We start from the raw sequence: 72,089 nt of genomic DNA, 5'->3' as shown, positions 1-72,089 counted from the left end.
TGCACAAGTAATATACATAAAAAAAACTAAAACTAATACTGAAACTAACTAAACTAAAACTCAGTATTTATTAAAGAACTAAAACTAATAAAAAAAACTAACAGAACCACCCTGAAAACTAATTAAAACTAACTAAATTGAAATAAATCTAAACTCAAAACAAAATAAAAACTAAAATGAAAAATTCCAAAACTATAATAACCCTACTGCCATATTACAAATAAATTGGTTTATATACTGTAGCATTTTTCTAAATTTGCATAAGCACAAATAAATTATTTGTACAATTTTTAGGACTAAACACAATTTCTCTTCATAACATTATGTGGCCCTTGCGTCCTTCTGATTTTCTGAATGTGGCCCTCAAATGAAAAAGTTTGGACACCCCTGATCTAGGCAATGAGCAAGCAAGTTGACCCGGAAGTACTTGGAGAATCGTTCTCATCATCCTTATGAACGGATAATATCCAATAATTTGTGATTTCTCTAATGAATAATAGAAACATGTTTATAATTCCGTTCGTTTGCATCCTGCCACACTTTTGTTTATGCTTTGAACGTATATTTCCTTACCTTGCTGACTGTCCACTTGTGACAAAAAGTTGCATTACTATTTTTATTAAATGATTGGTTTAAAAAAAATACGGAAAAGGGTCTACTACTGATAAATACACATGTAAAGTTGCATACCATAGCACAATGACAACTGAAGATCTTGTTTTAAATGACAACCTGAATAATTTGATCAAAATTCTACTGTTTGATTGAATTTATTCATGACTGAGGTTGGTATCAATTGTAGTTTATTGGTTCTTTAATATTTCAAACATTGGTGTAAACAGTCTACTAGGTGAAAACTAGACCATTTAGGTTTTAATACATTTTGGCATCCCCCCTCCACCCCCAAGATACCAATACTGAAACCAATACGTTTTGTGGATTTTTTATTTATTTATTTTTTTACCCTAATAAAATACATGACAATAAATAACTGTTTACTGTAACAATATAATGTGTTTTATTCAAAATGGCATTTTACTTTATTCATGCATATTTTACTTTATTTTTCAAATGAACCTTACCTTTGATGACCATCATTATTCATCAAAACAAATGTCCTGACAGAAATACAAATACATAATATTTGCATTGCATGTAAATAATTGAAATAATTCTGGATAAAATGGTTAAAAACAAGAAAGTTAAAAAAATACGTTTTTACTTTTACAATGCAAGGTGGTGTTCAGGAACAGCAGCATATTCACATTTTTCAGGTAGGTTATGTAGTAAGTTCTAACAATTGTAGAAGTGACACATTCACTTTTTTGATGATCTCAATTAGGGTACATTCCAAAATGCAATCTGACTTCACTTCCCAACTCAACTGTGAGAGTGAGTTTTTTAAGAGACAGAGCGGGCTCCCTTTCTTTGAATTTACAAACGTTTTGTTGTCAAATCCGTTCAAATTGCTGGTAAGATGGAGCCTGTCCCAGCTGACTTCAGGCAAAAGGCAGACTACAACCTGGAGCAGTCGAGACTCCACTAGTACCAAGGAGCCAATTTTCTCTTGAATTTATATGTGCTCTGAATTGCTACTTAAAGAGGTTGATTCTGATTTAGCCAAGATGCACAATATTGCATGACAACAGCATGATGTTGTCGAAAGAGTATCAAAGAGCACCTTTCCATCTGCAGTGGATTGTTGTGATTTTATTTATAGACTCTCTCTGTTTCTGTCTATCACTCAGCCTTTCGATTTATTCCTGACGACCCATATGGCGCCCATCATTGTGTTGTCCCATTCGAGAAATCGGGTTCGCTGTCAAACCGCATTTTGTTTATTGTCACTGTGCGACTAAAACATTCTCCAGATAACAGTGCTGGATGAATTTACATGATCCTGCAATTGAGAGAAGGCTCGCAGAGTAAATCTGAACGTGTTTGTTGTCGCTATAAATGTAAAAGAGGCACAAGTGACCTTCAGGAAAAAAAAAAAAAAAAAACTCACTGAGATGTGATTGGAAGGATGTGGGAGTCTCAGATCAGACGTTGAGAAGGTGCTACTGTCCTGATTCACCACTATCACTGAGGTGCCCTTTAGCAAGGCGATTTTATTATCTCATTACTATATTGGTATATATTGTCCTCAGGTTTCGCATGCTAATGCTATCTTGAACTCCAACTGACTTCAACTGAATAGGTAATGAAATGCAAATGTATGTGTGCCTCGATAACTGTATTACCCTGAATGCAGCACAATCCTTATACACCTCCATGTGGTCTCAAACCTGCGGGCTGGGGGCCAATTGTGGCCCACTGCATGATATTTTGTGGCCCCCTACTTGACATCAAAGTTTAATGTTTGTCCAGCCCACAACTTTTTTTTTGTTTTTTTTTGGTCATGTTTGGGTTTTTTGTATTTATTGTTTTAATCACTTATGGGATACCCTAGCTCAGGCTCATGACACATTTCGATAAAACATGATTCTGAAATGACACCAAGTAGTAGGAAAAGCTATCCTGTTACTTAGTCATTGTTGTGTCTTTTTCAAAACCTGAGAAAGGTTGGGGACGAGAACAGCCAAATTCAAGAAAAACAGGAGACGGGATGAGCATGTTCCAGTTTTTTTTTTGTTATGCCACAGTGTGGTTGGTCTATCTTTGTTTTCAGTATTCTAATCATTTCTCGTTTTATTTTGAAGTCTGATTCATCCTGTTTCAGGTTGGTTTCCTTTCCTTGTGTGTGGTCGGTCCCACCCCTGATCCCCAATTGTTCCCACCTGTGCCTCGTTACCCTCACCTGTTAAATAGTCTGCGTCTCGCTTGTCTTGTGCCGATGTGTTACCTTTGTGTCCACAGAAGCGGTCGCACAGCCCTTGCGGGCTAGACCTTGGGGCCTTGTCGCTTGTGTGCGTTTTTTTTTTTTTTTTTTTCACTTTTTACCGCCATTATTGGAATGCTTTTTGTTATCTCTGCCAGTGCCTTGTTTTTTTTCCCCCTTGTTTTTCAAGAGGTGATTTTTTTATTTCTTTTGGGAAATGAAACTCTAGCCCTAGTTTGGCATTTTCCTACTCTCTTTCCTCGGCCTCGTGTCAGTTTGTCATTCCGTTGTTTTGATATGGAGACCTAACCGATCCCCAGCAACTTCCTTTGTTAAAACTGACGAGCGTTGTGTGTCGACTCTGCTGTCACTCTGTGGTTTATTTTCCCAAACTAAGAGCAGCAACAGAAAAGGCTTAAAAATGAAACGGAAGGTAGAATTTACAGATAAACACATTTATGATGTAGGGCAGGAAAAAAAAATCAGCTCCCCCTCCTTGAATGACCAGCAGCCGCCACTGCAGATGTCATTACTCAACTTGACATGCTGAGGAGTATGCAAAGTATCAGGAAGATGAGAGGAACGGGTAACCAACTCATTTTATGAAGAAAGGTTAATGTTCTGAACAGTTATAAGGAACCCCAATGGAACGGAGGCTTACCTTGCTTTCTTGATAGGCGTCTCACATTGCTCGGCAGAGAACCACCGCCATTTTACATCACTACGCGCTGAATGTGTTCGACGTAAATAACAACGGCGGCATACGTCTAAATAAAGTTTCTAGAAAATGTATTAAAATGGAAATTATTTTTGAAAAATGAATCTCATAGTTATGTTAGTAACAACCAAATAAATAATATAGAGCAAACATGTCATGACAGACGGGATTCCTTTTAAGAAAGATTGAGAAGACTGAATTACTTGTGCTTAAAAAAAATAATAATACTCGAATCGCTTTTACCCCGGGTTTACACCGGTTGCGGTTGCGGTGCGGTTGCGGTGCGTTCCGGCGACGCAAGGAATTAGATTCCATTCATTCGAATGGTGCAGTTTACACCGCTTGCGGGTGCGTTGCATGTCGACTGCTTCTCAGCTGCGGCGTGCCGCAGCCCTTCCGCAAGGATAGACCTATTTTCTATTTTTGCCGGACGCCGCAGCGGTAGGCCTCCGGCAAATGGCAAGGTAGCACAAAACACATCGAGCGGGACAGGAAGACCGACGCAGTTTCGAAATAAATTTCCGGTTACCTTTCAAGATAAAACACTCGCCAGCTCCTATTTCGCAAGCATGCTAGCAAAACGTGATGTGGGCGTAGACGGGCCTGGAGTTAACGTGCGAGGTGCTCATTCACGGTTTAGACACCAGCGAACATGGACGAGGAGAGGTTTATATTGGAGGTAGAAAGCCACAAAATAAAAAAAGTCCACCTCTCTTTCTGCTTCTCTGTTGAGCACAGACTTTCAGTGTGTTTGTCGTTGTTTTTAATGCCACATGACCGCGCGGTCACGCGAGACACGTTGGGAAGTGGGCGGCGACGGAGCTGCCGGACCGCAGCTCTGCGGAGCCGGTGTGGATTGGCCAAAAAATTGACCCGCCCGGAGCACACAGTCAAGACGCACCGCACCGCAGCCGCACCGCAACCGCAACCGGTGTAAACCCGGGGTTAGAGGGAATACTCGATGCAGCCCAGACATACCAAGACTCTATTTCCAGGTCTACACTTAAGTTGAGTATGAGACCCTGCTCTCAAGCATTACAAGTATGGAAACATACAAGGGGACCAACATGCACTGTCAAATTAAAGATATTTGAATATGGCCGAGCACGGCAATATAAATTGAACATGGATTGTTGGATTTTAACCATTTTAAATAAAAGAGCCTCTAATACAGAAGGTGACATTCGACCTGTGTCCTTAATCAGGACACTGAATAATTTGTGTGATAATTGGTCCCTGTATCTGCGATTGTGTGGTTTGATCCTGTCCTGATCTGGAGTCTGTTCCAGTGATTTAGTGATTATGTATTGCGACAGGGGAACATTCCAGTTTCTGTGTTGACTGCTAATTGGGCTCCAGTGTAACGACTGTCATATTAATGACCCACATCCAGCTCTTGGTAATATTCATGAGGTGCACTGCATTGCCTTTTCTCTGTGGACCTCCACAATACAGAGGTTTATAAGTGTGTGTACTGGATGTGTCGAACAGTCATTTCTACGTTGAAGTGTAAAATGTGTGGGTGGAACAAAGGATAATCACTGGATGCAGGTCTCTTCTTTAGTTCATTAGTGTGTTTCTGATAAGTGGGTAGTACTGTGTCCAGTGTTTGCTGTCATTACTCCCATGATGTCAGTGTCCTATTTTGTGACTTATATAAAACAATGTAAACATGTGGTATTTACATCAGCACACAACAGTGTTATGGTAATTGTCTCTTTTTTTGTCACATTACATTGAGAAAGAGACGAAATGAAATCTTCAAGTCAAGCACCCTGTGTCATGATTAACAGCTGGTGTGTGCATGCGCGTGCGCGCACGTGTGTATCAGGGCAACTTAAGAGGATCTCCTGTATCTAATAAAACAGGTGGTATTCATTAGCAACCTCTCAAGGGATTCCAGCATTCTCCCAAGTTCTTATCATGCCCCAGACATCCTACTTCTACTCTCTGATGCTATATTCTGTTGTGCTATTTTTTATGGTTGGATCACAGTGTGGCGTTTTGTCATTGAAGGAGGTTAAATAAATGCAAAGTGTCCTTTGTGCTGGGAAAAAAAGGCGTAAACCACAGTCTCATATGGAGGCAATACGTAGCGGAATTTATACCCTTCCTTTATTTACGATGGGACTTTACACATTAATTAGGATAAGTACATTCCAGCAGGTAAATGTGCCAGATTTTACTCAGGAGCCTAATTTTCATCAAAAGGTTTATGGCGTCGAATACTCAGCCACAGCATTGATCAAGATTTGAGATATTCAACTTCATCTTAAATGGGAAATCGTACTTTCCGTTTTTTAGTTTCTCATAACCATGCTGACTGATTTGAAAGGTCAAACCGGCTGATGACTCCAAGACGTCAATTGACATCCGTTCTGATTTTAGGAAATACATTATCAGCTGACTTCTTGTCACCTCTATAACACATCTTTAGAACAATTAAACAAAAGATGATTATTTTTAGAAGACGTTTTAATACCTCTTTTCCCTAATTGATATTGTGCTTCCTGTTATAAGTTTGAACCTTGCTGGTTAATGGAGTTTTCTCGTACGAAGCAAAATCATGCATACGAAATTAGAAGTGTTTCCCAAAGACAAATTAGATTTTAATGAAGAATGAAAGTAGTTCTGGGGACTCTGGCGTAATGTCAAGATTCAGCACGGTACATTTTGTGCAGATAAGGGTATATTCATTATAGTCATCTAATCTTTATAATGAACAGTAAAAGTCATGCATTGCATTACAAGTGCATGAAATATGCCCATCAATGCCAAATATATCCATAGAATTGGATGGATCATGGGCAAAAAAAAAAAAAAAAAAGAGATAAACCAGTTTTCGTTTCCTTCCTCCCAAAAGATTATGTGATCCCCCGTTCTCAGATTTTACAAGACAATGAGGAATTTTGCCACATTGAGGAGAATAGACTCAGTAAGTTATTGGAGATTTTATATGCTTTGTGGGGGAAGGAGGGAGCAATTTGTCTAAGGAATACTGTGCCATTTTTGTTCCCATTTATTGGAACATCAAGCGGATCAGATACTTTGCAATTGCAGCTCCTGCAAAGTTCACTATTATTCAAACTAATTGGAGCACGGCTGAAACATGTTCATGTAGTGTTCTTTATATCCCTATGTCATTTGTATAAATATTTTACATAACATTATTAATACATTCTAACAATTAAATTCCACTGAATATTTCTACCTGAATATTTACGTTAACTTGATGCCTTAATGACATTTTATTTTCTCTCTGTTCTGTGCTGAGAAAAAAAAATGCATTTTATTGCTCTTCATATGTTGGTGACTGGAAGTTCTGGTGCTTCTGAATTACCTCAACATGCTGTTAATTGTATAGCACATAGAGACAGTTGGATTACTGTGTTGGGCATTTTGACTGCATTTATTGTGATGAATTGTGGACAATAGTACAGCGTAGTTCTAGTGGTGAACTGTGTTGTACTGCAATTTGTAAGAAAAATGATTTTCCTTGTATTACATCAGTACACTTATAGTGGAGATAAAGTCAACATATCTCTGTTTAAATGGTCGATTTTTGTGATATACAAAAACATTTTAATGAAAATATAGTAATAGTAATCCCCCCTCCATCGCAGCGGCTATGTTCCAGACCACCCCCGCAATAAGTGAAAGCCGCAATATAGAAATACCCTTGTGAGTTTTTATGACACTTCATTTTTAAAGTCTTTCACCCACAAATAATAATACCACATTGAAACATAAATTATGGAGCGAAAACAAGATTAATTGATAACAAACATTGTACAGTAGCGTGTAACCATCCCTCTGTGTCAACATTCCTGTTTGTGACTTAACTTCATCAAAATCATCCAATCTCACAATATACATAGTTTTATAAATGTATACATATTATGTATACATTTATAAAACTAACTCAGTAGCCTTGTGGTAGTGTCCACCCTGAGACTGGGAGGTCGTAGGTTCAATCCCCAGCCGGGTCATACCAAAGACTATAAAAAAATGAGACCCATTTGCTTCCCTGCTTAACACAGGAATTGGAATTACAGGTTGGAATTGGGGGTTAGATCAACAAATGATCCCCGAGCGCAAGCCCCTACTGCTGCTCACCGCCCCCTCAGTGGATGGGTCAAATGCGGAGAACGAATTTCACTCCACTTAGATGGGCGTGACAATCAGTGGTACTTTAACCTTAAAAAAGGAGAACCTACTGATGTCGCTTTCTGGAGCATTTAAAAGCAAAACTATAGTGGATGACATCCAGCAAAATCTAGCCTTTGCTGACAACTTCTGTGTTTTCTGTCCTAACGAATTCCGTGTTTTTTGTTCTTTGTTCTTACTCTTCTTTAAATTTATACCGTCGCAGAGTAAGGTGCGTGTCACCTTCTTGTGGTCAGGAATAGAATTCCACCCAGAATATGAGATTTAAAATGACATATTGCAAACCCAGAACCCGCGACAGGGGGATCAACTATATATGATTTCACCCATACTAGTATATCAATCTAAAATAGCTTACTTTGTTCCAATTATATTCATTTCGTCTTTGTCAAAAATCTAAATGACATGGTCAGCAAAGTTGCGCACTTACTGTACGTCTCCCACCTTTCGCCAAATACTTGCGCATTTTCGGCGAATGCTTTATGACGCGAAGCCTCACAAAAATACAGGTGGGCATCGTCAAGGATGGGAAGCAATGAGAGACGGAAGTGCCCAGCTATGACGATCAGTGTAATTTACATATGGCATAATAGATGCAAAAGAACAGAAAGCTAAGTGAAACAATATAAAAAAAAAATGTGAAAAAATACACAGATTGAGCACCGACTGAAGCAGGTTTACATCCGTTGATTGGGATGGGTAAAGACGGTCCTTCTCTGTCCGTGTATTTTTATAAGGCTTTGCGTTATAAAGGAGCGACCGAAAATGTGGAAGTGCTCGCCAAATCCATCAATGAAAGGCCAATGTAACGACGTTTTTTTCTCAGCTCTGGTTATTAATATATTTGTACAAGAAGGTGATATTAAGATTCCAGCATTGTGGGCGCACTATATTTGCTGATTTAAAAATGAGGAAACTAATGTGCGGGCTTGGAGTAGCAGCATATATAGCAGCCCAACCCATTGTGAAATCAACAGAATGTCCGGATTAGTCACTCGGGGCCTGCCCTGTTATGAATTCAAACTCATGTTAAGTGAGGGTCAACACACGTGCCGCCATTTTAAGTGCTTCTGATTAACTCCAAATGAATTTAGCTGGGAACATATGTACAATTCTCCCAAGGACTCAAATGCACCTCAAATATTAAAGCACTTTGGGTGGAATTGATGGCACAGAGAGTTAATTTGATTTATTTATTTTTTAAATACTTGAACGGAGGGGGAAAAAAATCACTGCAGCAAAAAGGGCATGTTCTCCTTTTTCTTTCTCCTTTTCCACTTGGGTCAATGTGTGCACACGCCTGGCATTTGTTGATTTAGACGTTAATCATAAAGGGCCCATTTTTACAGGATTTTCATCATGAAAAAGACCGCTTATTACAGAGCATTGTTCTTTCAGCAATGCAGAAAATGACAGCATCTAGCTATATATTTCTATTTAAATAGACCACACCAATATTTGTGTTGAGAAAATAATCTGCACACACAATATTTATGAACTTAAATGAGTCTCCCGCATAGCGTGCCACTCAAACTCAGATCCCCACTGCACCTGCACACACTCTTGCTAAGTGCTGACTTACTGAGTTGCGAGGTCTGATTGAGCTGGCGCTTGCTGTGTTAGCTTCGCGACATACCTGTGTGTTCTTTTGATTGATGACTTGGATGTTTAATGGGAGTTACACTTTTTGGGGTCACGCAGAAACCACACGGGAACATATAAAATGACCGTGGGGACTCGAAAGCCATGGAAATGACCAAGATTTTCAAACTTCTGCCATTGTCTTCAGTTGCATCCATCCATCCATCCACTTATCCAGGGTTGGTTCACAGGGGTAGCAGCTTAAACAAAGATGCCCAGACTTCCATCCCCCGAGCCAGCTCTTCTAGGGGGATCCCGAGGTGTTCCCAGCCAACTGTGAAACACTGAATCTCCATCATGTCCTGGGTAATCTTTAAGACCTCCTCCTGGAGGGGCATGTCTGGAAAACCTGACCAAGGAGATATCTAGGAGGCGTTCTGATCAGATGCCCACATCATTTGAGCTTCTTGGCCTATCTTTAAGAGAGAGCCTGGACATCCTTTGGAAGAAACTCATTTTGGGCGCTTGTGTGCAGGATCTTGTTCTCTCGCTCATGACCCACAGCTTGTGACCATAGGTGCAGGTCGGCACGTAAACCGGTAGAGGGTTCGCATCACTGCAAATACTGCCCAAATCCTCAATCTCCCACTCATTTATTCCCTCACTTGTGAACAAGAGCCAAAGATACTTGAATTCCTCAAAGAACTAAGATACTTGAATTCCTTGACATCCTCCAAGCTGCACTATTACATTCATTAGTCGATATAAATTTGTAAATATGGTAAGGTATTGTGGCGGCATGGTTGTTGACTGGTTAGCATGTCCGCCTCCCAGTACTGAGGACGCAAGATCGAGTCCAGGCTGCGGCCGTCCTGGGTGGAGTTTGCATGTTCTCCAGGTGCCTGCGTGGGTCTTCTCCGGATACTCCGGTCTCCTCCCACATTCCAAAGACATGTATGGCAGGTTGATTGGGTGGTCTGGATGGTCCCTAGGTGAGTGCTTGTTCGTCTCTGTGTGGCCTGCGATTGGCTGGCAACCAGTTCAGGGTGTACCCCGCCTACTGCCCAGAGCCAGCTGGGATAGGCTCCAGCAACTCCGCGAGCCTTGTGAGGAGTAAGCGGTTATGAAAATGGATGGATGGATGGATGGATGGATGGATGGATGGATGGATGGATGGATGGATGGTAAGGCATTGTTGTAAAACACAATTACGTGTACGGTGTAATTTATATATGTATGAATTGGCGGCACCAGTGGGCGCTGTGTCTCTCACTGGCTATAAAACGAGGAAATGCGATCTGTAGATCTGTCAGCCTATCAAATGACAGTGACATCATGACCCCAGTCTGCCTGCGTTTTAGAACCACCTCTGAGGAGCTTCTGAAAAGTGGATCAATTGTAACTGAAAAACTTTAATGGTTAAGTGACCACTGAGCTGAGCTTTTGGTGCGGAACCGGTACGATGCAAAAGCGGCTTACAATTGATCTATGTAAGGTTTCCTGGCAGATTTCATATTGGTTGATGAGTATGCAATGACTACAGTCTTATCTTTCACCTTTATGAATGGATATCCGGTTATGTCAGTTTATCATTCCCAACTCCAGTGTTCTCCCGCTTAAATTAACGTACTGTATGTTTGCTCAATATGAGATGATGAATAACTCTTAATATTGCATTGTGTGAAATGAACGTTATTCTTCGTAATAACATTACAGGCACTGTGAAATTAATTACACTATACCAATGCAAAGCAGTAAAGCAGTTCGAGGCTGAGAAGAGCAAGCGCTGTTGAAAAAGGAAGGTGCATTAATTTTAATTTAAAGCACTGATGCAGTGCACACTAATTCGCTTTTGTAGAATCAGGACAGCATGCTATAAACTGGCAATGACTACAACTTGCTATTGGCGCATTATTTTCAAATTCATTCCACTGTGAAATTTTACTATCACCTTAAAAATGTTTTTCAAGGCCAACAACGTGTGTTGTCTGCTTTCAATGTCCAACGTGTTATTTGTGGTCACTGCAGTTCATGCTGGCGAGCACAGACAGCGAGTTAAAAGGTCTACTTACCAGTTGCCAACTAACCTGCTGCAGTGTGTGACATGACACTTTCTCCAACTGTGTCTTTGGCATTCATTCGACTTAGAAAGATTAAGAACCGCTTTCTTTCCTTCTCTCTCTCTCTCTCTCTCTCTCTCTCTCTCTCTCTCTCTCTCTCTCTCTCTCTCTCTCTCTCTCTCTCTCTCTCTCTCTCTCTCTCTCTCTCTCTGTGCCTAAACATGGAAGTGTCTACCAGAATGAAGCTCACACGCCTCTGGCCATTGCAGCAAACACATACTGTATTTGGGAACGAGTTTGGCAGCAATAACGAGATGTAATATACAAAAGCCACCTCTTCACAAACAGCACTCGCAGTTTATGTCTTTAAATAACCTCTAGATGCAGTCAGTGAAAACACAGATGGACAAACACAGAAAGCTTGGGGGAGAGTGTTTAAATACAGGATTACACTTTGACATACCGCGGGGGGGAAGCCCCCCCTTCGATATGCAATGCAATTTGCTATGTTATAAGCTCAATGCCCTGGAGGCGTTACAGGTTTTAAAAACCTAGGAAATATGATAGACCACATATGCTTCTCAATGTGACAAATATTATACAAGGTGTACAAGGTGTGTGATATCTTGGCTTGTTTGTGTATGTATATATGTATATATATATATATATATATATATATATATATATATATATTGGGGCTGGGAATCTTCGACTGTCTCACAATTCGATTCGATTACGATTTTTGGGTCTACGATTCGATTCAGAATCGATTTTCGATTCTCAATTTGAACGATTTTCGATTCGAAATTATTTTTCTTGACAAATGATTTCTGCTTCAATTTACAGATATGCACAACATTGTCATGATCTACTTCAGTCTGCTTTGCAAGACAAAATGACAAATAGAGACGTTCAAGTGTCTTTTCTTTTTTTGTTGTTTAAACATTTATTAATTTTGTCTTGTAAGTGCCTTTTGCCACAAAAACAGCATGTGGGCTACAACTGCCTTTTCCCCTTCTTCTTCATTTCTAATTTAAATAAAATTGATTTTTGGGTATTAATATCGATTTGATTCGATTCATAAATGAGAATCTTGATTCTTTTATGAATCGATTTTTTGGCACACCCCTTATATATATATACTGTATGTATGTATGTATGTATATATATATATATATATATATATATATATATACATTTATATACATATGGCACGCACATGTTTTGTTTCTTTTTGTTTCTGCATAAAAGTGTGGGACACAAACTCTGGTCCATTTAAAGCCGTTTTCCTGATGACGTGTCCTTGCAATCCTTCAACTTCTTAATAGACTTTCGTATTATTCTAGTTAATATTTTAGGATGACAAACTATGTAAATTGCCACCAATTCGGCATCCATTGCAACCTGGTCATCCTGGAAGGGGGATTACCCCTGTGGCGGCCCTGGCTGAGGGTGTCGATACGGTTGTCCAGTAACCGGAAGGTTAGCTGTTCGACCCAGGGTTCTCACTCAACCTGCTTTGTGAACTAGACCCCAGGTCTGAATACTAGACCCCAGGTCTGAATACACCTTTGTGTTCTTCTCATAGAAATAATTATAAAAACAATTATCTAAGTTTGGTTCCATACATGAGCAGAGGCTATAGGCCGCCACAGAAAATAAATTAAACTGAGTTAAAGCTTTGCGTGTCTTTCAAATGATGATTCGATAAATATCGATTCGATTCGTGACACCCTACAATTCAGAAATGGTTGGTATGGTATATTTTAAAATGGAACATTTCTATTCGATTCGATTCAATGCACCCACATTTTTTTTTTTTTTTGCATCAAAACCAAACGGTAACTCAGGCTACAATCTATGCTGCAGCTCTATTTTCAACAAGATAATCACCACACGTTATGTCACTGCAGTGTGTTGCTTCAAGGAAAGCAAATAACCCCACCACCATTTAAAGGGTCTTACATTAAAACATCTTATGGTACCTGTTGTTCAATGTGCATGCCAAAGAGGCTAATTAAGTAAACCATGAACTGACATTAACAGGCCAATTTCCCTGTTGAATGTTTGGTGCCTTAACAACAAGATAATTTGCTGGGTGAGAGTGTCAGTTAATGCTGAAATCCCACAAATTTTATTTAGCTTTAATTTGAAAGGCAACATACTTGTATGTTGTATGCATAGAAAAAAGGGTAAGTAATAATTTCCTTAGAGCTGTATGTATGTATGTATAATTATTTGGTGAATTTTAAGGGAGTCCCCTACAGTAGCCTATAGCCCTTTATATCTATACGTTTGGTGAGATGATGCCCAAGTTTTGGTATTTTCTTACACAACTTTTAATTATTTTAAAATCAAACTTTCACATGGATGAGAATGTGGTATCGCTTATGGCGTTAATATAACCCAAAATATTGTGACTTGCGTTCTATAAATCAAATTAATTCCATGCAACGTAATTTTAAGAATCGAATCATTGAAAATTTGCTAAATTGGGAAATCAACACACGAGACACTGACATCCAGCCATTACTATTCACGATTAATCACTGTGGGAAGGGAGTGCTCACAGCGCACATGCATCTGGTCATCTCGTCGCAACTATCGAGGTAATCAAATATCCTACGGAAAATTCTATTGAATAATTGGGCATTCGGATAAAAATTAAATATTTTACTTGGTGAAAGCAATTATGAAAACAGAAGATATTTAAAACATATTTCCGGTGAATGATGACCAACTTTCAGGATAATTAACTTTTTTTTTTCTTTTTTAAATCAAATTTAAATCGTGCTTAGCAGCACATTATTTTAATCTCTAGAAACATTAGTGATATTTTAGACAAATCTCTCCCCATAGATTTTGGAATGACCTTCCTTTAAATGTTAGGCAACCTCTCTATCCACTTTTAAAACCTTTCTTCAAACACATCTTTGTTCCTTGTTCCAGCATGAGACTCATCATTGTTTGTGTTGTGTGCTGTATTTTGTGTTATTAATTTATTTATAGATTTTTTATTTATTTACCTATTTGTGTTTTATGTTATTTTATTTACTTATTCACTTAACCATTCATGGTATGTATTAATTTATTTTGTGTTATTTTGTTTTACCTGTCTTTATTCCATGACTGATTTTTACTCTTATGTATGCAGCAATAGCTGTTTTAAAATGCTTAAAAACGAGGTTGAGTTGATAAATTTTTGGTCTGTGAAGAAAAAAAAAAAAAAAGGACATCAGAACCACAGTTGTGATTTTTCCGACTACAACTGCACAATTGAGTTAGCCCAATTTGCTAAAGTGATAACTAGGAATGGCAACTGCCTTTGAAAAGTAATCCGATGGCTGTTGCCGCAGCTGCTAGCATGGTTAGTGTGCTAACGCTGGTAGCCGCTGTATACGTTTTTTTTTAACGCCCTTAATTGGCGATCATACATGATTTTAGGACGAAGTTGTTTTGTTGATGTCGGTCTCAACAGTTTATGATGGCAGAAAGAATGGCCGAAACACATTCTACAAGACCTGTCAAGTCATCCGTTGTGCACCAATAGGCGACACACTACAGGGAACAACTTCAATTCCAAGGCATTGCGCTCCACACGTTATTTGGTAATGTAATGTTTACTTTGAAGTTGGCCTTGTCTCCGCATTAGCGGCGTGTTGCCAGACAATGCGTCAAATGTTCCCCACAATGTCAACTTCATTGTAAAATCAGGAGAAATGACTTATAGGAAGACATGCAGGAGATGTGATTGAAATTCAGGAGTCTCCCGCCTGAATCGGAGGAGTTGGCAAGTATGACCTATTGTACAGTACAGGACTGGGACTCATTTTCAACCCTGAAGTTTCAGGGCTCAGACCGGCCCACTTTAGTTCACAGCATTTTAATGAAGATCTATAATTTTTTGCATATTAGTGCATCAATATAAAATAACTTCCCATTCCACTCAACATCGATATGTAGTGTATTTGATTAAAACTTAAAATAACTAAATGCCTTACTAGATCACATATTAAAGTTTATTTGAACAATAAAAATAGTTAACGTGAACAGTGCAAAACAAATTAATATGCTGACATATGATCTGAAAAGTCAGAAATTAACACAAGCATAATATTCCAACACAATGACATTTTTCAGTTAAGGAATGGAAGTAATTAACTATAATTTAACATTTACATCAATATGAATGTATTGTGCTGAAGTTACATTACATCTCAATGTAACTTGCCAACAAGTACACTCGTGGAAAGAAGATCAGGCAAATATATTGTACAATGGTTTGAACATTATAAAGTGTCTGTTCTGTGTTGTGCTAATGTGCTACATAGTGTCTTGACATTACACTAGCTTACCCGTGTCGTCTCTGTCAGGTGCACATGCTTCAAGACTCTGTGACACTTAAAAAAAAAAAAAAGTTCAGGTTTGCCACATTTGGCCGCATCAGCTTCTAAAGCTCTTTTCTTTTCTTTATTTGAGAAAAAGCACGCTATTGGGTGATTTTTAAAGGGATACTTTACTTATTTAGCCATTTTTGGCAGTCAAACATGAATATTTTGCCCATGATACATTTTATATTTTCATTATTTTTCATGTACAATTAATACCTTTAAAAAGACATTTTGCAACTTGCTGTCAACTGAAAATGACATCACAAGGGTTCAGGTAATCAATCACAGCTCAGCTTGTGAATGTCACATGACCAAACCGAGAAAACAGGTGAGCTGTGATTGGTTCACTGAGCCCTTTTGATGTCATTTTCAGTCGACAACTTTTTATTGCTATAACGGGCTAAATGAGTGAAGTATCCCTTTAAATTAGCGACAACTTCCCGACTGGTGGAAATCTGAAGTATCAGGTTTTAGGTGAATTAAAGAGCACTAATTTGCATGCAGACACACACACACACGGACGCATGCACACCCCCACAAATAATACTAAAAAATAAATAAATAAATAAAAAAGAGCGATGATGATGACATGTTGACTCAGGAAAGCTGCCGAATGAATAATACTGAGCTCTTAAAAAAAAAAAAAAAAAAAAAAAAAAAAAAAAAAAAAAAAAAGCGTAGCTGCGAGCTCTGGTGGCCCACCGGGAAAAAGCCCGCTGCTCCCGCCTTCTCAAGCTGGGCCTAGAACAATATGTATTTATCTGTCTCCCTCAAAATGAACAACATTCAGAAATGTCAACACCTCAGTGCCCCATGTAAGAGGAAAGCTAAAACATTACGCTGCTGGGACAGCACATAAACAAGCCAGGATTGGAAGCAGAGCTTCTGGAAAAAGCAAAGCACAGCAGTGCTATTGTTATCACACAGGGGGAGATTAGCGTTGATGGCTGCATGTGAGCTACCAGGCTTGGCTGGTGTTCTGTGTCGGATGCTAACCCAGCCCACCCCTGCTGTCACTGGTGCCATGTCACAATTAGCCAGAATAGCTGCGGGCACGAGCGCTCGCCCTGGTGGCAAATGCACTCGATCCTTCTCGAATCACACAGATATCACCACTCTGGAGATCATTGCCAGCATAATGAATACTGCCCCCGTTTTCACCTTTCAGATTATATTCTGTGCCAGAATCTGGAGTAATAGCCTGCATTGTTCTTTGCTCTAATTTCTGAGGATAACAAGATCACAGAAGACACAGTCATTCCAGAGTGAATCATTTACGAGGTAATTTATGACTGTTAACTCATTTACTCCCAATAACGTATAAATACGTTTTTTTTGTTAATTTTCAAAGTGTCCCAAAGACGTATTTATACGTTTTTTTTGTTTTTCTTATGCTAGCTAGAGCATACAGAAGGCTTTGATGCAGCCTCTCAACTGCAAAGAACGGTTCAGAAATGGTAGTTATTACACAAAGGGCCAGCAGGTGGCAGCAGAGCAAAGGAGATCAACCAGGTTCATGTAGAAAAAAAGCTCAATTACTTACAATTTTAAATAGATTTGTGAAAAATGATGAAACTTAGCTATCTTCTAATTCTTCTAATTTCTGCAAAACGGAAACAGATAGAAACATACTTTTTTTTCCTGATGAAAGAAGAGACTTGAATCTTTCTTTTGATGGGTTTCATGCTTTATAGCAATAGAACACAATATTCTGTGGGCCTTGCAAAATCAGTCAAAATCCAGTAAAACAGCCGGGAGCGAACGGGACTGCTTCTGTGAAAATGGCTGAGAGTGAATGAGTTAATGTCGAAACATATGCAATAAAGTAGGGTGTGTTCTCTTTATCATTCAATTCTTAACACAATTTTTTGTGATTAAAAATACTGACCAAAATTGCACTAGAAGTCTGCAAGTGACCATAAAAAGGTGCAAAATACTAGCTAAGACGCGTTATGAAGCATCCCTGACTGCAGATTACAGATGCATGAATAATTAGCAGAGAGATAGCTAAATGGCACTGAACATGATTTGATGTGCAGAGATAGACGAGATCTCCATGGAACACAACCGTGTCCGCTTTGCCCTTCTCTCTCTTGTCCGCTGTCATCCTCTGCAATCTTCCTCTCTTTCTATATTAGGCTCTTCTGGGTTAATCATTCCTAGAGGACACAAGTGCTAAAATGTGACACACATCCTTTCTTGTGTAGACACTTTTATACATCACAGCCAACTTCAACAATAGCTCCAAAGCCAATTGTGACACACTGATATCAACATGTTCTGTTTCAGACTCCTCCGAAAACTTTTCACTTGACCTTATTTCCCATTTATTCGTTATTTGCCCCTCCTTTCACTTTGGAATGAATGTGCACAGCGCTCCAATTTTCACATTATTATTTAACATTTCTTCACCTTTGCCAACATCCTTGCTCCCCATTTTGCTCTATTGAGTCATGAGCCCTCTGGGAGGCGGGTGCTCTAATTCATTTGTTTGCATACGGGGAAAATGTCCAGCTCTGATGGATGGCTTTGGCTCGTGCGCTAGCTCTGTAGCCCAAGGTTTACAATGGAATTTGCTTAGAGTCTCTCAAAGGACTGCATCCTCAAATAGAGAGGGATAAATAAAACACCTCCCCACACACAGACTGTACACACTGTAGACTGACATGTAATTTCCCTTTTATAATCACATATACACACACATACACACACTCCTACATGCAAAGAATCATAAAGATGCACAGTGGGCCTAAACATGTACACGTAGAACATCACTGCAACAATTTAAACATTAAATATGTCTACAATACAGGTATGTAGTGTGATGTTAGCGTAATGACCGTTAAAGTTTTCGGATGTCCTCACAAAATCCTGTAATCACGTAGTCCACTTATTGTCCAAATTTGTCTGAATCGTGAGGCCTTTAATCAGTGGGGATGCAAACAGTGATGTGATGTGACTGCTAACATTAAGCCACTCTATCTATTGCACTTTTCTCACCAACATTCACATGCACGCACACGCTTGGCAAAAAAAAAAAAAAAAAAAGGCTGCCAGCTGAGCATGTTTTTTCATTCAGGTTCACCTCCAGCTGAAGCTCAATTATTTGTCTACCAGTTTTTGGTCACAAATGTTTTAGGGTTTCCAAGTCTACTGGTCTGTTTGGAAATCCTTATGTGTGTGCGTGCGTGATTTGGATAAAACACATGCCTTTTCTGAATGTATTTCATCTGTAAAGGTGGTGTATGATTGATTTGATTTACAAAAGACAACCAGAACCAGACGTACACGATCAAGATGTTCTTTCCTCTGCTCAGCTTTTAGCATGAAAGCCTGGGATTACATAGAAAGGCTCCCTCGTCATGGATAATTGGCCAGGGGTCTCTCATAACGCAAGCTGAAGGTGCAGGTAGAATGATGCATTAAAGGAGAGTTAACATAGATGCAAGAAGTGAGGAGGAGTAAGGATAAAAAAAAGATCATCACAATTTTATTTATTTATTTATTTTTCACATGTGTGCGTTAAGATAACTATAGATAGCCTACTGTCACTGATTCAAAATGCCTCTAAAATGAATTTGGGACTGAAATGCAGCGATGCAGCTTAGTGGTGGGTGGCACCCAGTCCACAATCATAGTTGTTAGTTTAAGTCATGCGCCAGCTTAACCATATTGGCTGCAGAAAATAAATGGAAAGAAAAAAAATCAATAATTGCACTTTTCTTTTGCCACTTTTGAAAAAAATTGATTCATGTTAGCGCTGAGAAAAGGACACCTGCATGGTAGAATTGTGGTAGAATATTAGCGATAATTGTACCTCCTTGTCTCTGAGAAGTCAAGTTCTGTATGGCTGTAAGTAGTAAACAGATAAACTACATAGGGCAAAATCGAGTGTGATTGCTCTCAGAGTGCAGTTCACTTGATCAAGTAGAAAAGTTATCATTCAAAAAAGCAGCACTCAAAGCAAGGACTCAGTCCAAAAAAATATCGACATTGACACTATTTCAATAAATTGTTGGGATCCTTTTGTGAGATCCTAGGTCGGGTTGAAACCAATTTTTAAAACGTGACCGACCGACACATGATGAGAAAGAAGGTATATGTGTCCTTAGTGCCCTTTTAGTGATGGACAAAAAAAAAAAAAGCTTTGTGATATATTTTGACTCCTCTAGATGGCACTCTTGGTCTAAAGCTGCCGTAGAAATGAAATCAGTTTCCATTGCACTAGCTTGTATCTTCAAACCAAGAGAATTATATATAGGGCTGGGAATCTTTGACTGTCTCACGATTCGATTCGATTCGATTCGATTACGATTTTTGGGTCTCCGATTCGATTCAGAATCAATTTTCGATTTTTGATTCAAATGATTGTCGATTCAAAATTATTTGATTGACAAATGATTTCTGCTTCAATTTACAGATATGCAAAAAATTGTCATGATCTACTCCAGTCTGCTTTGCAAGACGAAATGACAAATAGAGACATTAAAGTGTCTTTTTTTTTGTTTTGTTTTTGTTTAAACATTTATTAATTTTGTATTGTAAGTGCCTTTTCCCACAAAAACAGCATGTGGGCTACAACTGCCATTTCCCCTTCTTTTTCATTTCTAATTTAAATAAAATCGATTTTTGGTTATTAATATCGATTCGATTCATAAATGAGAATCTCGATTCTTTTATGAATCAATTTTTTGGCACACCCCTAATATAGAGGTGTAAAAATACATTGTAATTGCTTCATGAAGCTTCATTTTCCCATCACACAACACAGCACATACAAAATTATATTTCCACCGACATTGGGAGGCTCCTCCCCCAAACAAGGAATCTGGCATTGTCCCAAGAAGACTGACCTGCGAGAGGGATCATGTGCCCAAATAATAGAAGAAAATGCTATTCTGTTAGCTTTTTTTAGTAGATTGTAAGTCCTGACACTTTCTGAGCAGATCAGGGAGGAACATCCCTCTTGACACAGTACACACATTACCCAGCAGGATAAATGGCCAGGATAATATTTCACAAATAATCAAATATGATAATCAAATGATTTGCTGAATTATCTTTATTTTATGTAGTGAAAAAAATATATATATTCATCCATCTATCTATTTTCTCTGATCGCAGGTCAGTGTATTGATTGTACAGCTGGTGAGACAAAAGCTTAATGTCGATAAAATCCAAAATACTGTGGCAAATGTTTTGATATTTTCAGAGGCTGACGTTGACAAGAGTGTGAATATCAGTCATGATTAATAGCATTTTTGTGTCACTATGCAACATTTAGCTTTTGTACTTTTAAAGTTGTGTTCATAAGTTTACATTCCCCAAAATATGTAAACTTTCAAGCACAACTGTATGTGAGCCAGCAGATATTTTTCAGATGAGTTTCATTGTGCAAGATGTAACAAGCCTGATGCATTCAAGTTATTAGGGTGGCACACATTTGTTTTTGTTTTTTCATATTGTCCACTCTTGGTTCACAATAACTTCTGTTACATCTCGTGCTTGGCTCAATGATATCTCAAAGGACAAGCTGGTATGTGAATACTGTTGGCATTTTTTTTTTTTTACTTTAGTCTGGACCAAACCACTACAAGTGTGAATACAGCCTGAGCTCAAATATGGGTGCAACACTGAAATGTATATCCACAGAATTTATGAATATGGCATGTGTCAGAGGGTGTGAAAAAGGCACAGTTGAGAGGAACGGCAGAGCGATAACTACATGGAAAGTGAACCCTGCCCCTGGGAAAAGCTGACTTCTCAAAGGAGGCTGACTGAAGAGGTTATTTATTTTTTAACATTTGATGGAAAGTGAGCACTGATAGAGGGAGTCCCAGTGGAATTCATGACTGGAGATCTGTTCTCCCGGGGCTACTGTCTCCCCCCACTTTCCATGTCACACCTTTCTGATCTTCACCACAGAACTGCCACTGTCTCTGTGGGAGAAGAGGAGAAGAAAGTCAGAGCAGCTCATTCCCGATGCCATCTTTGCCTTCGTTTCAGTCAATCTCCTTCCGCTTCGCACATTTGCGGTGGGCAGAGCCCTCCTTGGTTCTCTCCACACACAGTCAAGGCGAGTGGTTCTTTGGGCTCCTCCAAGGATTGCCTTTCTCCATGTGGGAAGTACAGCTTCCTATCCCTGTTCTCCTCATTAATATAATTCCCACTATACTCCAGAGTTATTAAAAGTCACTTATCCTTCCCCCTCCCTCTCTGGTGTTTTCCTTTCATTATTCCATGTCCTGTGTTGGGGATGAACCAGCAGTGTAATGTCTTGTCTGACACCTTTACTCCACCAGGACCGGGGGTGAATTATTGGGCGGATGAGAATGATGCTACATACGCTTTGGAAAGCTATATCTATGTACCTTGTCGAGGCATACTTGTGTCGTCGTGGGAGCTCATGAAAACGTGCCTTTGTGCTCCCAATTTCTCTTAATGAACATGGGTGTCAAATGCATCCTTACAATCAGGTCATTTGGGAGGTTCCCCAGAGCTGTAAAAAGTCAAGATACTAAAAATATTGCTGCACAAAGTATGGAACGTGGCTTCTTACACTTCCAGGGCAGAAAACCTTCCCCATATTCAGCCGATTGGGAGCAATCTGAGCCTCGTGTCGATTCAGGTTCTCAGCAAGAACACAATTAAGATGACAATGTTGCTGCCGTGAAGAACTCTTGAGCAACAACGTTCTTCTGTAGGACTTCTTACCTTACTCCAGAGCAATATCCAAGAGTTTACCATTGCACGTTGTTTTCTCCGGTATATATTTCCATGGCATAACCAGTTTTGGTTATTTCCTTTCTCTTTCAGTATTTCATTACAGCCAAATATATGTCCTCTCCTCTCGTATGCGTTTTCAACGTTGCAATACCCAAAATGTCCTCTATAAATGTTTTATTCTCCTCGTGCTAGAATCGGGCATACACCAAAAGCTGAGGATTGTCACTTACATCAGTTGATTGATTCATCCGCAGCTATAACGCAATACACCAGGCACTTTGGATTGGATCTGGGGGTGCACATTCTCCAAGAGCAGGTCTGCTCGTTGTTGTGGATGACACGGGAATTTAACATGAAATTTGACTTCAAGTTGCTCTCCTTCATCTTCAAATAGTGTATCTGTCACTGCTTGCAAACATTTCTCGACCAGTCCGGAGTCAGTAAAAGGATTTTTGTGTTTCGCCCAAAATCCAACCCACGCGTCGTTAGCGCTCGTAAGCAGGTACGGAGCTCGTAGCGCTCGATGCCAGTAAAATTAAAGTATATGCCTCAGTCCATTCACTTTTCAGTATCTACTCGTCTGACTTTCGATAAGCCATACTTCATCACGTTTGTCGTGAGAATGCGTGTACCCCGAAAAACAAAACAAAACAAAACAAAACGTTTGCAAGCTTACCGGACCCCGGCTCTGTCAAAGGACCTCAGCTCAAGCATAGCTGCCCTCGCCCACGCCTATTCAAAAATCATTTATTGGTAAAAATGAATATATCGAATATATATATATATATATATATATATATATATATATATATATATATATATATATATATATATATATATATATATATTAGGGGTGTTAAAAAAATCGATTCGGCAATATATCACGATACTACAGCTCGAATCGATTCAATAGGCAGCCGAATCGATTTTTTAACATCCATTTTTGATGGAAAAATGTTCAACAAAACGTCTAACTTTCACACCTTAAGCACGGAAGAATGTTATATTAATGGAACATTAAGCCTTAATATTTTATTTCAATGCTGTTCAAACATGAAAAATGTTACAACCTGTTTGTTAAATAGAGTGGCGCACAGTTATAAGACTGAAGTTTCAGATCAATAAATAATACATTTTCATCCAAATCTTACAGTGTACATGTACAAGTTTACTGAATGGTATTTTATAAATTTGAGTAAAAAAATCGCAACAATCGACTTGTAAATTCATATTGGGATTAATCGGTATCGAATCGAATCGTGACCTATTAATCGTGATACGGATCGAATTGTCAGGTAATAGGCAATTCACACCCCTAATATATATATATATATATATATATATTTTTTTTTTTTTATATATAATTTTCCAACAGACCAAAAATGATCTTTGGTCTTTTGGAGAAAAGTAGGCGTGGCATAGTTCAGGTGGTAGTGTGGCAGTCTCCCAAGCTGAAGGTCGTGAGTTCGGACCTTAACCCTTGAATGAGTTTTTTTTTTTCTTTTTTTTTTTTTTTTTAATTTTACTCTCTTCCTGGGTGTAAATCTTAAGGCCTAGATACACCAATCCGACGTCTGCCAAATGTGACCAACGATTACCCCCTGTTGCGTCGGCCCAGACATCGACACGTTGGGTAGAAAAATGACGTAAATACAGACCCCAACTATTATGTACCTTCAGCACATGCACAAGAATTTATTCGCCTCCATACCATCGGCGGCAGTAGTCATTATTCCTAAAGGCAAGTGGAAACCTCTTTATATGGGGATATGAAAACGTAAACAATGCATACCAGTTACTTTTTCTCTCACGATGTCCTCGCACGTGATTTTCAGTGCTATTTCAGCAGACCTCTTCCGCGTTCACGCGCTTCTTCCACGGCGAAAGTGGCGGCCCCAGGGTAAACGCTGCGACCAGCTGGTGAAAACGGGTGCTGTAAAACTCCGTTGTAGCGTATCCTGGACCCTGTAGACTCCTGGCTGTTATCGATCGTCAGTTCAGCTGAAAAGCTTCGGCCGTGCTGCCCTTCACGTTTTGCACGCGTTGACAACCTCCAGCTTCTAGGAGCTTCCTTGAGACCGCCGGACGGAAGAGCCATGCACTCCTGCTGCTCCCACAAGGATCGCACTGTTAAATGCACAGTCATTGACAAACAAAATGTTTATTTTGAGGGAGTTTTTCCCGTCCATCAACTTTGATTTTCTGTTCTGAGTCCACCGCTATGATTGAATTACTATACCACCTGACTGTGCTTATTTGGACGCTCCGAGGACGTCGGGCTGAGGTGGAGGAACGGTGACTATTTTTAAAAACAAATTTAAATGTAAACTATGTCTATTTACCACATAGATCAACAGCTTTGAAGCCACCTTCTTTGAAGTCGGCCAAACTTTCACTGTGCTGTCATTTATCGACCTCCAAAATACAATACGGCCTTTTTAAACGACTTTGCAAATCTTCTTGCCAAAATCATGCTGAAATATGATCATATACTCTTTATGGGGGACTTTAATATTCAAAACCATAAAGTTGAGTACTGTTCATTCGTGTTCGTCACTTCCTCTTCTTGCCCCATGCGCTGATTCACTAGCTAACAGCCAATCACAGTGATCAAATGCCGATTCAACATGTTGAATTTGCTGGAAACATCCCCTCGACGTATTCCAACTCGATCAGACGTTCCGACAGTAATTTATACACTGATTAGACGGTACCGTCAGCCCAAGGATGTCCGACTCCCGACGTCAGATGGTGTATCTAAGACTTTAGTTTACTCTAAAATCTGAGTCTATTTGTTCTCTATCTAAATAGTGTCAAAATTTACTCTAATAGTCCAATTTACACTACAGAATTCACCGTGTATGATGCTATATGGACTAATGATGAAGCAGCAAATAGTTGAAATTTTTTTGGAGTGTGTGTGTGAGTGAAGCAAAGAAATTAAGCATTAGTTGAGTAGGGTTTATAGAGGTACTTTTGCTTTTCTGTATATTACTCTCTATTATTTAAATAGAAACAAGCACACTGCTAATCTCCCACACAACAGTCACAAGAAAAATCGACATTTGCAGTCACCAACGAACAGGACTGGACTGGCACAAATAATCGGCCCTGGTATTTTGACTTGGTCCAGCCCGATTCCTGACCACCCTGGGCTACCATGTAGCTCTACCACTGATGTTTATTGGTTCAGTTTGCACTCTATATTTTAAATGGATGTATGGTATGCTCCTTCTAAATTTTGGGCCGGTCTCTCGGGGTAAAATGGAGGAAAATAATAATTGAATAACACCACATCAGCCCCAAAAGACATCGGCCCATCGGGCATCTGCCCTGTATGCCAGATGGCCAGTCCAGCCCTGCCAACAAACAACGCAAGGCAAAGAAATCACATTTTAGCCCGCTCTCAGTCAAAAACCGACTTCTTGATTTGGGGGCTTTTGCCTTCCTTCCTCTTCCTCTCTCACCTTGACATATATCTCCCTCTGCATGGCATTTCCCACCATCGGCTAAGGAGTAGAGCTGCTGAGGATGCAGAACTGCAGTGAGACCGGCATCAATTAGACTGCAAAAGTGCACTTTATTTTTGTCCCTCTATGCCAAATTAAATTACACGATTGAAAAAAAGAAGTGTAATAGAAAAGCAATGAACTTTAATTAATTACAAATTCATCAAAATAGAACCAATAGACTCCAGCTCATAGTACTTACAAATTTCACATGCTGGCTTGATGCCAACACATCCTACAAAACTTCCATTGGAATGGTAAAAAAGTGGTGTAGAATGTAGGCTATATATGCGCCTTGCTACTATTGAGCAATAATCAGAATTAAAGCAATGTTCAGTCCCACAAAGACTTTTCTTTAAAACGAGGGGCATCACACTCCTGCTTCAGTCTCAACAACAAGTTCTGTCACAAATATTTGTGTTTAATTAGGGTTGATAGTTGCATGCAATATGGACCATTTGTACGGACTGTGAGTTGCGGAACTGAGCAATCAAGTTCCCAGAGGTGCAAATTGTATTCTTATTACACAATGCCCTTCTTCAAACCTATGACATCCACCTATTAAACGATCCAATAGGTTTGCATATCCATAATGTATAAGTAGCTGAACACCGGAGAGATGCCATGGGTAACAAATAGGAAACAAATTAAACAGGACATCTAAGAGTGCACTGTAGCCAATGTGGATTTTATAGTCGTGTGTCTTTGAGCGATACACCAAGCGGAATGTGAAATGTGAGACAGCAGCTGTGATTGCCCTCTATTTCTTTTTCAGGGAGCACTGCCAGGCCTGTTGGCATGGCAAAATTTTACATGAATAAAATGCTACAGTTTTATTCATTCTTTTCAAAACCAACAGATTACATTTTGACTGCTACTGCAAAATGTGCAGATACTGTGGATAGAATGCCAAGAAGCAATTTTGACTTAAATTCACTTATTTTTCCACACTCAAATTTCCTGCCGCAGTATGTTTTAATTCAGAGCACAGACAAAAAAAAAATAAATGCCAATGCCTGCAGGCATCTTTTGAGAAAGTAAATGTACTAGAACTAAAAATTAATACATTAATTTCTAATTACGTGTATAAAAGCTTTTAGTTTCTCTGTGGTTTGGCTTACATCACACTGGTGAATATACCGCTTGTCCTCATTAGGGTCATGGATAACTGGAGCCTACATAGCTGACTTCAGATGAGAAATGAGAGGGGGTACAACCTGGGCCATTGCTGGGCAAAATTCACAATTTAATTAAGAATGTCCCCTTTGGGGACTGGACTGAAAATGTATCAGCCAGCTTCAATTCCCGATGGCCACCCCGCCCTTAACTACAAAAACAATGCTTCATTTCATCACTTTGAGATCAAGATATGCATTGTAAGCTTTCCTACATTAAGGAAATACTTAATGTTAGTTTCTGCATGTGTGCTTCCAATCGGAAGAAAAATGTGTCTGGGTTAGGCGTGGTTGAGGACCCAAATGCAGGAAAGCTCAAGGCAGAGTGGGGAAGGAGAGACAAAAAAAATTGCATTTTTCTTTAATTAAGCAAAAACAGGAAGGTTAACAAGGATCTGGTAGTGATGGTACGTAATGTACCGAGACTTCGGCGTGTGTGTTAAGTAATCCAGGAAGTAATTTCTGAAACGATGTCACCAACGATGTTTGACATTTCATGGTTTCAGGAAGTGGTTCGACTTTTGCAGAGTTTCACACAGCATATAAAGTGCAATGCTTCTCTGCAAAAGTTGCATGTCAGTGGGTGTTTTGAGCATCACCAATTTGACTGTAACAAGCTTTTCTTTTTTTTTTGTCATGGAGGCTTCGAAAAAAAAAAGAGAAAAAAAGATATCCCCAAATTGGCAACACTAATGGAATGACGTTATTTTGAAAATTCACGTCATTTGCATTGCAAGGTGAATTAAGTGCTTGTTGTGTGTCGGGATTAGGGATGGAACGATATCTAAACATCATGATACCATATCACAATAATTATCACAATATTGTGGGGCTAATTGATGACAAATAAAAAAAGGTCACAGGGTGGCACGGTGGATGACTGGTTAGCACGTCCGCCTCTCAGTTCTGAGGACTCGGGTTCGACTCTGGGCTTCCTGGGTGGAGTTTGCATGTTCTCCCCGTGCCTGCGTGGGTCTTCTCCGGGTACTCCTGTCTCCTCCCACATTCCAAAGTCATGCATGGCAGGTAAATTGGGCGATCCAAATTGTCCCTAGGTGTGCTTGTGAGTGCGCATGCGTGTTCGTCTCTGTGTGCCCTGCGATTGGCTGGCAACCAGTCCGGGGTGTACCCCGCCTACTCCCCAAAGTCAGCTGAGATAGGCTCCAGCACCCCCCACGATCCTTGTGAGGAATAAGCGGTCAAGAAAATGGATGGATGGATGGATGGATGGATGGATGGATGGATGGATGGATGGATGGATGGATGGATGGATGGATGGATGGATGGAAAAAGGTCACAATATTGTAAAAGGAAAAATGAGCTCATACTAAAAAAAACAAAAAAAACAACACAATATTGTGCTTTTTTTACAAAACAGCAATGCATGTAAACAACATACAATCTCCAATAACACTTAATACAGTTGACTTGACATAATATTGAGGCACTTCCTTGCTCATGCATGCACACATTGAGTTCCTCCACATTTTGACTCAGTTCACAAGCACATCATGTGCCCCTTCATCTGACCATAAGCGCGGATTTTAAACGTAGATGGGCCAAAACATGCCTAGTTAAAATTAAACTGCACAAAAAAAAACTAGCCACCAGAGGGTGCTAGAACTGCACAAATGGGAACCAACCTGACTTTAGTAACCGATGTGCTGCTTTTAATATCGTGACATGACGACGATAATATTGACGCAGTTTTAATATCGCAATATCATGATATTGTCATTATCGTTACAGCCCTATTACCTACATGTGTTTGGGAGAAAATTGGAGAACCCACACAAGCACTGGAAGAACAAGCTAGCTCGCCCTATAGCTGTTCTAATAGGTATTCGAACACAGATCTCATGCCTGTGAGACAGACATAATCATTAAGTTGTGTAAGTGTGTAGCTGTATGTCAACAAATAAACTTGCTGAACTCTCCTTGTAGTTATGCTACACCCGCAAGAGGATACTGAAGATTGAAATTATTTGACTTTTAAATATATGAATTATTTAAAAAAAAAATGAAATTGGTAATACATTAAAATTCATTTCATTTCAAAATGTCAACAAAAGTTGGTTGCAGGTCAACAAACACTAAAGAAGAAATACAAGAAGGGAAGAGGTATTCAGACACCTGGTGATTGCATAACAGGAACAGTTCCACAATTTTCCACCGCAAACTCATTGAATCATGCATTTATGGATGGCGTTTTGTGCTTTGGGGCAAAAATAAGGGGGGCACTAAACTCTCTTATGAATTATTTGATTTATAGGTTCACATATTTCCCATATCGTTTGCATTTCGCTTTACATTGATGCACACATATTTATTGGGATGGATTGGTGGTTATGTATTTTTAAAAATGCTGATTATTAGGTACACATCACCTCTCATTTCAAGTAACTGAGTTGTGGTGAATCATGGGTGTCTTATTGCCTCTTGGTGCTTTACATAATAATGAGCTCTAATTAAAACATGTACGTGAATGCTCTCAAAATAGTGCTGGTTCTCTTCCTGACTAAGCGATAGAACTAAGCTTTGCATTTCTGTGCGAGAATAAATCAGGACCGCAGAGGGGGAGGAGGAGAGGCAGAGGGAGCAGGGGTGAAATGAACCACAAAAATACACGTCCCCTGCCACATGCCTGCCGTTCACCCCGCAGAGTCACAGATGTCTTGGCCTTGTCAGTGTTACAGATGCAGAGATGTCTCAAAGGCCTGTGCACTTAATTTGGCAAGCCACCGCATACATCACAAATCAGAACAAATGTACATGTACCTTTGTTTCACATTTGCTCAAGAGACAGAATGTTGTTTTGGTCTGAACTGGAACACTTACCCTAGATCAGGTGAAGCATTCAATGCTACAAGCTGTACACACCAATCAACGCTGTTGCCACCAAAACATCAATATGTGGCATCTGGCACATTTTCGAGATTTTGTCATTTTTACAAAACTGTAAGCAGATATTTTTCCAACTTCAACAAAGGATGTAGAGTAGGTTGAATGAAAGCAGCTCAGCAAGATGGCGGTCCCGTGAATTCAAAAGTCTCGGCCTATGGCCTATCCAGGGGGCTCGCGGCACCCCTAATGTCCCTTTAACGTGAAGGTGGTCTCCAAGTGCTCATCCATCGCGACCGACTTTCTGTCCAAGTGAATATTTTCCTGTAAATTGCATGTGCCGATCTCCCGCATGGACTACAGTGAGTCTTTCCTTCATGTACACCGCAAGAAAACGTGCACAGTTAGACTGCACTTTGCATGAGACTTACACTAGACACAAAAATAGGGCCCTCAGTTTTTCTTTTTGCCGATAGGAAAGAATGTTCGCTGGCAGTTGTGTGGATGACTCAGTAGCTGAGTTGGTTCTGTTAACCCATGTTTAACGTGACTATCGCTTTTATTTTGGTAGCTACTTTGTCTCAGTGGGTATCAACCAGCTTTTTGTGCACGAAGCACTTTGATTTGGATCTTCTGTGGCAAAGTGTGTGGTGCTTTAACATCCCATCTGTATGCACAGTTTCATGAGAAAGATTAATGGTAATTGCTCGGGTATCGATTCTAATTTCCTTAATCGATTCGATTTCAATTCACAAGAGCAGTTTGATCCGATTTTTTTTTTTTTCAATTCACTTCAGTTCAATCCGATATTGATTAATGATGGAACATCAATTCTTAAATATCAAAGACATGATAAAAACTCAACACAAACATTAAATTCCAAATTCAATTTTGTGGAGGACGGAACTGTTTAAATGTTTTAATTTATCAATGAGGTAGCACGTGTTATAATCACTTACGTGTTACACAAACATTGACATCAGCAAAGATGAGATGAAAATATTTTCAGAATTTTAATTCAATAATTGTAAATACCAATTACAAAATTCGAAATTGTCTTAAAGTTCAATAAGTGAGGTCTTTTATAAATGTAAGAAAATACTTTTAAATTCATATGAACAGTAAATTTCCAGAAAACAGTAAGTACAAAAAAATGGCCTTTAAAATTCTATTTTCTTATGGATTGATGGGAAAAAGAGATATTAAAATGATCAATTCATGGTTTTATGACTTGATATCAGGCTCGAAAAGGATAATCGATTCGATATTGATTATTTGATTTTGTAAAATTCTGCCCTAGTAATTGTCGTAGGTGGTGAAAGGTATATTTCCTACCTGAAATTCACCTACTGTCCAAAGCCAGCTGGGATAGGTTCCAGCATCCCTACGACCCTAGTGAGGATGGCGGTTAAGAAAATGATTGGATGGATGGATGGATGGATAGATGGACGGACGGACGGACGGACGGACGGATAAATACAACGTACTAATTGTTATGTGAGTTTAATGTGGAACTGTAGTCTGATTACTTGATTATCACTCCTTAGGTTAGATTAGCCATTACTGGAAAACATGCACATTTTGGAGCAACGTGTTACATATTAACATCACGTGTTACTGTCATCATTATTTGGGTGTGTGTGAAATGAAAATTTAATGACATTACAGTTATAAGCCCACAAAATGAACTGATTCATTTCAGTCAAATATTTTGGAGGCATAGAGGGCATGGTTGTGAAATACTCACCGGATTGTTGAAATAATGTAGGAGTTACTATACTGTATGTGCAATCCATTTCATTATTATTATTGTTTTTTTTTTTTTATTCAGTGCATGGCAAAATGCACTGATCAGGTAGAATTCTCACCTATTTATATACATTTGTTTGGCTAAATACATTTATATGGTGAAAAATGACTGCCTCTTTTGCTAGAACATTGAGAAATCTATCCCACATTGCACTGATGCCTGTTGTCAGCTTTTGTGTGCCTCACAGCTGCCGAGATGAAATCAATTATGCCACCATGTGGCAACCGTCTGGAAAGTCTGGCTAACTTTTCAGGAAAAATGACATCCAGGGTGAAATGGCAGGTGCTTGAGAACCATAGGGCGTATGTGTGCGTGTGCCCGCAACCGATAAACACTTATGGTGCATATCACCTGTGTGGTGTGCAGTCTGTGTATCATGATAAGCCTGGTCACTTTGTGCACAGTGTTAAAAATACTCCATTATAGATAACATTTCTTCAGCAAGACAAACACGAGAAAGAGTACATGCCATAGACAAGAGTCTGCCTTACACATTGGTTTCAAAATGGAGGCTATTCAGCGTTCCTACTCAATGACAGCTCCCGCATGGCCTTTGCCAAACCATTAGCAGACACACTCCAGTGCTGTCTTATTTTTTCATCTTCACCTTTGGATTGGACCGCATTTTTAAGATATCAGTTTGTGCCCTCTGTGATCAAATGTAGCATTTGTGCTGGCCACAAAAATTCAGCTATGCATCACCCACACTGCAATGAAAAATGGCCCTTTTATGAGTCACAGCGCTTTCATGCAGTGCTTTGCATGACCAGAAGTGAATGTGCAGTATGTTTTGCTCCTTGAATAACAACACCGAAATATTGAACTCAAGTACATACAGTACAGTAATTCTGCTTTCACAGAAATTCCACAGGTTCATTAATTACTAATTGCATACTGTATTTTATTTTATCTTGATTTGGAAACTCAGCCTTTAAAGAGTTTACGCTAAAACACACTAATTTATAATACAATACAATAAACTACTCTACACTAATTTATAATGAAGTCTTCAGTCTTGTTTCTATTTTCTATTTTTTTTTTTATTAGGACTCTTTTCTAGTGTTGGCATGCTGCTTTAGTTGTTTTCTTTGATCAGCCCTCCAAGAACATATTTCCAAATGCTAATAATAATAATGAAAATTCAATTTAGAAAACAAACAAGCAAATAATACATTTTTTAGTAAAACTCAATGAACTGAATACAGTATTTAGTATTTACTTTTTTGGGCGTGTTGATTATAGAAGATTACAGGCATAGATTTTGCTTTCATTATTTATTGATTCATGTATTTATTTAGACCTTTATTCAATTAGTCTTACAAAAAACACACAGATTGAGATTTACAGTTTAGTTTGCAAAATAATAATAGCATACAGTGGTGCCCTGAGATACGAGTTCAATTCATTCAGTGACCAAGCTCAATACTGACATATCTTAATTTGTATTCTCCTTTTGTCCCACTTGAAGGACTTAATTTCTCACCATCACCTCACATATCCTCTTTTTCTATTCTCTTTTTATACCTTACTGCACTTTTTATGCTACCAAAATAAATAAATAAATAAATAAATAAATAAATAAATAAATAAATAAATAAAATAAAACTGTGTCTCCACTTCCTCTGTGGAACTGGAGCGATTCGGAGTTATCAGTGATTCGTATTACATATTCTTATCGGCTTAGCGCCTTAATCCTCCTGTATCTCAGTGGATGTATGGCAAGCCGTCTGAGGCATTTTTCAGAGGCTTTTGCCAGTCTTTATAATGACAGACATTTTGTGAAATAAATTGAATATTGGTCGTTTTCTCTTTCAGATGCTTATTATGCAATATATGACTTCTATCTAATGTGCCTCTTGGTCAAACTTGCTTTTTGCAGACGTTTTGCTGATTTGCCTCCTCTGAACATTTCCATTTACGTCCTGTTCACCAACTAATCAAATTCACTTACGGGCATATTCTCCCATGTGCTCAAGTCAGAATCACACTTTTTGGGCTGCACAGATCCTACATTTGACTTAAGTCTGTCCCTTACGCATTGTCTCTTATGAAATGTAGGCACTCTGGATGGAGCCATCCTGAAATGAGGGTGTTCCCTGTCAAATCAAGTGGTGTACACATTCTCTCAGAGACTTAAGCATCTTTTCTCTTGCCCACTTTGGAGGCTGTAGTAAGTCTAGCGCCTCTTGAAGGTGACACATCATATTGCACATTTTTGATTTAATTAAAACTCATTCACTGCCAGTCATTTTAGAAAATATGAAAATTTTCAATACTCACGTGATATTACATTCAATAATTATATATAAACCGAATCTACCAAATAACCGAATGGACTCCCTACTTTTTGCCCCGTCCCGTTCTTTTATAATTGACAGTAGAAAAATGTAAGTTTGCCAAAATACAGCCATTTCTCCCATGGACTCTGAAACTGTGTTTATTTCGTATAAAATGGGGCAATGATGTCATCTACCGGTGGTTGGGCATCAGTAAACTTGTTTCCAAGTTTGATATTTACAGTGGAGCATAATCAGATTGGCCCCCATTTAGCACCGCTCTAAAAAATACAAATGACAAGTATACTTGTCAAAGGCAGTGAATGAGTTAACTGCTTATGTGCTCCGTTGGTGACAGCGCGGCTGCTGACTCGTGTTGGCGGCTTGGAGTTTGAAAATATTCTACTCATGCAACATCTCCAAACATGCATTCAGTCATGAGCACAGTACTCTGATTATATCATTTCGATTGGATTTATTAAGTAGAGTTTACTAAGTAAAAAATACACATCCTTCAATGCAACGTGTTGGACGAGCTGTGCACACATCACTGACGACAGTCAGTATGGTTTCCGGCTCCACTACAGAGGTTAATTTCACAACTAAAGTGTGATATATTTTTCAAACAGATCTATGGAATTCGCACGTCTCATGAAAATGTCATGGATCGACTTCACCGAATCACCACTTTGTGGTGGATGTGCACGAATTTTCAGATTACACATGGTCATAGATAGGGATGTAATGATATCCAAACATCACAATGTGAGGGAACGCAAAGATTGCGTGCCCTCACAAAAAACTTTGCGTGCCGTCGCAAAAAACTTTGCGTGCCGTCGCAAAAAACTTTGCGTTCTCTCGCAAAGATTGCGAAAGATTGCGTTCCCTCGCAAAGGATGCGTTCCTTCGCAAAACAACTTTACGTTCCCTCGCAAAGATTGCGAGGTAACGCAATCGTTGCCAGAGAACGCAAAGTTGTTTTGCGAGGGAACGCAAAGTTGTTTTTTTCGCTTACCATGTCACTTTCGCTGCGCCGTAAACACTTCCGGGTCATCTTCCGTGTGAACAAAAGCGACGTGTAAACAAAGCAGTGGAAAAATACATGCTCTATCTTAGTCGCTTTGGGAAAGCTTTCCCACTGTTTTGTTTCATGTTTACAAACGTTCCATCCTCGTCGCTTTTGTTCACATGGAAGATGACCCGGAAGTGTTTACGGCGCAGCGAAGGTGACATGGCAGGCGAAAAAAACAACTTTGCGTTCCCTCGCAAAACAACTTTGCGAGGGAACGCAATCTTTGCGTTCCCTCGGAATCTTTGCGAGGGAATGCAAAATGTTTTGTGAGGGAACGCAAAGTTTTATTTTTCTATCATGTCACCTTAGGGGCTCCGCACGATATGAAGCTCACGATACGATAATTATCACGATATTGTGGGGAGGTTGGCGATATTTAAAAAAGGTCTCAATATTGTAAAAAAAAAAAAAAAAATAGCTCATACCAAAAATTGCACAATATTGTGCTTTTGTACATAATAGCAATGCATATAAACCGCCTGCAATCTCTAATAACAATATTGAGGCGCTTACTTGTACGCACGCACACATTGAGTTCCTTCACAATTCACATATTGACTCACAAGCATATTACATTCCCCTTCATCTTACAATCAGCGTAGATTTTAAACATTGAAGGGCCAAAATATCCCTAATGAAAATTTAATTGCACTAAAAAACTAGCCACCAGAGGGTGCTACAACTGCATAAATCTAAATAACCCAGACTTTTTTAACAGATGTTTTGCTTTTAAATATTGTGAACATGACAACAACGATATTGTGAAAGTTTTAATATCACAATATATTGTCCTTATCATTATATCCCTAGTCATAGACATAGAATTTGTTCCCGAAATGTTGACAATGAATCTATCAATACTAAAATCAAAGTTTTATTATAAATATCCTTATAATGTCTCCATAGTGTGTATAAAAAAAAAAACATGTAGTGTGTGCGTGCACTCGTGTGTTTCTGTGCATGTGTGATGGTGATAACCTCCGCCCTCCCAACTGACTCTCCTGCCACACCCTCGCCATCCAAGTTAAAGCTGTATAGAACCGCCACTGTGCATGGTGGATGTGTCAGAAGTCCTGAAGGAAGATTCACCATATCTTGAAAGTACACACACCAGGTGTGTGTATGAAAATGAGTAAATAAATAAATAAATAAATAAATAAATACATGAATAAAACACAAACCAGAACGTCCGGGAACGGATACAGTGTTCCCTCGTTTTCCGCTGGGGTTAGGTTCCAAAAATACCCACAATAAATTAAATCCGCGAAGCAGTTAGCTTTATGTTTTACAACTCTTATAAATGTTTTCAGGCTCTAAAATCCCCGACCGCACAATTTATACACTTTTCTCATTGAGGCATTTACATGTTCTCACATTTCTCTCTTGTTCAAACATTGACAGTGTTCAAACCTTCATAAATTTTATAAAATGGGTATATTACTGTAAGAAAATATGCAAAATTGCACTTAAAAAAAAATCTGCGATACAGCGAGACCACGGAAAGTGAACCGCGTTATAGCGAGGGAAGACTGTATTACACCCTTTAGGATTGTCATCCCTCATGAAAGGGTCTTCATTCGGGGTGAAGCAAAAACCGGTTATTTATGTTTTTTTTTTTTTTATGTGAGCGTATCGAACCAAACCGAATCCAAGAGTTTCACTTTGAAATAATAGTCTTTTACTTGAGTAACATACTTTAGAAGTAAATGACATGTGGACAAGTTTAAATCGTACCCTCACGAACTGATTGGTCCCATATCAAAGTGAATTATAATCCCATTGAGTCGAACCAAATCGAATCATTCACCTTCAACCATTTCAAATGGTATTTTATGGAGAGATGCACCTCTCTAGTCTTCATGACAACTGAATTTCTTCAAAGACTAGGAGTTAAAAGGTCAATCAATTACCTTTTGAGCAACTGACAGCTGGAGAGCAAACTTAACTCTTATAAGACATACTATAAATGTCATGACTCGGGTCAAGCAGGAGTAATGTTTGGGTCTTGTCTCAAGTCTGGGGTCACGCCTGGGATAAGTTTGAATAGAGTTCATGACCGTGCGCCAGAGTTCACGACCCGTTACGTGTCGGTTTTGGTATTGATGTAACAGCATCCAGTTTCAACTAGTTTTAGGCTATATGAGGTCTGAACTATGTGATGTCAGAAATCTTTTATGCTATATGATAGGGGTGTGAATTGCCTAGTACCTGACGATTCGATTCGTATCACGATTCACAGGTCACGATTCGATTCGATACCGATTAATCCCGATACGAATTTATAAGTCGATTGTTGCGATTTTTTTTTTCATTCAAATTTAGAAAATAGTAATCAGTAAGCTTGTAGAGTGTAAGATTTATATGAAAATGTATTATTTATTTATCTGAAATTTCAGTCTTATAGAGGTTGTAATCTGTTTCATGTTTGAACAGCATTAAAATAAAATATTAAGGCTTAATGTTCCGTTCATATAACATTCTTCCATGCTCAAGGTGTGAATCCTAACCCGAAGTCAGACGTTTTGTTGAATATTTTTCCATTAAAAATGGAAGTTTAAAAATGGATTCACACACACACAAAAAAAAAAAAGAAAAGGCAATGATGATAAGACGTTGAATCGGTAAGACAACCGAATGAACAATTCTGAGCTCTTAAAAAATAAAAAATAAAAAAAAAATAAAAATAAAAAATAAAAATAAAAAATAAAACAAATTGATTTTTTTTTATTGAATCGATTCGAGAATCGCGCGATGTAGTATCGCGATATATCGCCGAATCGATTTTTTTTTATCACCCCTACTATATGATGTTTGTTGATGTCTGTAATTACTAGGTTAACAGCCAATCAGAGAATTCCATGTCAGTACTGGTACTCACATGTCTAGCCACAAACAATGAGATTGATTGACCGTCTATATAAGAATTGTGTGTGTTTTGCCGGATTATTGCAAGCTATTGATCACTGTCCTCTGTGCTACTTCGCAGCCCAAGGGGGCCTGGCGTCTCGTGATTCTCGATGCATTCTCGTTTTTCGTTTATCAAGTTATGTGAATAAATAGTTAGAAACCTTATTTGTGTCTGCGTTTTGGGATCCAAACCTTCAGCACACAACAATAAATATTTTTTCCCCCAAAGTAACAATAGTTCCAAGGCGTCTTAATAAAATGTCTGTGACATACTTTTATCAAATATTCCAAGGATGAAGAAACATACCGCATACTGCACCACAGTTGTGGTGTATAATTGTGAAGGCGAAATCAGTTCATTTTAGTGGTGGATCTGTCTCATGTAGTGAGCCAGCTCTCATTTCATGGGCCAATAGGAGGACCGCTTGTCACTCAATAACTACCAGTGGGCTGGATTACGCCAGGCGAGTGTGCTGAAATGTTTTCAGACAGGAAGAAAATAAAATACGTACTTGGTTGTTTAATTTCACACTTGATTGTTTTTGTTGGCTACTCAAAAGACATCGATATATTTAAACAAGACATTAAAATGATAATTTTCATAATAGTTCCCGTTAATGAAAACCTTTTTTTGTTTTGTTTTTTCATGACTGTATTTCTCCAGCCTTTGAAGCAGCTTTAAGCCGACTGGTTGTAAATAGTTATGTTTTGTTTTATCCAGCATGGCAACTAAAAATCTGGCAATAGTTGGCACTGGTTAAGCAGAAAATTATGGTGTCATATTTGTCTGTAGTCCAGACAAGGTTGGCTATCAGGACTGTGATTATTGACAGTGCAAACACATAAACACGTACCACGCACACACACAGACAGCTCTCGCTCCCGGAGATGAATAAAATATGCCATAAAAGTCTGTGTATTAACAAATGTTGCATAGTCTTCAGATGTGTCTTAATTAAAATAGTTGATTTTTGCTGCATTCTAATTTAATTTAGTCACACATCACATAATTCATATAATTGAGTAATAAAATTGCTTTCTTTGTTCTGCGTAATTGTTTTCCGTCATAATTCTTGTTCTGAAGCATATTAATTTGTTTTATCTCGTCGCCATCGTCTTACTTAGGCTCATTTATTATGAAAGGAATCCCCAGTGTGCATTTGTATCGCGTCAAAGAACACAATTATTGAATTGCATGCGTCTTTTTAAACTCTTTGATGTGATATCTCAATTCTTTTAGTATGGAATAATCAAGTATTTGTGCAGTAATATTTTTCGTTTGACATAAATCGATCTCTGCTTACCCACTTTGGACTTGGACTCTCTTGACTTAGTGAGTCAGCTAGGCAGGAACCTTCTAGCAGATACAGATGGATTTACCATTAGATTATGACAAATGGCAGGCACAACTGAGCTGATTTCAGCACTTACTACTCCTTTGGGAGCTCACTACACTAAAGCACCACATGGACCACACTGACCAAAGATCTTAATTGAATGGGTGGCTCTGCAGCCAATTGATTCAGCCTGACATGCGTTTCTGCTAATTTCCAGTAGGTGATGTAGTCTGACCTGCATATCAAAATATTCATGGTTGTAGCACATAAGACATTGATGTCAGGCTTGATTTGTTGTTGGACTACACTCTTAAAGAGAAGGGCTTGGAAAAAAAATTGGATATTAAGACGATGATGGCTTGGGAGAATTTGTTTCAATTTAATTGCCTATTTTATAGATAGGTTATAATATTGCCTAGACTCACGCAGTTGGACATATTTATTTATTTTTTTGTATCAAAGAGCACAATTGAGATGGGCACATTATAAACAGAGACTGGGTGAATAGTGATACTTTGGATTTGTAGTGTAGTTTAAAATGTAAACAAAGCATGACACGGAGTGACATCACTTTTATGGGATGTGTGATCAATAGAGGCAGTGCCTCACCTGCACCCTAAAAAATTTTAAATAAAAAATCATCAAATGTGTTTCTCTGCTCTGTCATTTTGTATTTTGTTTTTCATTTCAATATTATTAATGATTTTACAGTCAAATTGCTGGATTTGGATTTTGAAATGGAGGAGGAGGAAAGTCAGAGCATGTTTTTCAGTGTTCTAGGAAGTGAAATATTTATGTTGTTGACAGTAATCATGGTCTTTGTTACAATGGCAAAGCTATATCCATCTTATGGAGAAATGCACTGTGCAAACGTCTCTATGCTAGTATGTGAAAATTATGCCTTATATATAGTAGGGATGTAACGATATTGGCAATATCGTGATATTAAAACTGCCACAATATCGTTGTCGTCATGTTCACAATATTTAAAAGGAACACATCTGTTAAAAAAGTCAGGCTGTTCCATTTGTGCAGTTCTAGTACCCTCTTGTGGCTAATTTATGAGTGCAATTTAATTTTCATTAGGGATGTTTGGGCCTTCTATGTTCAAAATCTATGCTAATTGTCAGATGAAGGGAAACCTAATTTGCTTGTGAAGCGATCAATGTGTGCTTGCATGAGAAAGTAAATGCCTCAATGTTGTTATTAGAGATTGTGGTGGTTTATATATGTATTTCTGTTATGTACAAAAGCACAATATTGTGCTTTTTTTAGTATGAGCTTTTTGTTTTTATTTTTTTTACAATATTGTGACCTTTTTTTAAATATCGCCAACCCCCCCCCACAATATCATGATAATTATCGGATCATGACCTTCATATCGTGATGTTTGGATATCGTTACATCACTAATATATAGACATATGCTGTATATGTAGGCATTCCCTTTTTATACAAAAGTATAGTATCTTCTTGGCATAAAAAAGAGAGTGCCTGAAACAATTGTCAGAAAAATGTTTGCGTAAACTACTGTGGAAATGTTGGAACTGATATTTAGATCTGTAGAATAAATAAATGGCATGCCATATGGAATGAGGGTGGCTTCCATTCAATTCTAAGCCTGAATGCCTTTATTGCAGACACATTCCAAAGAGTGAAACTGCGGCTTTTCTATGCACATTGAGTTCAACTGCTGGAACAAAATAAAGGATAAACATCACCGCATTTATATATTACCTATTTTACTCATAATAAAATCTACCCAAATTCTGAATTGGAATCATTTGTATTCCTGTTTTTTCCGAAAATGTAACATTGACAACCAAAGGTAACTTATGATAGAGCTCACCAAGTCATAATAATAATAATAATAATAATAATAATAATAATAAACATAATAATAATAATAATAATAATAATGATAATGATAATAATATCATATAAGATCAAGCACACTTATTGGCATTCATTGTCCCTGAACTACGTGAATGGATGTTGGACAAGATGTTGAATTTTAGGTGTTTGCTTTTGTCTGCTGTAATTTATTTAGCATGCAGTATCTCTCCTGTGCAACTCTTCTGTGTCTGTCTGAGTTTGGAGGCTTTCCTGGCAAGTGTGTGTGCATGTGTTTGAAATGCTGGATGTGTTGGGGCCTTGAATGTCGCTCATCCCTGAGGAATGAACTCTTCCAACTTTTAGTAATGTAGGCTACTTCTTATCACAAAGCTATTATATATATATATATATATATATATATATATAGGTCTTCTCCGGGTACTCCTGTCTCCTCCCACATTCCAAAGACATGCATGGCAGGTTAATTGGGCGCTCCGAATTGTCCCTAGGTGTGCGTGTGAGTGTGGATGGTTGTTCGTCTCTGTGTGCCCTGCGATTGGTTGGCAACCAGTCCAGGGTGTCCCCCGCCTACTGCCCAGAGCCAGCTGAGATAGGCGCCAGCAGCCCCTGCGACCCTTGTGAGGAATAAGCGGTCAAGAAAATGGATGGATGGATATATATATATATATGGCTCACTGATTATTTAAAGACAGTGATGAGTTTTTTTGTTTTTTTTTTAACCAGATGTTCTACAACCAGTGTTTAAAAATTTTCATTTTTAACCCTTGACTAATTGTATCCCAGCTTTCAATCACATCGCATCATTCATATTTTGCTGTTAAGCACACATACAGTATGTTGAAGTAGCAATAATTTTATCTTGTCTTGCCTTTTGTATTTTCAGGGATTTGGACTGGGGCTTGAAATGAGAATGACCCCTCTGAACTGTAATTGACTTGGCAGGTAAGAACTCACTCTTTTAAAGTGTGATGCAAGCTGTGAGATAGACTTCATAATGAAACGGACACACACAGCGTTCCACTGTCCAATTGGCATTCAGAAATAGAGAAGCGTATTAAATTCAAGAATGTAGTTTGACGTTGCTTGGATTAACTTAAATCTACAATAATTGATTAAAAATGCACACATAATAATATTGTAAAACAGATGCATGTCTTAGAGCAGATGACATATACCATTCGTCTTCAAAAAGATCTGGGTGAAAGACGATGGCAGAAATGGTATGCATACCTGAGTAATGCTGCAGATTGTCTGTAAGGATGTGTCATTTGAGGTATTTTATTTTTGGTTTAGGCATTTTTTTGTATTATTTTTGTTTGGTAACATCTCGGACCTCTTCTCCTTTTTTTTTTTTTTTTTTTTTTTTTTTTTTTTAGTTTTTTGTTATTTTTGTATTTGGTAATCCCTTGCAATGTTGATTGTTCTTTGCAAGTCTGCTTGTTCATTTGTGTGATTTTCAGTTTGTATGTTGAAAAATGGTAAAATAAAAAGTTAAAAAAAAAAATGCACACATAGGCTTTATCCAGTTAATCTGGATCTCCTCTGCTATGTTCCCCCACAACACACACCCACGCCCACGCACGCACGCCACACTAGGTGGCAACCTACCACCTTTCAGCTTCCACTGCCATAGGACTTTTCCAGTTGACCTATTACATCACGTCAAAACATGGTAGCTGTGGATGGCCGACAGGAATAAAATGAATAACTTTGCAGCTCTCCTCATCACGTGCATCCTTTCCGCTTTACGAACATTTATGTGTGCGCTTTCCTCTTACATGAAATATGTGTAATTTCTTGTGTCATCAGAGCTTTGGCAGTATTTTATCAAGTCAATGGTGATAGCAGAATCTGAAGCACTATCAAAACCACATTTACAAACAAAATTCTAATGTTTGCTGTATTGAATTTTATTGATAAGTACATTTTTATAATTACAACCAGACTTTCTGGTCACATTAACTCATGCCTGCAATTCTTTCAATATATTGCTGGCACCATAAATGTAGTAGGACAAAACATGCATTTGATAAAGGTGGAAAAGTAAAAAAAAAATAATAAATGATGGGTTCACTACAATTTCACTGGCACAGCAAGAGTGTGTTTTTAAAGGCAGCTCTAATCAGTTTTCTAACTGAGACTCCACAAGGAAAGACAACACCATAAGCATAAACAAACACAATAGTTAACAACACTCAGAGCAAACAAAAGTAGGTTACAAAATTTATCAAAACAACATACATTGACCATGTTGAAACATTAGACAGCAAACTTTAAAAATATTTAGCGTAGGGAATTTAAAATAATAATAATAATAATAATAATAATAATAATAATAATAATAATAATAATAATAATAATAATAATAATGATTTAAAAATGTTTAAAAGACTTTAATCAAAGGTATGTGAAAAAAAACTTTTTTAACCTGGATTTAAACGTATTTAAACTCAGTGCTGACTTCACTTCTGTTGGCAGCTTATTCCATTTGTGTGCAGCATAACAACTACATGCAGCTTCATCATGTTTACTAAGTCTGGGTCCTACGGAGCCCCTAAGGTGACATGGTAGAAAAAAACCCCAAAAAACTTTGCGTTCCCTCGCAAACATCTTTGCGTTCCCTCGCAAAAAAACTTTGCGTTCTCTCGCAAAGATTGCGTTCCCTCGCAAAGATTGCGTTCCTTCGCAAAACAACTTTACGTTCCCTCGCAAAGATTGCGAGGTAACGCAATCTTTGCCAGAGAACGCCAAGTTGTTTTGCGAGGGAACGCAAAGTTGTTTTTTTCGCCTACCATGTCACTTTCGCTGCACCGTAAACACTTCCGGGTCATCTTCCGTGTGAACAAAAGCGACGTGTAAACAAAGCAGTGGAAAAATACATGCTCTATCTTAGTCGCTTTGGGAAAGCTTTCCCACTGTTTTGTTTCATGTTTACAAACGTTACATCCTCGTCGCTTTTGTTCACATGGAAGATAACCCGGAAGTGTTTACGGCGCAGTGAAGGTGACATGGTAGGCGAAAAAAACAACTTTGCGTCAGAACTTGAGCTGCAGCGTTCTGAATGAGCTGCAATTGTCTGATGTACTTTTGAAAGAGTCCAGTCCGAAGACTATTACAATAATCGAGGATAAGCTTCTCTTGGTCTGCTTGAAGCATGCAGTCCTTCAGTCTGGATATGTTTTTCAGCTGCAAAAAGGCTGTTTTAGTGACTGATTTGATACGATTGCTGAAGGTCAGGTCCGCTATATTCTAACAGCAATCCTCTTTTCTTTATTGCCGAAAACAATGACCTTCATTTTGTTTTTGTTTAGCTGAAGGAAATTTTGGTTCATCCAGTTATTAATTTGCTCTAGACAGTGACAGAATACATTAATTGAACTGCTGTCATTTGGGGACATTGATAAATACAATTGTGTGTCATCTGCATAACTATGATAGTCAACATTGGTGTTCTGAAGCATTTGACCCAAAGGTAACATATGGCACCCCCATGTCATGGCCATTCGATCAATGGTCACAACGTAACTCCTTTCCTCCAAATTAGGATCTGAACCATTTTAGGACTGTTCCATTCAACCCCACGCAAGTTTCAAGCCTGTTCGATAACTTCTCTGTGTCAGTGCTCAATCTTATATCTTTTACTACTTTAATCAGTGCTGTTTCTGTACTGTGATGAGGTTGGAAACCTGACTGGAATTTATCAAAAAGTCCATTGGAGCTCAAGAAATTTGATTTGAGTTGATTTAAAACTACTTTTTGGTTAAGAAAGGATAGTTTGAGATAGGTCTATAATTTACTAGCAGGGAGACATCCAGCGTTCGCTTTTTTAGAATGGGCTTGACGGCGGCTACTTTCACAGATTTAGGAAGGTCACCTGATTGAAGTGAACAGTTGATTATTTACTGTAAATCGATTTGAACAGAAAAAAAACTTGGGGCTTTATTTATTTATTTATTTATTTATTTAAATTTTGTTTTTATGTAGTTTGGTGCTGGTCAGGAGTTACTGGAGGGCAGTATCTGATTCTTTCTTGCTTAGTATTACGCAATAAAATAAAAAATTATCAACTCATACTAAAGGTAAATCAAATGTCTTGGGAGTTCAAATGTTCACATGCATCTCAAAAGCACTCCATTTGCCTTTTGCTTTCCTGCACAGGGCACATATAGCCAATCACTCACATTAAAGTAGCACGAAGGAACTTTTCAACCTTAATAAAATATTTTCATAGCTCTTCTGATGAAACATCGACTTAAAACTAGTTGAATGGGACCTTTTCTATGGCCTGAAGTGGTCTGTATCATTTTTACTGGCACTAAACAACCTTGAGGAGGATGGTAGGAACACTGTCACACAAAAAAAAAAAAAACACAAATGTGCTGAATGCTTTACGGCATACGTCACTTCCCCCTTTCCCCATTCGTTAAAGATGGAGGTCAATTTGAATGCCGATGCACGATTACTGCTTTCCTGGCAGAAGCTGCAAAACAACTGAAAAGTTTTGTCTGAGGGGACAAAAAAAATAAATAAAAAAAAAAGGAAAAGGGAAACTACCCTGACAAAAGGAGAGTCAAGGATCAACATTGGCCCGGATTTCACTCGCTGGTGTGAGCTAATATATATATATATATATATATATATATATATATATATATATATATATATATATATATATATATATATATATGTATATATATACCGCTTATTCCTCACAAATCGCAGGGCACACAGAGATGAACAACCATCCTAGGGACAATTCGGAGCGCCCAATTAACCTGCCATGCATGTCTTTGGAATGTGGGAGGAGACCGGAGTACCCGGAGAAGGCCCACGCAGGCACGGGGAGGACATGCAAACTCCACCCAGGAAGGTCTGAGCCTGGACTCGAACCGGAGTCCTCAGAACTGGGAGGCGGACGTGCTAACCAGTCATCCACCGTGCCGCCATATATATATATATATATATATATATATATATATATATATATATACATACATGTACATATATATATATATATTAGAGCTGTTAAAAACAATTACATTTTTTAATCAGATTAATCACATCTTAGAATTTTGATTAATCGTGATTAATCACTGACTTAAAAAGGCACCCCCCAACTTATTTTGCCCGCTAAATTTGAAGCACACCTGTTATGTGTTAATTTTTTCAACATTTAATGTTATGAGAATATCTTCAAAAAATGTATATCCACTGCACTGATCCTGCTTTTTCTAATCAATTAATTTTAAATGGGGATAAAATGACTTATGGCATATGTAAACATTTATTGAATGCTTTACTTTAATGCATGTAGTTATGTTTATTGCTCAAACTCGAACGGCTACCTTTAACCTAACCATCCTCTGTTGGCTAAAAAGGATCATCTGCAGTCAAAATTAATAGTGTGATTAATCTGTGGTAATACAATGATTAATGCGATATTTTTTGGTGATTAATTAATCTATTAACGCTTTAACTGACAGCCCTAATACATATATATATATATATATATATATATATATATATATATATATATATATATATATATATATTAACACTAAGTGCTTGTCCTCATGGGAAATGTGGTCCTTCTTCAGGCCACCATAATCAACGTAAACTGAAAGTTCCTTAGTGTTGCTTTAACCCCTATGGAAAATTTAGAGTCAGCAATGAACCAAACGTGCCTGTTATTGAAATGCAGGAGGGAGCCATGCAAGCACGACCTCTCGACTGCCAGGTAAACTGTACATAACATAATTCATTGTCGGAATTGATTAGCCATAGTTACTAATCAACAACAGATGCCAAACAGGTCACTTACGAGGAAATGAAATTATTACAATAACAGCATCCACACAAATGTTGTCAGCAGCTGTCATTGTTGTTTTATTGTTCACAAGCTTGAAGTCAGTTGCATTTTTTCATATGGCATATCTAAACTGATTGTTGCTATCCCCAGACACCACTATATTTTTGCTGAGAATTTAATGTACCGGTAGTACACATAGGAAGAGGCATTCTTGCAAAACAAAACTACTGTTATCATTTTTTTATACTCCAACCTTGACTTTTCCAAGCCTCTGCTGTGCTAATCTACTACTCAACTAGCCTGTGTTGTGTGGTTGTAATGACTACTCGATCAAGGGCATGTTATAAAGCATGGGTCCTTGAACATGTCAGCAATAGAAGAGTTTGAAAATATTCATATTCACAGGCAAAGTAGAGTGTCGACATGAACCAGTTGCACCTTTTCAGCCTATTGAGTCACTCTTGCGATGCACAGCACAGCCGTGGTATTTATTTTGTTAACCAGGATCTCATGGATTGGGTCTTGTATTATAAATGCATCCAAATTAAATTTTAAATTGACTCAACTGATTTTTTTAGTTCACTGAAACACCCAATGTATATTCTGCACACTATTCAAAACAGATTCTGTTGCTTTTGAAATGCTGCTGTCTTTTACCCCCAGGGTATTTATCACAAGCTCCTGTTTGTTGACTGTATGCTTGTCAAGTGTAAGGCTCGCTGTGATGCATACTAACCCTGACCCCAGTTAACACCAGAGTGCCAACAATATTTTAGACATAGTTAACCTCCATTTTCTGTCCCTGTTAACAGTACAGTATGACATGTTATACAGTACACTCTAAAAATTCCATCCATCCATCCATTTTCTTGATTCCTCACAAGGGTCGCGGGGGGTGCTGGCGCCTATCTCAACTGGCTCTGGGCAGTAGGCGGGGACACCCTGGACTGGTTGCCAGCCAATCGCAGCACTCTAAAAATTGATTGGTTAAAAAAAAATAAAACTACTAGTCCATACATTTCCCTGGCACATCTTAATGCTGAATGCATCTTTTCCGTTTGACTACACTTATTTCATAGTTATCCCCCAGCTGAATTGTGTGGAACCGTGTGGCTTATGGAAGGTGCACAACTGGATACAAATGACAGATGTGTGTAGATCTCATCAATGGGCAACAACAAGGCTTGGTCAGAACTCAAGTTGGTTTGGAATAAAAAATATTCATGCTCCATCTCTCTCTTTCTCTCTCTCTCTCTCCTTCCCTCTCTCCCTCAATTTCAAGACATATGTATAGTGTTGGTGAACAAAATGAATAGAGAGCATAGCCCTCTTCACCTTGGATTCAGAAGGTGTTGTGTTCTCGTAATCCCCATTTCCATGCATCATAAGGAAGCTTTCCTTTAGTTTTGCTAGATAGCTCGTTGCTCTGGACTAGAATTACTCAACTTGGCATTGCAAATCATACAATTACGACGCTGGCTCTCATCACTCAACTCCATATTTATAGCGCACTTTAAAGCAACCATCGCTGTTTTCTTTTAATGGAACCCACGAGCATGAGATACAATGAAAACAGGTTCCAGCTTACCCAATACCCGAAATAGGGCAAGTGGGATAGAATGTAAATGGGTGAATAAACATTTACCTTGACAGGGAAATGAGTTGCCATGAGTTGCAAAAACAAAAACATTATAAACCCAAAAGCAAGCAAAATATCACTGCTTTAAAACTGTGTTTTTTGGGCATTGACACGAGAAATGAAGCAAATATTATTCAGTAGAAAGACCACTGTAAACCATAGTGCAGACTCTGATGCTTCAACAGATCTCCGGAGACTGCTCTTACAGCTTCAAAAGTATGAGCTGACCTCACTTTGCTGATGCATTTTTAAATTACAGGCAAAAACATTGAAAAACACTGAAGTAAATGTCAAACGTGCAATATGAAGTTGAACAAACCAGAAATAAGTGTGTTGTAAATTCTGCTCACATAATTTATTCCGATGAAACCAACCCTATCCTATATGAAAATAAAGTTGTTCAAATAGGAACTAACTATATAAATGACATGCCAATGATGTAATGTAACTGCCACCTATTAATGATTAATTTGTTTGACATTTTAAATGAAATCAAATGTAAAATTATAATTTGGTTCTGTACCATAAACTCAGCATTTTGTTTGCATTTCCTCGATGCTGGGCGATTGCAAAATATTAAATGTTGCCAAGGACAATTCAAAGCCATTCATCTTTCTCATTATCACTCCAATTTCTTTATGTATATATATATATATATATATATATATATATATATATATATATATATATATATAGATATATAGATCCACGGGTTGCCGACCCCGTGTCTAAATGCACGCCGGGTTGTTTCCTTTTGTTTCAAATGCTCGCCAACATTTGTTCCCTTTTTTTTAATCCTTTATAAAGGAGAAGTCAACCCATTTTTTTTCTCTAAAATAACATGTATATGTCATTACTCGTTTAAACATGGTATTCTCATTAATATTGTGCAAAATACACCAGTTAAAATGGATACAAATGGGTGGATTTTGCTGCTTAATTCATATTCCACAAATATTAATCAAAATATTGCTTATACTATTGGGGCTGCATAGGACATTTTTTGGTTGACTTTTTATTTAAATATAGTATACAGTATGTACTGTATAGAATCAGTTTTAATGGTCTTAAAGACTATACAGAAGACACAGAGCAAGCGTTTGAGGCCGATCTCCCCACTTTAAAATATTAACAGGAGTCATAGTAGGTTCAACTGCAGCTACAAACAGTGGCCCATTTAAAGAATGATTTGCCCGATTCGAACACAAGTGAAATCCAATACTGTTGCTCAAGTCATGAGTAATACAACAGCTATTGTAAAAGAATATTATCCAATGAGAACTACAGCTCTGTACCTTCAACCAGACATGCAACATTTATGCCACGACAGAGAGGGTTGTGTGCAAAGGCAAGAGTTGTGTTTATTGTGGTCGGTATCACTTCCCCCCGCTGGAATCCATAAAGGACTTTAGTTTATATTTAGAGCTGTTGCAAAAATGCAGGCATGATCACGAAGTGACCCGATTTGATTTATATCTCATTAATCTCTTCCTCTCTGTCCTCGCTCATTTTCTTTCAAGTGTAGAACGCAGGCTGACCTTCCCCTGTAATATATGCTTCTCATTCTATAATCTTCCATCGTCATTCCTCCTGCGTATCATGCAGAATGAAAGCAGCAAGTCACTCTCACATCGTAATAAGCATCATCAGTCCAGGCTCATTTTCCTTTCTTCCTTTTTGTTTATCCTCCCCAAAATGAACGCAGTGAAACCAAATTAAATCTAGTGACAATGAAAGAGAACAAACACAAAGAAAATAATACATTAGGCCTCCTTCTTGTTAACTCTTTGACTGCCAAAGACGATTAATAATGATTAGTAAAATTCCGATGAATGGAATGCGATCTTTCATTTAGTAGTCACATTGTTTATGTAGTAAAGGCAAACAATAATCTTTTTGCCTTGAAAGATTAGTTAAAATGCTCAAAAGCGGCTGGCACTGTGGATTTTTTTGTTTTGTTTTTATAATGTGTGGCAGTCAAAGAGTTTTAAGAGGTGACATCAACTGAACAACTTGAATGTATCATGAGTTTGACATGTTTTCGCCAGTCAAAACATTACTGATTAAAATTCCCTTTTAAAAGTATTGAAACAGCGAGGTCAATTATTATTATTTTTTTAACAATAGACTGAAAATAAACACAAATATGAGACAGCTTCTATTGACATCTTAATGCGAATAAAAGTATAATAGCATGGCTTTTTCCAGTGGTTCTCAAATGGGGTTGCGTGTACTCCTAGGGGTACTTCAAGGCACTCCAGGGTGTACCTGAAATACAGTACAGCAACTATTTCAGAAAAATATAAGTTCATACAATAAATTCCATATTGAGTAGGCTATTATATTTCATCCATCCATTCATTTTCTTAACCGCTTATTCCTCGCAAGTGTCGTGGGGGTGCTGGAGCCTCTCATCTCAGCTGGCTTCGGGCAGTAGGCGGGGTATACCCTGAACTGGTTGCCAGCCAATCGCAGGGCACACATAGTTCAGTGTCCTAAAAACCAGCATCTCTCACATACCAGAATGGTTAGACCCAACTAGTCATATGCCTCCTAGAATCACCTGTCAATTACTTGAAAACATTATTTATAAATTAGTTAATTATTTATTTTTGAGAACAGAGGAGAACACTATGTTGAGTCCTGTTCATTTAAACCACCTATTTGTACTGCTGACAGATGAACAGAAATTGGCGTTGGCAATTTTACTGAAGTGATAGAATTCTTCAATTTTCTTAATGGCAGTTCTTGTAGATAGTTTATTTTTTAAATCATTATTAATGCATAAATTAAAATGAAAATTCAATCAAATCCCTTCGATTGTCTCAGTAAACCCACAATGTAATCACTATAATAATGTCATCTCCTCTGGTACTTCAATTTGGATTTGACGAATTATCGCTGTCGGTTCAAATACGGCGAAGAAAATAGAGCAATTGGAGTGATTCATGGTTACAAAGAGACTCTTTTATCACATTAATTATTACTTTCTCCTTTGAAAACATTGTTCTGCATTTCATACATGGCTGACACAGCTATACTGCAATTGATACAAGATATTGTTTGAAAAAGTGACACATAATAACCTATACAGTGCTGACACAAGTACACTCATGCACAATCCATTTTGCACACATTATTATTTTTTTAAATCTATCTTGGTAAAAATATTGTATTATTATACTGTGTTATCGCATTTGTGAAGTTGGAGTGCTTTCTCCTTGTTAAGGTCCTGAAGCCTCTAATATCAATTCCAAAACATACCAGTCTCCGTTTCTCTGCTCCCCTTTCAATTGGTTATACAGTATATACTCCAGAAGAGAAGCAATGTCATTGTGCTATCTGAGATGCTACTATATAAATCACAACAGCAAAAGCTGTAAGAATTGTGGTTTATTTGTATATACTGTATGGGTTCATAGTTTGATCTTGTAATTTATATGCATTTTCTTGTGTTTTATTTCTTTCCAGTTGTCTCCAATCCTCTTTCCAGCAAGTGGAAGACCCTTCAATGAATTATGAATGTTAAACAAGATGACCTCCTCTCAGCAGCAGCAGATGATGCGAGGTCCTAGGTGGAACCGGGCCTTGTCCGACCCTTTGTTTGTGCTGCTCCTGGCCCTACAGCTTTTGGTGGTGGCGGGTCTGGTTCGTGCACAGACGTGCCCTTCCGTCTGCTCCTGTAGTAATCAGTTCAGCAAAGTCATCTGCACACGGAGGGGGCTACGAGAGGTCCCTGATGGCATTTCTACCAACACACGCTACCTGAATCTCCAAGAAAACCTCATTCAGGTGATTAAAGTGGACAGCTTCAAGCACTTAAGACATTTGGAGATCCTGCAGCTGAGTAAAAACCACATACGCAAAATTGAGCTCGGGGCCTTCAATGGACTTGCTAGCCTCAATACCCTGGAGCTTTTTGATAACCGCCTCACCACGATCCCAAATGGGGCTTTTGAGTACCTGTCCAAACTAAAGGAGCTCTGGCTGAGGAATAATCCCATTGAGAGCATTCCCTCCTATGCCTTCAACAGGGTGCCCTCATTACGACGGCTGGACCTTGGGGAGCTTAAAAGGCTGTCCTACATATCTGAGGGGGCCTTCGAAGGGCTGAGCAATCTTCGCTACTTAAATCTGGGAATGTGCAATCTGAAGGAAATTCCCAACCTTATTCCCCTGGTGAAACTGGATGAGCTAGAGATGTCAGGGAACCAGCTGTCTGTGGTCCGGCCTGGCTCTTTTAAGGGGCTCATCCATCTCCAGAAGCTATGGATGATGCATGCCCAGATCCAGACTATTGAAAGAAACTCATTTGATGATCTCCAGTCACTAGTGGAGCTTAATTTAGCCCACAACAACCTTACGCTCTTGCCCCATGATCTGTTCACTCCTTTGCATCATCTGGAGCGGGTGCATTTGCACCACAACCCTTGGAATTGTAACTGTGACATCCTGTGGCTGAGTTGGTGGCTCAAGGAGATGGTACCAGCAAACACCAGCTGCTGCGCCCGCTGTAGCTCACCGGCTCACCACAAAGGGCGCTACATTGGTGAGCTTGACCAAAACTACTTTCACTGTTATGCTCCTGTTATTGTGGAGCCCCCAGCTGACCTAAATGTGACAGAGGGGAGCGCTGCAGAGTTGAAATGTCGGGCCAGCTCTTTGACTTCTGTGAGCTGGATTACCCCCAATGGTTCCATCATGACACACGGTGCGTACAAGATCAGAATCTCAGTGCTGAATGACGGCACCCTGAACTTCACCAATGTTACCATGCAAGACACTGGTACATACACATGTATGGTCAGTAACTCAGCCGGTAACACAACGGCGTCGGCCACACTCAATGTGTCTTTGACTGAGAACAGCAGCTTCAGCTACTTCACCACAGTAACCGTGGAGACGATAGAAACGCCACATAACGAAGGCTTCACCACGATTGTGCAACAGAAGGTAGGCCCCACCCCCTCGGCCCATACATGGAAGTTTGTTTCACCCAGTTCCACCATTACCACCACGGTGCAGACCCCTGTCTCTACTCGTGCCACAGAGAAGACCTACACTATCCCTGTCACTGAATTTGGTGGGGAAGGCTCCCTAAATGGCTTGGATGAGGTCATGAAGACAACCAAGATCATAATTGGTTGTTTTGTTGCAATCACGCTCATGGCAGCTGTCATGCTGATCATCTTCTACAAAATGCGTAAACAGCACCACCAGCAGAATCATCACGCGCCCACACGCACCATTGAGATCATTAATGTGGACGAGGACTGCGTAACAGGAGGACCGGGCATGGAGGGCCACCTGACTTTGCCTCCTCTTGAACATGAGCACCTCAACCATTATAACACGTATAAAACGGCATACAACCATGCCTCCACTATCAACTCCATACACAGCTCGGCGCATGAACCTTTGTTAATCCGGGCAAACTCAAAAGACAATGTGCAAGAGACCCAAATCTGAACCTTGTTTTCTCAAATAATGGAATGACAGCAAGACTCAAACATGAATGAACCACCGTGTGTTTGGCAAATCAGTGGTTGATGATGTTCATTTAAGGACTTTGGTAATTAGGGTATGTCTGTTACAAAAAGTGTCTTTAAAAGAGTTATTTATTTAAGAGCAAAGACTATTGTTGCTAAAATGGAAAAAAAAAATCAGCAAACACACTTAATTCATGCCCCCTTCCCTATTCCTCTTGTTATATTGTTTGACTGACATGCTTTTAGATTTATGCTGAGACAATAGGTCCAAAAGAAATTAAATAAAAAGACTGTTTATATTTGGTAAACTGTGTTTTCCCAACGAATCTAGAGCACATGACATTTTTCTCCACCTGTGGAGTAAGTGGTAAAGTATTTTCTGACCATCCAATAACTGGTGGAAGTAAATTTGAATTTACCTGTTGTTTCAAGGTGTTCAGCAGAATTGTCAGTAACCCTGTCACATATGAGCAATAGGTCCCACATTTTGCTATTGAAAATGTTGACGATAATAAGTTTGATGATTAAGAACTACATGTAGTTGTGATCAAATCTTGTTTTTAATTGTTGCTCCTCACTTTTCTTATGTACAGAGCCCGCCAGGGTACATCACAGAATTATTTAAAGATTGTAATATAACGCAAAGCTAAGCAATATAACACAATGCTATTGCATTTTAATGCAATACTACTGTGTGATATTGAAACTATTGTGCTATAATGCCAACCCTAACCCTAACAAATGATTATTTATTTTTTTTGCAAAAATATTGCAATAAAAACAACAACAACAACAAAAACACAAATTATTTGTGAGAGAACACAACATTCCACTTCAGGGTCATTAGGAATATCAATAGCCAACACTACGCTTGTTTTGTTAATTAACTGTTAATTTTTTGCATACCTTAGCCCTTTGCATATCAAGTATGTCCTCGGACATCCTTAGATCGTAAAAATCTTCTATCATCCAATGATCCATCCTCCTGCCCGCTCATCTTAAATGGATGACCCGGAAGTGGAAGTCTTCCGTTCCCCTCCAAAAATAACATTGAGTTATTTTCAGTGCAGTCAAAGTTAAAGTGTTAACTAATTAATTAATCACAAAAAAATATCGCATTAATCATGTATTAACTCAGATTAATCACACTATTAATTTTGACCACAGATCATCCTTTATTTTGACAGCGGATGGCCACGTTAAAGGTCGCACAGGTTGTTTTTGAGCAATAAACATAACTACATGCATTAAAGTAAAGCATTTAATAAATGTTTGTGCATGACATTCAGAATACAATATTTGCTCATGTCAAACTACTGGTCTATTTTTTTTTTATTATTTTAAATTATGCAAGTAATTAACTGATTAGAAAAAGCGGAGGATGAGATTATGCAGTGGATCAAAACAATGTTGAATACGTCCTCATAACATTAAATGTAGAAAGAATTAACACATGCTCTTCAAATTTGGCGGGCAAAAAATTGATAATAGCCTTTTTAATTAAGCGATTAATTGTTATTAATTAGAATTATAAGATGTGATTGATCTGATTAAAAAAGTAATCGATTGACAGCTCTAGTTATTTTGCAATTTGTAATTATTTTTTATTGCAAAATAACACAATAAAACCAGAAAACTTATTGCGTTATAACAACAAGTATTGCAATAAAATTCAATAATTTTGCATTACGACGCAATAGTTTTGCATTATATTGCAATCTTAAATATTTTCATGATTTGTTTTATTTATTTTCCCAGCTGCCAAATGCCCACTCAGATCTCAAATGCAAGGCAATATGGAAGAAAACTGTCAAAGAAGTGGACTGAAAAGTTTCCAACATTTAATCCTTTTCCATACCGATACCCACGGTTTGCTCTCCGTATGTTTCAAAGCTTCCTGAGCTACCATTTTAAAGCATGTCCCCCTTATCTCATCTACAGGGCTGTAGGACTGCATGCTCTCAGGTAGACTGGTGAGCTTAAACCCTTTATACAGCTGTCTCAGCACATTGCCTGTAATCCGCGTGGCACATTTCCACATGGGCAGTGCCTGGCAGCTCCACATACACACCCTACCCCTGCCAGCCACACAACTTGGCCCTGTGTAGCAGGTTTTGTGGCTAAATGTGGGGAAGCAGGCATCAGCCAGATGTTTATGCTACACCTGCCTTACTCCCACAACTCCATTTACATTTTAATTGACGTGCCTACGGGCAAAACTCTGCAAAGACCCCTTTTCAGGAAAGCATTCCCAAGAGCCCATCGTGAAAAACAATGGCAAGCACCATAACTTGAGGGGCTAGGTGGGCAATCACTAAACCCCAACACTTAGAATGAAGTATACTTCAGCATTGTTGAACAACCCAAGTATAAAATTGTTTTATTAGCAATTTATGTGTTAAAAATATTGCAGTGGTTGTGATGTATTTTGATACAAAACAAGTCAAATTTTCCAAGCAAGATGTATTGTAACAAGATCTACCGTACTATTTTTTCATTTTTATTTATTTTTTTTGTTTTAAGCCAAGCAAAGCTTCTAAACAGTGGTTCTTAACCTGGGTTCAATCAAGCACCGGGGTTCGGTGAGTCAATCTCACGGGTTTGGCGGAGGTCAAGGTACACAAATGTTGAGTTATGCCCCACTTGGCCATCATTGAATGAAGGTGACCAGAGCTACATTGCCTAAAAAGAAAGTGGTAGGATGAATATATGCAATATAAATTCAAATGTATAATGGAGCTTATGGTGTTCTACAGGGTTCAATTATGGGGCCTCTGCTGTTTTCACTGTATCTGCTGCCCCGGGTTCCAGCTTAAGAAGAGCTCTATAAATATAGAGTCGAGTTGAGTGCTGAGAGTCAGCACCCTAAATGCATGATTTGCAATGCCAAGTTAAGCAATTGCATGGAGATGGGGAATACGAGAACACAAGATTTTCTGAATTCAAGGTGAAGAGAGCCAGATTCGATGAGAAGTATGTGCTCCCTGTTCATTTTGTTCACCAGCAAACCCTATACCTATGTTTCTATTTTGAAAAAAAAAAAACGTGTACCGTATATATAATTTCATTTTTCATTTTTGGGTGAATTCACATAGGAAACTGGTGGGGTTCAGTACCTCCAAAAAGGTTAAGAACCACTGTTCTAATATATATTTCAATGTATTAAAACACACACTGACAGAGGCAAGCCGCAGATACATGGAAATGTCATTCAGTGGACCCCAGCTATTTGCAGGGGAAGGGAAGTTTTCGTGGAAAAAAAAAAAAGATGCATCCCTAAACATGATTATAATTGCTTACATTAATAGTTTCAACAATAAATATACTACAAATAATAATAATAAAAAAAACACTTGAAATGAATGCTGTCAAATAACGTTGTACCTTCAAAAACACATTGGCTTTCACATAATCATTCACCTACACAATGTTGAGTCCATGATCATACGTTAATAATTAAGGTGATGCATATTTTTTTGTATTAGAGGTGAAAATTTGACTGCACAGCAAAGCACATGAGTTACACTCCATTGATGGTGCCTGTGCTGGTGGTAAAGTCGGCTTCTTGATGGAGCTGTTCCCGCTACAGTGACTAGCACTTCGATGTTTCTTGACCCAAAACTGCTCCATCCACTTAGTGACAACAAACTGGTGGCGGTAGATAGATTTAGCAATGCTCTTCTGAGCTGTTGTTAGGGCCTCCACTGGTTTCAATGCTGCATTCAGTCCTCATTTAGCAAAACTCTCGTGAGCCGATGTACTTGTATACGGGCGCTCCATCTTATCTATTCAATCCTGCTGTCAATCACAGATTTAATAAGACTGTGGCTAGATCTGTGATTGAGTGAGAGAGAGAGAGTGAGTAGGTGGATCTTCATTCTACTTATACAAGTGTGGTTGAAGTAGTTTGGTTGTGCAGACAAATAATTTGGCATCTTTATGGACGAAATTGACTGTTGTCTAAGTTAAAGAAACTTTAAAGAAATCAACAAATAGGTAAATGTGCAGAAGCTGAACCGAGAATGCAGGGTCCACTGTAATGTATACTTATTCACGATACACCTTGAAGTTTTTTGTTTCCATTTTAACATCGGTCAATGTCTTTGTGCTGTACAGCATTGACATTTTGAGCTGATGTAACCCATTTTGCACCAGAGTTCACGAGCAGACGGACAGCCGTCAAGGTCTGCCTGTTTAGTGCACTCCAGTGTTCGAATGAGATTACACTTTACCAAACAACACTGAACGTATCCTGCCTAATTTTTGTGAATACAACCTGGGTAAGTCACTGGCTGATTCAAAACAGTAAATGGATCAAAATTCTTGCTCTATGTTTTCAATAACTTTCACAGATTTTTACATGTAAGGATTTCTATCTGATTTCATTACACCAACACACATTGTACATTTTCAAAAGGTTACTCAAATTATAAAAGATGTTTTACTAAATGCTTTCTTGGTTGACATTTCTACAGCTTTAAATAAGTCAATGCACTCACCATTATCCAACCTTTTTTGCTCGGTCTCAGCAGCTATTAGAAGTGCCGTTTACCTCACGCCAGTCCTGCATTGTAACATTAGAAATATGCCACCAGAACAGCTCATCTTGTGTTGGGTGTAATCAGAAAAAAAAAAAATATATATATATATATATATATATATATATATATATATATATATATCCTCAGCTGAAGTGTTGTAAACTTCTTTCACAAAGTTGGCAATATACTGTATACTGTTAATATCAGTTGTCAAATTACCATTACAAGAACATGAAAACGAAATCAAATTCAAGATAATCTAACACATTTCATGCAGAAGACATTACCACTTTTTTTTTTAATAAAAAATATTATTATTATTATTATTAGTATTATTATTATTAGTATTATTATATATTTTATACACTTCCCCAACAAGTTATATTACCGAGGTTATGTGATATTAGTTCCTTCTAAAGGACAGATCATTTCCTTTCCCCTCCAGCATTTTGAAGCATCTTTAAAGATTACAAGCACATTGGGGTGCAAAAGCTAATGAGTCTTCTCAGCATGCCAACTGTTTGTATCAATAGTGTAGAGGATATTAATGGTAAACTGGCCATGTTTAGCAAATTTAAAGGAAGCATTCATATGTTTGAGTGTGCTGCACATAAAACAAATCCCACATAAATGACTATTCAATTGCTATAAGGTCCACAGATGATTTTGGTCAATTATCCTTTATCATGCTATGTGTTGGCCAAACAATATTCATGACATCACACTGCTAATACTCTTTATCATTTAATCTCTTTGTTGTTTGATGTTCCAGTTCTACTCATTTTACTCACATGAATGTTAAGGTTCCAATTTTGTTCTTACTTGCAGGATTGTTATGTGGGAAATTAAATGGTCAATTTCTTGCATTTTAGTCAAACTCCCTGATGTGTGTAAGATATTGAAAGATTTCTGTTCTTACATGAGCATTTTTGGAAAGGAAATGCAGTTGTAGTTGTAGATTTATACAAAAGTACATTTTTGAGACTGCATCATTTAAAAGGGTCAATAAGTGTTTGTTTTTTTTTTGTTGTTGTTGCTGTTTGTTTTTTGTTTAGTTTTGTTTTTACTTGTACCAACCAGCCGTCTAAAAAAAAAAAAAGCAATGTGCTGTAAAAGACTGATTGATTTTCATGTATGAATTATTACACAACCTTTAAGAAGATATGAAGATTGATTATAGAGACCAGAGTTTGTAGTACATACACAAAATATGGTTAAAATAAAGTCCTGTTGTTTTTCTGTATTTGTCTGCATTTTGTGTTGTTTCCCATCAGAAATTAACAAAACATATTTTTCAGAACGTTAAAGATAGATTAAAGACTAAATACACCTTGAGAAGTTCACTTCTCTGCATCTGCGTCTGTTTTCTTGCTGGAAGATGTAAGATGCATTCACACAGATGGTCACACCAAATTCAACTCCCACCTTCGTTCCAGGTTAGCACAAGCTGGATTCCATTCTTCGAAAAGATTCCCGTGACCGTCATCCTGTGGCACATGTTGGATTGAGAGCTCTCTCTCTCTCTCTCTCTCTCTCTCTCTCTCTCTCTCTCTCTCTCTCTCTCTCTCTCTCTCTCTCTCTCTCTCTCTCTCTCTCTCTCAAAGTTTAGAAGCAAATAATGGAGACCCTTTTTCACACCTACAGGATGAGCCACAGGTTTCCATACAATGGGTTTGTAACCCTATTAAAACAAACAAACAAACAAACATTAATGTATATATTTTTCTTTGTATAGAAACACATGGCCCACCATGTATTATTATCCATTGGCATCTTGTTCAGACTGATGTGAGGCACCTTTTATTCTCCCTCCCTCTGAACACTCATCAGCGTGTTTGTTGCATGTAGTCAGTACCAATGGGTGAGTACATTTTCAATTATATCACTGTAATGTTACTTTAATAAAATGCCTGCACTGTTTATATGGGTTTTATAATGCAATGGTTTGAAGCTGGAGCTATAGTTATAAATGACCTGTTGTGTGCACGTGTTGTTTTTTTAGCCACAACATCAGATCAATTCAGACTATGGATGGTCCAAAGTACACAAACATTTTTTACATCATGGTAGGTTATGCTATTCATTGATATTTTTTACAAACAGGATGTCATTTAGAGAGTAGTACGGCATATGTAGTATGTAATCCTGTTTTTCGTTGGTCAATAATTTCTTCAAATAAATGTTTTTCTTGATATTTTGACTTGGCCTTGACATATCGTGCGTATATCTCAAACACAAAGAGTGACAACTTAATGCACTTAATGTCACAGCTGTTATCCAGTGATGTAATTTGGAAACTGCACCACTCCGAGTGGCACAAATTATCTGAACTAATCATTTCCATTTTGTTTGCCTCTGAATAACTAATTAGTGTATTGGTGAAACATCTTGTGTCTGAGAACCTATCCAAAGCAGATCTCAGCACAATACAGAGTGATTGCACTTTAATCTATCATCAGCTTTCATGAGCAATTGTTCCACTTTGTGTTGGCCAAATAAAGTGAGATTAGGATTCTCAAGTGATTAAGTGATTTTGCACAAAGAAAGCCCACAACAAACACTGGGACCCAAAAGTGATGCAGTTGAGCCAATTTGCAGCAAATGAATGTTTGTTGCAGAAAGCCTCGGATAAGGAATTTAATTATACGGAGTGATTTATAGCATGCTTGATTAAACAATTATCGAATAGTAGTCAATCAATAAACTTGTTATTCTACTTGGACACAAAAACAATATGTTTATGCTAGTTTCTTCAAGAACATTTTTTTTTTTTTTTGAGGGTGTTGGGTTGTGACGGGTTAAAAAATGCATGACCTGTCAGGCCATGAGGGAATGCAATTGCAAACAAATTACCATATACAGTATAGCTAATAATTTCACCAATACTGAATGCATTCTCAAATAACATTCATTGTGTGAATGCTGAAGCACATTATTCGGACTCTTTATTATGTTTGTATTATTCTCCTCACTTTTTTTTTTTTTTTTTTTACAGTTTTCGCAGCAGTTTGCCACGTCCACTCACTTACATACAAGTGATCATCATTCTCAGGTCTTTGATACTGCTTGGTGGTGTAGTTGTTAAAGTGCATTGTTTGATAACCAGGAGATCGGGGATTTGAATCCCACCTCCAACTGTACATTGCAAATGTATCCGTGATCATAATGCTAAGTGATATACATGTATGCCAACTGACCATCATATGCAGCATTATGAATTCACTTAAATGATTAAAACATGCATCCCCATTCAATTGCAATGAACGCTTTCAGTATTATTTAATATAAATATGCAGTTTGCCATGACTGTCAACAAGTCAGTTCGCTCAGAGTTTAAGCACATGCCTGCCACCGCAGAGGCATGTGAGAATGTGGTTCAAATCCCGGTTGGAGCATGTTTTATTCCAACTTCATTTTCAGAAATATTTATTTTTAATTATTTAACATCCATTGTCCAAGTTTTTCTCTATTACTCCACATTTTCAATGACAAAAATTCATTCAATCAACATGACATTCAGCAAATGCAACGGCAGTTATCAGTTTTATACTGCATTATTCAATACAATTACATACAATGTCACAGATACTTCCAAGTCCACAATAGTGCTGTGGTTAAAGCACATGCCTGCCGTGTGGAAGATCTGATCTTTGAATCCCACTTAGGGCACATTTTAGTTCAAGTTCAATTTCATAGAATAATCATTATCTAATTATTTAACACATATTTCTCATTCCTAAAATTTTCAGTTTTTGTGTTATTCAACATTTTAAACCCCAATTCATTTCAATGATACTTTGGCATTCAGCGATATCCTTCAATAACTTTTCACAATATTGCAAAAATGACAAGTCCATTGTGGCTCACTTGGTAGTGTGGCGGAGTATTTGCACAGTAAATATGAAAACGGTTCCAATCCCAGCTCAGACTGATTGCAATTAAAGGTCTGTTTTATTTATTAGTCATTCATCTACAATTAATAATTTGTCATTTTCACTTATTTTTATTTATCTTTCAATACTATTTCGAAGCATTCCACATGCATCCAAATAGCATTCAGGTTTCAGCATTCACACACAATTTCTCCGGAAATTGCACGTCTCGTTTATATTGTGCATCTATACTTTTGGTTCTTCTTTAGGTCGTTCTTTTTTTCTTTTTTTTTCTCACAATAGTTGCCCTATTTATAATACAGGCATTGGTAATATTTCATTTACTGTAAATAACTGAATAAAGGCAAAAACTAATAATCTCTTTTATCAAACTGCTCTTATACTTAATGAAAGAAATTATATGTAAGATGAAATAATGCTTCAAAGAGGAGTGAAAGCAACTGCTGAGCGGTGATTCTTTTTTTTTTTTTTTTTTTTTAATTTGATTGACTGATTGACATAATTCCACATTCTATCCTATTCCATCCATTCCTTCACTCCGTGCATTGTAATGTGCAGTGTTGTGATGCAGTTTAACATTTGCATTAAAAGGTAATTAGGTGTGATTTAGATAAATACAATTACAGTGTGTTAACAGATTTTTTTGGTCCCCAAGACATGTGTTTAAATCAGAAGATTAGACTAAACAATTGTTTCTTAATACCCAAAAGATGTCATTGACAAATGGATGTGTTAAACCCTAATCACATCTAAAAATAATTATGATGGCAGGATGATATTATACCTCACTTCCTTTTCTACACCTCCCCACCTTCATATACAAATTAGTTTATCTTACTTTGGGATGCGTGAGCTTAATGTAGATTGTCAGCTTTGGGATTCATGGCATCTTCCGGACCCATTAGCTTGAGGATTGTTACCTCGTCATCCATCCTCATTTGATAAACTAGCGACAGTACTCTTGACCCTTCTTTCACTCACTCAGCAATGTTGCATCCATAGTTTATGTGGGATGCACATTTTATGCTTCAGTAGTCTGATTTAGCTAATTCATGTAGCTAATTACCAAACAGCAGAGCTAAATTGTTTGCTGATGTGGAGCGACGCTCATTTGTAACACATGCTGCCAGTCTTTACAAGAACTAATAATGTTAATGAGATTCAGGATGGCAATCACTAGCTTGGAAACTGTCGATTTAAAACTTGAAAATTGATCAATGATGATTATAATCATAATTATTACATACTTTTAGTTGACAATTACATGGATGACTTAAAAACGTGTTGCATAACGTAACTTTGGAAGGCAAGGCAACGTTATTTATATAACACATTCCATACATAAAGTAGCTCAATGTGCTTCAACATTTAAAAGCAAAGTAAATAAATAGTAGCAGACTAACAGTAAACAGGTAGGTTGACAGCCATGGCAAAGAACATTGCACACCACCTTGGTGTGTCACATTTTGTCTCTAACACATTCTCTCGTTTTTCCCCCACTGGTTACTTGTCTTTTTTTTTTTTCATTTAGGGGTAGTGGTTCGTTAGCTTCTTGTCCGCTGAATGCAAATTTGTGGTCTGAAGTTTATAATGGCCATTCATTTAGTGGAATGATTGTACCGTACATAGACATTAAAGTCGCCAGGAATTTAAGAAATATGAATTGGGTGGTTGAAAAATTAAATGTACAAGTTTGAAGTAATTCCAGCATTTCTTTAGTCCAGTGTCAAAATTATGTTTGGTAGATTAGCCATACATTGTTCTCGCTTAAGTGTACTGTTACATCAGTTACTCAATTTTACTGTTACTCAATTTGTGAATGATAAACATTGAATCACCATTGCAATGTCATGGCACTGGATGCTGCTGAATATGACATCGCAACACCATTATTATTATTTTATTTATTGGCTGTTGTGATTGATAAATCGTCTACTTCTACTTGACATTAATTTTGATAAACAATGTAACAATGATTGACAGCTACAATGCACAAAGTTTAGTTGAACCTGGCCCCAATCGTGCCTCAACTGATTGGTGCCTGTTGTAATGGAAAAGCAACAGAAGCCAGGCCAGGACAAGTGAGGCCAGGGAAGAGCTGGGCCAGGTTGTTCTGGAACCTGTAATGGAAAAGCGCCTTTAATCAGCCATTCACGTCTATGGGCAATTTAGAGTTTTCAATTAAAACTAAGAAAAATGTTTTTTTTTTTGTTTTTTTTTTTGTTTTGTTTTTTTAAAGTCTATTCATTAATAAAAAAAAAAACAATCAAAATTTATTTTAATTGATAAACAATGCCTCTTAATTTTTTAATCAATTCCCAGCACTAAGAATAATTAATTATGTATTGTCATATAATATTGATTGTCAATTATCTTTCAGGCAGTAAGCAACTAATCCTACGGCAATCAAACTGTGTTCACACCTAAGCTACTTCTACAATGTTACCGGCGAGTCTGCAACCATGTTAGCCCGTATTAAGCAATGTCGCATATAATGGAATTTTTGCTTCTTTTTTTTTAACACCATATTCAAATCTTATTTAAAAATTTCTTGCAGTCTATCATGGTATCTGTGATGGCCTGTGTGAGAAGCAGAATGTTGAGTCCCTGAGGTTCCCATGAAGCTACAAGTAGTACGTTCCATCCCGGCTCATCTTGTTCTGATAGCGTCTGTCACATTTCTCACGTTATGGCAAGCCTTTCTATGCCAGGCAGCTCTGTGGTAAGGGAGACACATGAGTGGATTTTCACTCCTTTCCTATCCCACTCCCAAAGAAAAAAATCTCTCGACCCGTACGAGTCCTGGATAATAGTAAAAAATAAAATCCGGTCGTGTCCGTTTCCGGTAAAAAGGACTCACATTCCGTCCCGCCACCTCCATTGCTGTTTCAAAAAATCCATTGCCTTGTGGGTCATGTAGTTCTTTAAGCTAACATTAGTGTGTACACTTTTCTGTTACTGAATAATGCCGCTCCCGTCTGCTCCTGTGAACGCATTATGCTGTACTATGCCAATCCCGTGATTAATAGGGATGTAACGATAAGCGCGATATCGTGATACTGTGATATTAAAACTGCCACAATATCATCGTCATATTCACAATATTTAAATGCAGCACAGCTGTTAAAAATGTCAGGTTGATTTCCATTTGTGCAGTTGTAGCACCGTCTGGTAGCTAGTTTTTGAGTGCAATTTAATTTTCATTCGGGATGTTTTGGCCCTTCTACGTTTAAAATCTACGCTAATTGTGTGTGTGCATTAACAACAACAACAACAACAACATAATAATAATAATAATATTAATAATAATAATAATAATAATAATATTAATAATAATAATAATAATAATAATAATAATAATCATGTAACAATAATAAAAATGCACTTTTAAAACAAATGGCATCTGTAGCCATTAAAGGCTGTACTATATTGTTGGGCTTTGAGTGAGTGTTTAGAATTTGGTAGTTTGAAGTTCAACACTGCTTTCAGAAAGCAGTCTTTGATATCCATCCATCCATCCATTTTCTTGACCGCTTATTCCTCACAAGGGTCGCGGGGGCTGCTGGCGCCTATCTCAGCTGGAGTCTTTGATATGATATTGATTAATAACAGCTTAAGATTGTGTATGCCTTTTACCAAGTGTGTTTGTTTGCTTGTTAGACTGTTGTTGTTGTTGTTGTCTGACATCTTTTGAAAGACTGACCATATTATAAATGGGATATTCTGCCTTCTCCATCATCTTGTTTCTCTTCTTCTATCTATCTATCTATCTATCTATCTATCTATCTATCTATCTATCTATCTATCTATCTATCTATCTATCTATCTATCTATCTATCTATTTATTTTTTTATTTATTTTTTTATTTATTTTTTTATTTTTTTGTCAAGTAAACAAAGGCTCAGTGGACTAGTGGTAGAGTGTCCACCATGTGACTGGGAGATTGTGGGTTCAATCCCTGCCTCGGTCATACTGAAAGACTTTAAAAATTGAACCCGTTTGCCTTCCTGCTTGACACTCAGGGGCATATTCACTAAGAATGTGCTGCGTCCGGTAATAGCACCAAATATTGCACCACAACTGCATCCGCAGTCTGCGCCCAGTTAACCCACCTATTCACTAAGGATATTGCTCTAATCATATACCGGCGCAAACACGCCCACAAAACTGACAGCTTGGAGCAAATTTGCATCTGATTTACCACACATGGCAATGGATTTGCTCCACAACATGGTTGTTATAGTAACAGTTGCGAGAAAGATGACATTATCAGAAAGCGAGGTTGGACCGAGAGTAAGAGTTTATAGCGCCATTAACTCATTCACTGCCATTGACGGAAAAAGTCGTCAATGTCAAAGCTTTTACTGGACTGGCAGTGAATGTGTTAAGCTGTACAGAGCAGAGAGGACGACAACGATGTCATTCAATCAAAAAGTACAAATTATTGGTGCGATAGTGTTTTAAAAATAGATTTTCAGAGGTTGGCCTGGGCGTACAGTGTGCATTTGGTACGTAAAAATTATCGTAAAATGCCTCCCTGCCATTACCGATCAGCCCGGGTTACGTTATGTGTCCTAAACTAACACGGAAATATTTCCCCCTCTCTCTCTCTTTCTCACCTCTCTGCGTGTTCAGCCGCGTGCATGTTGTGCGGCAAATGGCATGCACTGAGATCGAGGTGCGTCAGGTTAATACATGATTTCCAAAAACGTTGTTTGCGTCACGCAAACGCGGTGTTGCTATTTGCGCTGACGTTAGTGAATTAGACGTTGCATATCAATGAGTCTCATTTGCATTGGGGTGGGCATATTTTGCGTCAAATGTATGCAAATAACCTCATTTACATAAGCGCAAATAACACCGGCGCAGCATGACGCAATCTGTTCGGGTGAGCACTTAGTGACGGATTTCCCCATCTGTGCGTGTTTAGTGAATTAGGTGCTCCCTAATTGCTCCATTTTTGCCGGTTAGCGCGGCGCAAAGGCGACGCAAACCTTTAGTGAATAGGCCCCTCAGTGTTACAGGTTGGAATTGGAGAATTAGATCACCAAATGGTCCCTGAGAACCTGTTGCTGCTCACTGACAATCAGTGGTTCATTATAAAATGCGGGATGTCAAATTGAATATGTTAATTCAGTTGAAACTAATTTGGTTTAGTACCTAAAATGTTAAGAAAATATTTTGGATCAAGGTAAAAAAAATAAGGTTGGTTCAAGTGAAGAATTATTGTTTACATCAACATGAAATAATCAGGTCATACGAAGTCACTTGATGTAGTTTCTGTGAAGTAAAATATTTTAGATGTGATATCTGGACATCATTTTTTTTTTTTTTTTTTTTTACATTAAGCGGGGTAAAACTTAACAGTGTATAACCCTTACCAATGCCTGTATTATAATAGGGCAACTTTAATTTACTTAAAAACATGTTGCATAACTTTGGAAGGCAAGGCAGCGTTATTTACATAGAACATTCCATACCTAAAGTAACTCAATGTGCTTCACATAATTAAAAGTTCAACATTTAAAAGCAAAGTAAATAGTAGCAGACTAACAGTAAACAGGCAGGTTGACAGCCAGTTTTACTTCTTCCTACTTCTATTGAACATGTATAATTGCATTGAAGAACGGAATCTAATGCTGTCTCTTTTTTTTGTTGATTTATTTAGTGTGAGGTTTTTCGTATGTTCGATAAAGAAAAAATAAAGTGTGTGTGCGTGTGTGTGTGTGCGTGGGTGTGGGGGTTGGGGATTGCAATGGCCACCCGGAACATAGTAAAAGTAGCCTAAGAGGACGGATTTAAACGCCTTTATCCAGCATGAAAATGACATACTCACATACTCATGTAGATTTGTCTAAACCACATGAACATCCCACCTCATCTCTTTTTTTTTTTTTTCAATTGACACATTTGCGCAAATTGTAATTCTGTAACGACTGCCATGCTTTATGTGCGTGGGTGATCACTGACGGTGATGTCAGCTGCTGCAATGCTCTGCATCTGTGTTCCCGTGGATACTGTGATCACAGGATTCACTGATTCACCATGTTTTACATGTGCAGCTGTCATAGCTTCTTAAATCTCACGGATGGAAACACACCCACAGGTACACATTGAGGTTCTTCAATGTTTAATAAGTAAAACTACATTTGCCAATTATATTAAACGTAATAGGTGTATTTGTTGTAAGGTAAAATAAACTCCATCCTTGTATTGCAGTAGACCTACCAATTGGCAGATGGCTTATTTCAATAAAATAAAATTCAATAAAGTATGTTAATCTTCAGATGAGTACATGATGCATATTTTATATTGTAAATTGCACACTTATTTACTCGTCTACATCTGTATACAATCTGTATAGACAGCAAATGTGTATAATATGTACACGTCGTTTTGTACTATGTTTTGTGGAAGCTTTTCTCAGCTGAATCTCTTGGACCACTCACTGACAGACAGGAAATCTTTAGAATTACAAAGTCAATCTAATCAATGAAGGGAATGACTTCAGGACGCACATCTTGAGGTGGTATGGAAATGTACAGCTGTTCAGTCTTTGTGGCAAAGGAAATCGATGGCATGCTCCCCAGCAATGAGCTACACGACAGTATATGGCACAAAGAGGGATGGGATTTGCAGGTGATTATACACTCATCAGGCACACCAGCGTGATCTTAATTTTACAAAACAAGATTACTGTCAGAGTTAGTCATTTTTAATAAAAATAAGAAAACATAATTTGGAGCTTTGCCCGAACTATATTGACCAACCACATCTGCTGGTGATACCATGTGATTGAAAATGGAGACATTTGAGTCACTATCGGGCCAGCCAAGTGTTCAAATACTGATAGACACAGTGGAATAAATGTTATGCATATCATGTTTGTACATTCAATATCATTATTTTATAACCTGGACTGAACACATTTATACTTGGGACTGACTTCACTTCGGCCTCTTACATTTGTGTGCAGCATAACAGCTAAAAGCCACTTCATGTTTGTTTTGAAACCTGGGCTCCACTAATTGACCTGAATCTGCAGACCACAGACCCCTTTTCTTAATGTATTCAAGACCCAAACCATTCTGTGAGGGGTCACCAACGTGGTGCCGCAGGCACCTGGTAGACACCAAGAACCAAATGGCCCACTAGCCTGTTCTAAAAATAGCTCACCAGTGATGGGACAATGTGATTTGTTTGGAATAATTTAGAAGTGATCATTTGAAAATGTGTGCATGAGAGATATGTAGAAAAAGTCTTTCATTTTGATATTTATGTTTCCTAATTATTGGGAGTAATCAATATTAGTGCCGTGACTTAATAATGACAAGTAAAGGTAATTTGAACAAATGTGTTATTTCAGAAGTATAAAAATGCTAGTCTTTCATGAAGGTAGCTCATAGCTTAAAAATACTAACATAATAATAATAATAATAATAATAATAATAATAATAATAATAATAATAATAATAATAATAATAATAATAATAATAATAATAATAAATAATAATGGAGATGCTTCAGGGAAAATGTGTTCGAAAAACAAATCAAATTTAAATTGACTATATAAGGTCTTCGAACATTTCTGTTCAAGCTACATTCCTATTTGTAACCCATCGGCTTAGTGAATCAATATTGAGATGGAAAATGTTGTCAACTATGTACCAAAAACCCGACGAAAAACATATATGCCTACAATTGCACTTCTACTGTCTCAAGAGAATAGATTTGAGGCCTATGGTTAAAGTTGCTTACTCAGTATATTTCTTTTGGTGTCTGCATCTCTGTTTTTTTTTTTTATTTCTTGGTAAGCCTATGTTCTGCCACCAACAGAGGTTATGTTTGGGTCATATTGTTTCAATAAAACATTTTTGTAAAACGAAAAATGTATTCTCAGAAAGCACAAATAGCCGGACCTTTGCCAACAGCTCTCATATACAGATGTTGACAAATACTGAATACAAGGAGCTTGTAAAATATACACATACACTGTATTAAGATATTAAATCATTAAAGCATTTTCCAGTAAATGTTTTTGTTTTTGTTTTTTGTTTTTTAAATCTACAAGTGCTACTCTTGAATTAGAATGAGAAAATTCTGCAGCTTGTGACAACAAGATGGGATCTTGTGCTGATAGCTCATAGGAGAGTTCATGGCATTGTCTCAGGAAAACTAATTAACTGATGCATTCCATTTCATCAGAGTCTGGGGAATCATCCATCACACTCTAAGGCAAATACAAAATATAGTACTCATGTAAATTAAAGTCTCACAGAGCTTCTGGCTCAGTATAGATCATTTTCATTCACCTATTAACTTAGAACTTCACAACTCATCTGATGTAAGCCAGTGGCTTGACTATTATGAGCCTTAAGTCTTTGAAGATGTTTTTTCTTACCTCACTCCTCAATTCAAGGGCAATTCATCACTTTCCTGTTTATACACAGAAGTTCTGTATATATAGTTGCAAGGAAACAGGATGCTAAAGATAGAGCCAGGAGTTTTGTCATTCAAGTTGTTTGGGAACAAGACCAAACAAACTTTAATTGCAGATATTTAGCGAATACTGTTTGACCGTCCAAAAGTTCATCAAATATGAAATTGATAATCCTAATAAAACAAGTAATCATTGTAGACGGAAAGCACATGGAGTTATCAGCAAACATCCATAGCCATACTAGCCAGTTCTAGAGAGCCAACATTACAACAGTCACCTGAATGAAAGTGATTGCCCAGTTGGAATTTTGTTTCAGTCCACTTGCAAAACATGCAGCTCACTAGTGCAAATGAAGCTCTGAGTGCAGCAGTCGACCCTGGCTGGGTAATCCAGGAGGAAATGTGCTGCTTCAGAGACACGTAGCCCAACAGAAGGAGCAGCTCCATGTCGGAAAGCTGGAGCGCTAGTGGCTTTCCACAACACCATCCAGGAGCTGAAGGCAAATTGCCCGAATAGGCAATGCATCAGCCCAGCTGTTACCAAGGCAGTGGCCAAGTCTTGCCTGGCGACACTGGAAGTGGCCATGAGAGCCAAAAAGCTGACAGCAGAGGTAACTAAAGCTAATGATGACATGCCCAGCCAGCCTTTTCATGGTGCAAAATGTCATCCTGACACTGTGTTGTTGGATGCAGACTTCGTCCACATGGAGAGCCCGGTTAAGACGTTACGTAATCCTGGGAGATATTTTTTTAAAGTTAAACAATAAGGTTGATGTTGGCAAAGATTTTCTGTGCAGTGAGAGCCTATAACGTAAAGGTGTCACTTCCATAAAATCCAAAATATTTGACCATTTGTTGTTCAAAGGTTGAAGTGGGCACGAGCAGAAATTTGCTCATGAATTTTGGTGATAACTGGTCATCATTTTCAGACATTAGGCAACATTGAAGCGTTTTTTACACCTGTACAGTCAGTGATGCAAGTCCATATCGTTCATACTTGGACAATGTAGTTTTCTTCATGTGGTCAAGTGC

General features: G+C 38.0%; 1 protein-coding gene across 1 annotated transcript; it reads left to right on the top strand.

The window, feature by feature from the left end:
• The first annotated feature begins 42,128 nt into the window (after positions 1-42,128).
• LOC144016639 (leucine-rich repeat-containing protein 4C-like) lies at positions 42,129-54,187 on the top strand. Its single transcript, XM_077517979.1, has 2 exons — positions 42,129-42,189; positions 52,167-54,187. Exon 2 carries the CDS (start codon positions 52,218-52,220, stop codon positions 54,162-54,164), a length of 1,947 nt encoding a protein of 648 aa, XP_077374105.1. The 5' UTR covers positions 42,129-42,189; positions 52,167-52,217; the 3' UTR covers positions 54,165-54,187.
• The last annotated feature ends 17,902 nt before the right edge of the window (positions 54,188-72,089 follow it).

Source organism: Festucalex cinctus, chromosome 3 (assembly GCF_051991245.1).
Source record: "Festucalex cinctus isolate MCC-2025b chromosome 3, RoL_Fcin_1.0, whole genome shotgun sequence".
In the NCBI taxonomy this organism is placed as follows: domain Eukaryota; kingdom Metazoa; phylum Chordata; class Actinopteri; order Syngnathiformes; family Syngnathidae; genus Festucalex; species Festucalex cinctus.
This window is presented reverse-complemented; position numbering and strand designations above follow the sequence as displayed.

Coding starts and splice junctions, on each gene's coding strand:
- LOC144016639 (XM_077517979.1), top strand. CDS start 52,218: ATGTTAAACAAGATGACCTCCTCTCAGCAGCAGCAGATGATGCGAGGT.